The 72,089-nt window shown below is 33.5% G+C and overlaps 3 protein-coding genes, 2 long non-coding RNA genes and 1 pseudogene across 7 annotated transcripts; 3 read left to right on the top strand and 3 right to left on the bottom strand.

Moving 5' to 3' along the window:
• Window positions 1-119: 119 nt before the first annotated feature.
• On the bottom strand, window positions 120-959 carry LOC132049856 (uncharacterized). 2 transcript variants are annotated; one of them, XR_009413161.1, is made up of 2 exons: window positions 649-959; window positions 120-524 (listed from the first exon to the last, which is right to left on the bottom strand). It is a non-coding gene; the product is annotated as an uncharacterized LOC132049856 (long non-coding RNA). The 2 variants fall into 2 exon arrangements; XR_009413162.1 differs by having other exon boundaries at window positions 635-959.
• A 4,588-nt stretch (window positions 960-5,547) lies between these two features.
• LOC132049857 (basic 30 kDa endochitinase-like) lies at window positions 5,548-7,265 on the top strand. Its single transcript, XM_059440818.1, has 3 exons — window positions 5,548-6,026; window positions 6,135-6,288; window positions 6,723-7,265. Exons 1-3 carry the CDS (start codon window positions 5,585-5,587, stop codon window positions 7,114-7,116), a joined length of 990 nt encoding a protein of 329 aa, XP_059296801.1. The 5' UTR covers window positions 5,548-5,584; the 3' UTR covers window positions 7,117-7,265.
• An 11,365-nt stretch (window positions 7,266-18,630) lies between these two features.
• Window positions 18,631-20,640, top strand: LOC132049859 (endochitinase B-like; annotated as a pseudogene).
• A 1,227-nt stretch (window positions 20,641-21,867) lies between these two features.
• LOC132049858 (uncharacterized) lies at window positions 21,868-29,901 on the bottom strand. 2 transcript variants are annotated; one of them, XM_059440819.1, is made up of 14 exons: window positions 29,448-29,901; window positions 29,234-29,345; window positions 29,044-29,156; window positions 28,832-28,954; window positions 28,276-28,490; window positions 27,243-27,318; window positions 27,060-27,146; window positions 25,728-25,808; window positions 25,557-25,589; window positions 25,396-25,449; window positions 25,267-25,308; window positions 25,083-25,161; window positions 23,142-23,212; window positions 21,868-22,301 (listed from the first exon to the last, which is right to left on the bottom strand). In XM_059440819.1, exons 1-14 carry the CDS (start codon window positions 29,610-29,612, stop codon window positions 22,209-22,211), a joined length of 1,344 nt encoding a protein of 447 aa, XP_059296802.1. In that variant the 5' UTR covers window positions 29,613-29,901; the 3' UTR covers window positions 21,868-22,208. The 2 variants fall into 2 exon arrangements, with proteins under 2 accessions (XP_059296802.1, XP_059296803.1); XM_059440820.1 differs by lacking the exon at window positions 28,832-28,954.
• Window positions 29,902-36,769: 6,868 nt separating this feature from the next.
• Window positions 36,770-38,880, bottom strand: LOC132049860 (NAC domain-containing protein 6). Its single transcript, XM_059440821.1, has 3 exons — window positions 38,629-38,880; window positions 38,091-38,359; window positions 36,770-37,566 (listed from the first exon to the last, which is right to left on the bottom strand). The coding sequence occupies exons 1-3, from the start codon at window positions 38,774-38,776 to the stop codon at window positions 37,129-37,131; spliced, it is 855 nt and encodes a 284-aa protein (XP_059296804.1). The 5' UTR covers window positions 38,777-38,880; the 3' UTR covers window positions 36,770-37,128.
• LOC132049861 (uncharacterized) lies at window positions 37,527-37,945 on the top strand. The gene is made up of 2 exons (XR_009413163.1): window positions 37,527-37,646; window positions 37,685-37,945. It is a non-coding gene; the product is annotated as an uncharacterized LOC132049861 (long non-coding RNA).
• Window positions 38,881-72,089: the final 33,209 nt, after the last annotated feature.

The raw sequence follows: 72,089 nt of genomic DNA on the forward strand, positions 1-72,089 counted from the left end.
ATCGCCAAAATATTGACACTTCCTGACGATTCAGGCAAATTTTCTTTAAAGACTGTTCTCCCAGATAAACACTGAACATTATCTCTCTGAAAAATTGTATTCGCAGTGTTGCTACATACGCAGTTCAAGTATAAATTTTGTTCTAGAAAATTGCAAAAATCACGTAAAATATGAGACCAAAATTTGGTCAGTCTGACCACCATGAACTGAACCAGGTCAAGTTTGATGCTAAAGTAAATGATTGGCACGAATATATATAGTTATAAAGTGCTTTAAGGTCAAATTTACCAAGAAGGTTGTTGTCCTCGGTCATTATCCTTTCTCTTCATACACCTGAATGAGCACACCTGAAAATTTGCTCTTTTTTGGTCGGGATGGTAGTGTTTATTGGAGTCTAGATTGTCATCACACCATCAACAATCTCAATATCAAGACTCAGAGAAGTGATATCAAGAAGCAGCAAATCTTGAACCTTTTGGTCACCTTCTCCGCTAAAATTGCAGCTTGAACTGCAGCTCCATATGCTACAATAAGAGTGGATCTTGTTTTACTAAGAGATAAGCATTGTTGGGCTTATTAACTTCTATGCTAATTCTATTATCGAGACAAATTTCTATATAAGACTTTCCTACACCTGAATGAGCACACCTAGAAATTTGCTCTTTTTTGGTCGGGATAATTTGCTCTTTTTAGTGGGGATAGTAGTGTTTCTTGGAGTCTAGATTGTCATCACACCACCAACAGTCTCAATATCAAGATTCAGAGAAGTGATATGAAGAAGCAGCAAATCTTGAACCTTTTGGTCACCTTCTCCACTAAAATTGCAGCTTGAACTGCAGCTCCATATGCTACAATAAGAGTGGATCTTGTTTTAGTAAGAGATAGGCATTGCTGGGCTGATTAACTTCTATGCTAATTCTATTATCGAGACAAATTTCTATATAAGACTTTTCTACACCTGAATGGCACACCTGGAAATTTGCTCTTTTTTGGTCGGGATAATTTGCTCTTTTTGGTGGGGATAGTAGTGTTTCTTGGAGTCTAGATTGTCATCAACAGCAAATCTTGAACCTTTTGGTCACCTTCTCCACTAAAATTGCAGCTTGAACTGCAGCTCCATATGCTACAATAAGTGTGGATCTTGTTTTAGTAAGAGATAGGCATTGCTGGGCTTATTAACTTCTATGCTAATTCTATTATCGAGACAAATTTCTATATAAGAGAGATTATTAAAGTCTAAGTTTCTTTGAAAGAATGGTCTGAGGAATAAGGAGGTTAATCATGAAACGCTTCTAATTTAGAGAATGAGAATCATATGAACATCACATTTCATTGATCACTCTAACATTTTGTTTCAGAGCTTACTGGTAATTTAATAAAGAGGGAAAAGGGATTACCTGTGAAAATATAAATAGCAAAAGAAAAGAGGAAGTAAACTGAGGATTAGTGGATAATTAGCAAATTACTATCTCAGATACTTTATTTTTTCGATTTATTAGATAGAATATATATTACATCGATCCAAGTATGAAGTTGAAAATTCTTAAACAAAGATATAAGAAATCTAAAACAGAGAATCTAAAATTGTTTTCTCAAGCTCATCTCTATTAGAAATTTTAAATCGTCAAAAATCCAAGCCAAACAAACCATCAAATTTTCATAAATTAACTGGATGTGTCTATAACATCCCTTATATTAAAGAACTAATTCTTCTTAATAGTGTTCAGTTCTCAAGAAACATCCAATAAATAGGGGTAACTTAGTTAATTATACCTTCTATTTATTGTTTTTTTTTAATTGGCATGAAATGAGCTAAAGCGACACTTATTTGGGAAGGAGGAAGTACTATTCACCCCTCTAATGTCTTAAGTAATGTACCAAGCTAACATGAAGTATGTCTATGATTGCCAATATTAAACTCTTGTCAAGCTCAGTAACTGGTCCAGAAACGGACATGAACCATGCACGTTTTCCTAATCAGAGATAGAGATATATAAGTGCGGTGGGGGTACGAATACAGTTATCTCCACTTGTATAGTGAGCTTCATAAATTGTACACGCAATGAATCACTTATACCAATAATTATATAAACTCAGTACATTTTATCCAACTATTTTTATATCTCACGTGTACATATGTTATAATACTTAATATTTATTCCCTCTCTCCTCATATATAGACGTATGCACTTCAAATTTAATTTTCCGACACATTTATTTCCTCTTCCGTGCACTTTTATTTGTTCACTTTTGACTTTTTCGTATTCAAATTTGAATATTTATTCTCTTTCTCTCACGTATAGACATATGCTCAATTTTAATTCTCACTACATAAATTTATTTCGTCCGTGCACTTTAATATGTTCACTTTTGACTTTTCACATTCTTTAAAAATTAATAAATCTCACGTGGATATATGTCATAGTACTGAATATTTTTTCTCTTATCATGTATACTCGTGTGCACTTCTATTTTAATTTTCCAACACATATGTATTTCCTCCGTGCACTTTTACTTGTTCACTTTTGACTTTTCACGTTTTTGCTAAATATTTATTTTTTTCCCATGAGCTTCACAAATTGTACACGCAATGAATGCTTGTACGATGAGTTATATAACTTGTACACTTTATCCAACTATTTTTATATCCCACATAAACATATGTCATAGTACTTAATATTTATTCCCTTCTCATGTATAGACATATGCACTTCAAATTTAATTCTCCGATACATTTATTTCCTCCGTGCACTTTTACTTGTTCATTTTTGACTTTCGTGTTCTAGCTGAATATTTATTCTCTTCTCATGTATAGACATATGCAGTTCAGTTTTAATTCTCCTACACAAATTTATTTCGTCTGTGCACTTTAATATGTTCACTTTTTACTTTTCACATTCTTTGAGAATTAATAAATCGCACGTGGATATATGTCATAGTACTGTATATTTATTCTCTTCTCATCTCATGTATACATGTATACACTTCTATTTTAATTCTCTAACACATATTTATCTCCTTCATGCACTTTTACTTATTCACTTTTGACTTTTCACGTTTTTGCTGAATATTTATTTTCTTCCCATGTTTCTAATATATATAAGTGGCTTGGGGTACGAACACAAATTTTGTTTCCAAACTTGTACCAAAAGCTTCACAAATTGTACACGCAATAAATGCTTGTACCATAAGCTATATAACTTGTACACTTTACCCAACGATTTTTTAATCCCACGTGGACAGTTCTAATATGTCATAGTACTTAATATTTATTCCATAGACGTATGCACTTCAATTTTAATTCTTCAACATATTTATTTTCTCCGTATACTTTTACTTGTTCACTCTTGACTTTTCGCGTTCTTGAAAAATATAATATGTGTGTGTCAAAATTACTTGCTGATTTATAAAATCAAAATAAAATTAACCCTTTTCTAATAAATGTTCTTGAAAATAGTCTATTAGAGAGAGACTATGACAAATGTCTAAATAGGATAAAAAAGTAGTTGATTAAAGTGTGCAATTTATATAACTTTTGGTACAAATTTGCATTGCTATTGTTCGTCCTCTTTTCACGATTAAAGTATTAAGAAAGAAGAAAAACGGGGATAAAAGTCACTCCCTCTAATCACGTTCTTTAAGAATTAATAAATAAAGTATATACTTTATCATAATGTCCATATTTATTGGTATATAGTCTCAATAGCATTAGAAAATGATTTGAAAATAAGTAATTAATGTGAAGAGCAAAATAAGACGAAAAATTCCTTTCTCTTCATATCTTAACGTAGATAATTGCTTTTATCCCCGTTTTCCTTCTTTGTCAATAATTTACTTATCTTACTCTCCTTTGCATTCTCTGATTGTTGTTTCTTTACATTTATAAAATGTATTACTTTATATTTTCATTTTGGAATTAAAATTTGGTGATTTACGATATAACATATCATATTTCTAATATGTCATAGTACTTAATATTTATTCCATAGACGTATGCACTTCAATTTTAATTATCTGATACATTTATTTCCTCATATTTTTTAATTAATTTAATAAAAATATTTTATTAGTTTTACTTTTAAAAAATTCCATATATACAATAATGATTCTTATGTTTGGATCTGAACAGTTAATTGATTGAGATGAATATTAACTTATCAGTATATATATATAAGATATTAAACAATTTAAAAGAAAAAATCTAAAATCAAAATATTAATTTCCCCCACCTTCTTATTAATTTTCTTTTTTATATTAATAAAAAACTTTTATTGTCATGACTATAATAAATTTTTAAAAGTTACTTATAAAATATAGATCTTAAAAACTGACTAATTAAAGCCAACAAATATGTTCTCCACGGGCACATATGGCTAGTCATATCATAAGTCTTTGGCATATCATTTGTAAAATTTATGTGACAATGTAATAATGGTACTTAATACCTTCACATGGAAAAAGATAACCTGAGAAACACCTGGCGTGACTCGACATTACTTTGACAAAAAATCCAGCAAGCAAAGTCTCCAGTCTAAAATATTTAAATGAATGTCGAGAAAAGTCTGGAATAACGTTAAGAGCCGCCACTTTTTTAATTCCCCTCCGTTGCACTACGCAACCTACCCCCACTTTTTTAATTCCCTTCCGTCCATTTCAAAATAAGTGTCTTTTTAAATTTTTTATTTTATTTCAAAATAAGTGATACTCTAAAATTTTAAAAAAAAATTAATTCTATTCTTTCAAATTTACCCTTATTTATAATCAAGAATTATTAAATAACTTTTCTTTTTCTAAGCATTAATTAGGGTTAAGTTGATAAAAATACTCCTAATTTTTTAAGAGTAAACAATTTCTTAAAGGGTGTGCATGAGCTAAAAGAGACACTTATTTTGGAATGGAGGGAGTACTATTCTGCGTCCCAACTTAAATGACTTTTTTTTTTCAATTCAAAGAAGAAGTAAAATTGATGCTTTAATGAGGTGATTATAATTACATAAAAAAATTGTGATTTATTTTAGATCATAATTTTAAAAATTTAGTGATTATTTTTAACATTCGCGCCAATAAATATCTTCACATAAATTGAGACGTAACTAGTACTATTCTCTTTGTCCCAATTTATGTAGCACAATTCAAATATCAAGATTTAAATTTCTCAATGTGCACTCGGAAATAAAATTTTGGAGTTTCTAAAAATAACTTTTTTCATATTTAAAAATTACGTAAAAAATACTATAAATTACAGTAATTACTAAATTTAACCTATAAAAAGAGTGTGGTAAATAAAATTCGTTTGATGTTGGAAATTTGAAAGGTGGAAAGAGTAATTTAATTTTTAAAATTAATATAAAATGAGAGCTAAGAGCCGCCACTTGATAAACGTTACTTTGTCCGCGTATTGTGCTGAATAAAATTCTGGATAAGACAGAGGACTATAAGATTCGCACCTTCATTTATTTAACATTTTATTTTTGTCACAACCACTAATAGACAATTAATAAGCTATGTCCCCATTGCACTCCTTACCTATAAATACCTTCCACTTTGCCACTTGTTTCCCATCACATTTTGCCACAAAATCAAAATGAGGCTTTGTGAATTCACTACTCTCTCCTTACTATTTTCTCTTCTTTTGCTTTCTGCCTCGGCAGAACAATGTGGTTCCCAGGCCGGAGGTGCACGTTGTCCCTCGGGACTCTGTTGTAGCAAATTTGGTTGGTGTGGTGACACCGATGCCTATTGTAGTCCGGGGAATTGCCAGAGTCAGTGTCGTTCTGGCCCCTCCCCGAGACCACCTACCCCCGGCCCCAGTGGGGACCTCGGCAGGGTCATCTCAAATTCCATGTTTGATCAAATGCTTAAGCATCGCAATGAAAATGCGTGCCAAGGAAAGAATAATTTCTACAGTTACAATGCCTTCATTACTGCTGCCAGGTCTTTTCCTGGCTTTGGCACCACTGGTGATACCACTGCCCGTAAAAGGGAAATCGCTGCTTTCTTTGCCCAAACCTCTCATGAAACTACTGGTACGTTGATTTAAACTTGATGTATTCAACTTTTGAATTATAAATTTAAAAAATATATTTGTTGAAATCTTACTAATAATTATTGATTATGTACCCCTTGATATATAGGAGGATGGCCTTCGGCACCTGATGGACCATACGCGTGGGGTTACTGCTTCCTCAGAGAGCAAGGTAGTCCTGGTGACTACTGTACACCAAGTGCACAGTGGCCTTGTGCTCCTGGCAGGAAATATTACGGACGAGGTCCCATCCAAATTTCACAGTAAGCATATTCACAATCAATTCACCACATATATATAGTCATGACGCTAGACGAAAGATTTCTTTCTAGTGCAAATTCTATTCACCAAAAATAAAGGGAGAAAACCGCGGGTTCAAAGTATCAATTGAAACCACAAATCTTTTATGACAAAATATATATATATATATATATATATATATATATATATATACAATGTAACTTCTATACACTAATTGTGTCAGTTCACCTAAATTACATACCACTGAGAAGTTAAAATGCACTTGTAGCATAAAAATTATTTACCCTGTTAGCCTGGGGATAACTCTAACCATAATGTGGTATCCTAAGTTTTGACTGATTTTGAAAGAAAGAGAAACAAATCTATCATTGTCCTACTTTTAGCGTGACGAACTTTTAGTTGTCTAATCAAGTGTACACTTTCAATTTGAATGCAGCAACTACAACTATGGGCCATGTGGAAGAGCCATCGGAGTTGACCTCTTAAACAATCCCGATTTAGTAGCTACAAACCCAGTCATCTCATTCAAATCCGCCATCTGGTTCTGGATGACCCCTCAATCACCAAAGCCTTCATGTCACGATGTCATCACAGGAAGATGGAACCCGTCTGGCGCTGACCGAGCAGCCAATCGCCTCCCTGGATTCGGTGTCCTCACGAACATCATCAATGGTGGCATAGAATGTGGTCATGGCAGTGACAGTAGGGTCCAGGATCGCATTGGGTTTTACAGGAGGTATTGTGGAATTCTCGGAGTTAGCCCTGGTAACAATCTTGATTGTGGTAACCAGAGGTCTTTTGGCAACGGACTCTTAGTCGATACTATGTAATTTCATAATCTGTTTTGTTGCATTCTCTTGCAATGCAGGGCCCAGCTATAAATAAATTTACTTGTGTGTGCTAATTGTGATTGTAATCTGATGGAACCACGACTTGTAATCGTTTTTCATTTTAATAAACAGAGACTTTGTCAACGATAGTGGATGGTTCTTCTTCTATAGTTCTGAGGGGTGTTACTGAGCATTATGGTAGCTGGTTTAGTTCGGACAAAATAAATACGCAAAAGTACATAGACAGATACTCAAACTTTGCTTCAACTGTCGGTTTAACACTTAAACTTGCACAATGATGGGACTGGATCCCCTGCAGTGATGATCTGGTCAAGTTCCTCCAGTGGTGCCTCAAATTAATGACACGTGGCTCTTCAGCATTTTAACGGACTAGATCTGATTTATTAACCAAAACACTTAATCATGGTCAGAATCTTTTCTTCCCGTTTCTCTCCTCTTAGAACCTTGACTATCACAGACCAGTTCTTTCCTTTTTTCTTCCAATTATCTCAAGAGAGAAAGAAACAACAGTAGTTTTAACAATCAATGGCTTGTTAGGAATTAATGGGATAATTTCTTAGTCTTCTAAACTTGAAAGCAAATTCTAGTTATGGATGTACTACGATTTCCCCCTGTTTGCCAATGACAATGTAAAATAACTTGCCTTTCCTCGCCCCCGTCCGACCGGCTCCTTTCATCGAATCAAATACAACAGTTGAAATTTTATTGCAGACTTCTAGATCTTAATTTTGATCTGCACCAACGAAGTTGTTGTTTCTGGTTTTAGTTGGTGTTGGATTTTCTTATGTATACTGTATAGGGTAAAATCCGTCGACACCGAGTGGACGTATCAAAGGATGACACGTGGCGATGGTGACACGTCAGATTTGAGTCAGCAAACGAGGGGCTCCGGGAAAGCATAACGATGCTCCGGAGGAGTAACCTGGCAGCTGCTACCGGAGACAGAAACTACAAAGGGTCCGGAGAAGCATGCCAACTCACCGGTCAAACGTCATTCAATGTGCAACCGTTACAAGAAACCCCAAGTCTTCCTCCGATCTTAAATGTGCATTATTGCCCTTCATTGTCATAGCATTAAATCCCTTTATTACCTTTTATTACCTTTGGCATTAATATTGATAATGAAGAGGGCATGATTTGTGGATCATGCACCCCATAGCTCTTGTATAAATAGATGTGCTTATCTCATTGTAACGATCATCTGAAAATATATACAAGAATTACCTTGCCCTTATTTTACTCTTAGTTCCTAATTGCTCTTGTTCAACTCAGCTAAGATCTGATTGTTTGCTTGCCCGGAGGCCGGAGGCTCTTGCTCAAAAGCTTCTCCAAGGCTCAAGCTATTGCTTTGAATTCGTTTAGCTTTCTTTATAATTATCTTGCTTAAATTTACATATTATCTCATTATTCGGTCATACCGATCCACGTGTCCTTGATCACGTACACAAATTCAACTGTAGCGATTTTTCGTGTAAACATATACATTAATAATTCGATTTATATTATGAATCTGATTAATTCGGAAGAATAAACAAAGGCGAATTATCGGCGGAAATGACAAGCTTAGAACTCTCCGGTGATTTACTGTGCCAGACTTGATTGTACTAAATTATTTGTCACAGTGACAGTAAAATACTTTGACTATGGTTAAGTGTTTTGGTTAATAAATCAGATCTGGTCCGTTAAAATGTTGAAGAGTCACGTGTCATTAATTTGAGGCACTACTGGAGGAACTGGACCAGATCATCACTGGAGGGGATCCAGTCCCCAAAATGATCAAGTAGACACTTCAACTTAGCACATGAGGTCTGTCTCATGGACACTGAGAAAACATATGTGGTTGTCTATAAAAGATTATTTTCTATTTTTTCTTATAAAAGATTATTTACAGTTGCATTTTAAGTGACCTTATAGAGTAAATCTTTTTGACATCGTCAATCTACAGAATTTATGCTTATTTATTATGAAATTCCCTTTTTATAAAGCAATTTAATATTTTCTTTTTAAAATACCTATGTACATCTTTAATTTAAAATCAAATTCCTTTGGCAAAAACTTTTGACCGTTCTATTCCCTTTACTCAATTTACACACCAAGAGGCTAGGAGTGTTCTCACTGGTTAGAATTTAAAATACATGACATGTTTTGGAATATATATAAGGGAAAATAACACTGTATGTCAATTATGACAAAATATTTATCCGATTTAGCCCATCTTTTTTTTATTATCCGTTATAGCCACTTTTTCACCCTTCTGTTTTTTCCTTCTTCATCTCCAGCGAGCTACCAGCTCGTCCACCACGAGCCACCACCGTACAACATAAACACCCCTTACACATTATGTATAAACCCCTCTCATGTATAAACACCTCTTGTATAAGTTTGTATAATATTGTATACTAGTTTTATACATTACTATACATTTTTATACAAGGTTTATACATTGTATACAGTAGGTGTATAAAGTTGTATAGTATTGTATAATGTTGTATACCTTCAAAAAGTGTCAATACAGCTGTAATTTAAAAATATGGCTACACAAATGTAATTTTATATGTTGGATTGTACATTACTGAAATTTCCTCAATATATAATTATTACTTGATTATGTTAAATAATATATATATTCACTTCATCAAATTATCTAATTATGGTAGATTGTATTGATTTGGTGTAAACACCTAATACAGATGAGTCGTTACACCATTGTCAAGTGATGTACAGTCTGATCTCTCTATAACAGCATCCGCATATAACAAAACCTCTCTGTAATTGCAAAGTTTTTTCGGAAACGATTTTTTATGTTATATTTTACTTCTCTATAATAACATTTTACCTATAATAGTAACGGCCAACTTTGTAACAAAGAATCTTTGAAAAATTACCACCCACATAACAGTTATCTTCATTTTTTTGGTAACATAATTGTAGCGGGTCTATTTTTTCCGATTCGTATTTGCACTTGCCTCATTTAAAAAGGAAAATGTCCCGGAAAAGTACGGGTGTCAATCGTATCGGGAAAAAGAAAAAAAATATACTTTTACGTAATGGTACTCTAAATGGACTTGTTTTTAGAGTCGCCACCTAATTTTTAGAAAATTAGGAAAAACCGAGTCGAAAAGGGTTCATTTAAAATAATTATTTTATGATTATTTTAAAAGAAACCTAATCTACACGAGTCTAGGTAAGGGTTCACCCCGGTGATCCCCCAGGGAAGGTGATTAGGTTTTGTTTTACTTCCGCAAATAGATATTAGTCATTTATGAAAAAAAAAAAAATCCGCTCAAAAGTGGTAAAATTTGTCCAAAAAATCGGTTTACCTACGGTTCTAATAATATGTCCATATAGATATAAATTGGTTGTTTAAATATATATATATATGTTTTATATACTTCCACACCCACCTTTTCTTGCAAATAGATATTAGTCATTTATGCAAAAAAAAAAAATCGTGTTTCAAAATTTGAAAAATAAATCTAGTCCACATTTAGTTTTAAAATTTTGTCCAAAATTTTAAAAAATTGGTTTTTTCCACATTTTGGCAAGAAAAACACTTTTTTTTTATTTGGGTGTCGAAAATGAAATAGAACGCTTAAAGCATTTTAAGAAAATAATCATTTTCCATATTTTTAACAAATCCATTTTTCTTAAAAAAAAAAAAATCATTTTTCAGTTTTTTTTTTTCTTTTTCAAGTAGGACCCTAAAAAAAAACGTAAGTCCACCCAAAAACGGTTTTAAAAAATTGTTAAAGAATAGGAAATTAGGTTTTTTTTTTAAGTATATATATATATATATATATATATATATATATATATATATATATATATATATATGTTCCATTTTTTAACACGTATTTCTACCTTTTTTTTTTAAAAAAAGTTTTATCTTTTACTCCTAAGTCCACCAATTGTAATTATTCCGTTTTAAAAATTTGAATATTGTTTCAAACCAGGTGTGTCATATGTCATTAGCCCACATATATATATATATGTTCCATTTTTTATATTCAAGTTTTATCTTTTAGCCTAAGTCCACCAATTGTAATTAGTCCTACAAATTTTATTGTTTCAAACCAGTCCATCGAAATCGGCAGTTTTAGTCCTTCTAATAAAATCAGCCCAAATTTGCATTAACGTCTCAAAGTTTGTAGCAAATTCATTTTTTAGAGACTTATAAAATATGACAATCCATTAAGGGTTCCAATATGCATGGTAATTTGCACAAATAATAATTTGAAGCACATAATTTAAAAGAGATAGGGTATTTGGGCTGACCAAGCCCAAAAGAGAAAATGTTTATGCACTTGGGTTCATTAGATCTAACGTATGCTCCATTTTGCTCCTAATTGGGTTAACTCGATATAAAAGTGTTGGTGAATCCCGTTGGGGCCCACCAACGGGTTTGAATGGGCAAAGATACAAACGGGTATGCATAATATTAGTGTACATTCACGAATAAGACTAAGTACAAAAATTAAGACTACAATAATTATTACAAAAGCCAAAAAATGAATTTACAATTTATTGGGCCTAGCCCACTTAATATTTTGTAACGGTAGACTAGCAAAACAGCCCAGATAAGCCCATAACAATAATGATAATAAACCACACGTGAGTAAAAGGCCCAAGTGATCAGCCCAGGACAAAATTTACTAAATATTCAGAGGTAATATACATGATATACCACAGCTATACTACTCAGTTTTCCCCAAATTTTTCTAAGTGTCAAGAGGTGATATACATAATATACTACTGGTATACTACTCATTTTTTCAATTTACTAAGTGTCAAGACTCTAATATACAGGATATACTACCAGTGTATCACTTATATATGGAGAGCAAAACCCTTTAAAGAGCATACCCTCCATATACACTTGATATACACCACATATTCAGCTTAAACTTGACTCTAAACACCATATTCAAGTCATGCACAAACCACAAATTCCCCAGAAATCCACACAATTACAAACATCAAATTTTAGCTACTACCCAAAGCTTAAACAATCAAAAACATAAGCAAAATGCCACTGAGTGGTTCATCAGACAAAAAGGGAAGGAAATATCCAGCTTTAGGCAATGCAAAGGTAACTTAAGGCAAGACACAATAAGTATTTAAGGCTCAGAAGATAACCATGACATGACTAAGAAGAACATAAAGGTTTAACATGAATAAAAAGTCCAACATAGCTTAACTACAGCATAAAGAATGGCTAGGACAGGATCAACAAGTTTCTGGGAGGGTAAGATCATCATAAGTGCAAGCATAATCCAACTATAGACATGGAAAATCTCAAATGACAAAAGACTCATATGGAGGCAATTACAAATTCCAACTAGGTATAAACTATGACTAGGATAGGTTCATAGAACTGTCCTAAATTCAAACATCCCCTTAGTACCTGATTGATTCTATTCCCAAAAAGAAACACTCAAATGAACCAAAACAGAGATAGAAATCCAAATATGGTCCTACAGTTCACAACAAAGGCAAAGGGAGCATGATACTATCTTAAGCTTTTTGGCAATATATTAGTCATGGTCCAATTCCAGACAAGCACATAAGGAACAAAAATAGACATGAGGCCTTCTCAAGTTTTTACAAATGAACAACAAAAGAGTATATCATAAAGCAGGCATCTTATCAGTTTTCTTAAAATAGCTTTAATCCTAGTTCAGAATTCTTATTCTTAGTCTTTTAGGTGACAATTTTAGACAAGGAAAAGGCAAGTGCAAGCAACACAGACATCACATGTAAGCCATCTATTCAACCTCTTAAAGCAAAAAATAGCAAACCCAACAAGGTCTAAAGCTTAATCCACTTCTAAGCATGTTTTGAAAGAAATTTATTCGAGGTCAATCTTCCAAGAAGCCAAACACATAGAAAGAAAGAACAAGAGACTGTGCTAATACTAAGTTCTGCTTTTACTTCCTAGGTAACTGGCCAACAAGAGAGGAGGAGACTTATAATCACAAAAAAAAAAAAAAAGATTCATACACAATACTCAAGCAAAATCAGTCTCCTTCTTTCCTTATATAGCAGATTCTAGGTAAACATTAGCAATACACACAGGCTCAGAAATAGGCTTAAGACTGCAGAAGATTCAACTAACAATGAGCTTCAAAACCTTAAGTTACCTTTTTTAAAAGATGGTAAACTTATTAAAGGTAATTCAAAACCTCCAAATGATGAAACAGGGTCAAATCTTACCTTTTAAAACTCACAAAATTAATAGATTTCTTAGAGAAAAGATTCAACTTTTTTAACAAAATCAATCTGAAGTTTTATCTAGAATCACAGCCATATCATACAAATAAGCTAGTAAACTAAATTGTTTCATTATTATCAGACAAAAACCATCCTTACAACATCATGAACAGGAATCACAAAAACAAGACTAAACACTTAAACTTCCAATAAAACAGTACCATACAACAAAACTAAGGCCCTAAACAACCTAGCACCATAAAACTAAACCTCAAAAACACCATTCTCTGTATCACATTTTGCTTATAGATTCCAAGAAGAAAACAGCATAACAAACCCTCAATCATGATTCAAAGGCAGACTCCATCACATAATATCAAATTAAACATCAACAACTTACTATCAACTAAGCTAGGCAGAAATATATCCAAGTTAGTTAAATAAAGCTTCAAACACACATTTAAACAACAACGTGGTCATTTAAATTCATATAAAAATTGGAATTGAAAAAGATAGTAGTATAGGAGTATTACCCTTTTCAAAGGCAACCCAAAGATCAAATGGGGAGATTGAATCAAGCCTTCAACAACAAACACTCAAAAACCTTTTTGCAAGCCTTTTTTCTTGATTTTCAAGATGTAGTATACTATTTTCGAGTAATATCTTATGTATTATAGTAGTATATTGTACTATATATATATTGGTAATGTAGGTATATATGTAGTATAGCAGCCACTAAAAAAAATCCCCTTTTTCTACTCCTAGTTTCTATTTATAGCATGAAAATCATCTTAGGGTAAGAAAAATGGAAGATTCTAGGTTTTCAACCAGATTTCCCCTAAATCCCCAAATCGTCCACCAATTCAATTTCAAAAATGAATAATGACAAAATAAAATACAGCACATCGTACTAAGCAGTACTAAATCCCTAATTTTTCGCATATTGTACGGGGAATAACAAAAATGGGATCAGATTGTACAACCAGATGGAAAATAGTACACCAGCACACACAAAACATCAAAATCAGACCAACAACAAACAAAATAGGACCGTTAAAACCTTATCCAGGCGTACACGTAGCAAAATAATCATCCTACCGTCGAGCAAATCACCACACACCCCCCCCCCCTTCTTGGGTGGTGTGGTAGCACAAGTTGGTTAAAGCCTTTAAGGCTCACCCGTGGCATCCCACACCACAAAAGAGGGTGGGGAAATACTCGTGGTAGACAGACAATGGGTGCAAATGCAGTGGAGGGGCGGTGGCTAGCGGTGTAACCCTAGTGCCGCCACTGAACTCTCTCAAGAGAGAGATAAAATTATTTAGGGCAAAAGGAATAAAGACGGGTTCACCAGAAAATAAGTGAGCGTGGGGGGGGGGGGGAGGGGTAAGTATATTATTTACCTCCCCATTTTAAAATATAATATACATTTAAAAACATAGTATATAGTTTAAAAATTATTTAACACAAAATGCCCTCGTAAAAATAATATTTTGACAGGATAAAAATCATAACACGGCGTTTTAAAATACGAGCTTCGAAACGAGCCCAATATTGATATACTTTTGAGAAATATTTAAAAATGGAAACAAATGCAGTAAAAATGAGCGGTAGTTTATACGTCGTTTTTAATTAACGATTTTCCCGAGTCAGATGGAGCGGGATATGTATCTTCTTTTCAAATTATGTTTGTGACAGTAAATAACTCGTCATTTCTTGTAATTGTTAATTTTTTATTAAAAATAATAATTAAACGTCAATTTTTGCAATTTTCTCAGGATTTTTAAATTTTAAATTTTAAAGGTGCATCCTTGCTCCATCTTTGACTTGAGAATTTTGGAAATTAAAATACACGTCTCATGCGGTGGAAATTAGGTGTCAACAATAATAATTAACCATCTTTATAAAACTAGAATATCTATGATTACCAATAATAAGTGTAGACATTTTGACCAAATATTTGATCTTCTAGTACACTATTTATGACAAAGAATATTATATGAATATATAATTTTTATCATTTAAATATTTTCCTCGCTATACAAAGTGTGATTAAACTTAGAATTTGACAATTAAAAATGAAAAATTAGATTTTATGTATCTTTTTTGCCTATAACGGCGAAATATTATTTAAATATCAATGCTGTTATATGTGTATAACAGCCAAAAAAATTCGGATCCAACGATGCTGTTATAGAGAGGTTTCACTGTACTAGCAACTTAGACCAGCATTTATATTTATTTTTATTCGCTCTGTAAAGGTTTCAGCAACACAATTAACGAGGTTATACACTGTTTTTTCCTTTCTTCACTGATCGTTTGTATCTTCTTTTTGTAATTCATATTATCAAACTGTTAGCATACCCAAATCTCTATTTTTTTCCAACTTGAAACTTAAATTTGATAAAAGGTTTCTCACATCTTGAGGGGTTCTTGGAACCAAGCGTAAAACAACGCTGAACGCTCTCTCTGATTAAATTGATTTTCTGGGAATTTTGTTAAATTTTCTCACTAGAAACCAATGCCTTCATCATAAGAGCTTAATCGTGCATAGTCAAAATTCTAATTATATTATGTTCATGTAATTAATTAACTAAATACATAGAAAGTATTTTGATTTGCCTCTTATATAGCATCACTTTTTCTCTCTACAAAGAGGAAATGAAACAAAAAAAATATGCGTCTAAAGAGACTTTTTAGTATGAATTTGAAGCACCTATAAATATATAACGCAAGTTACCCATTATTTGTCCATTTATTAAAAAATATAATTAAGAATTAATAATTTATCAAATTTCTATCAAAGAAATTAACTAATGAGAGATACTTATAATTCTGTATTTGCATAATCTTATTACCAGATTAATATTATTTATGAACAACATTTAAATAAGAAATAAAATGAGGAAGCTTACGTATATAATTTTTCCCTTTAAACTAATGTTTAACTTCTCTCCCCAATTGAGACAATTGTTCTTCGAAAACTTTACAAAACTATACAAAGGTAGAGGCATGCAATGCTTTCACTATTTGGATTTGATTTTTATTTTATTTATTTCATATATGTATTTTTCCTTATACTTTTTACTTTTTATTTTTGCTTACGCAAGTCTTAGATAATTTCTTTGTTAAAATATTTTTAGCACTACAAAAGTTTTATCTCTTCGATACGCCAAACAAATTTTAAAAAATAAAAAACTAAAAGACAGTGCGACGCGCGGGTTAATTAACTACTTAGAACTATAAATCTAAGGAAAGAGTAAGGATCATTCCCCATATGTCCTTCAGTTCATTATTGAACGTGAAAATCAAATTAGACATGCATCTAAATGTCGTCTTCCATTCCCGTGGACTATATTCGTCATTAAATATTAGTAAAAACTGTTCAGAGTCCTCTATCTTTGTTTAAGCAGAGGTGTTGAGAAGGGACATTTAGTTTATGAAATTTATAAGGAATCAAAGCTGAAATCCAACTTAATTGTGCTACAGATTATTGAGTATTCATGACATATCTGATCTTTGGGTATTTCTTGCTATCCATGAATTCTGCACCAACACTGATAATCACGTGCTCTTCTGAACTGTGGTGATTAAAAATTAATGAACTGTAGATCTTTGTTCTCTTCTTAAATGCCATCACTACTTGTTTTGTTCTTTGGATGGATCACCTCTCATCAATGTATTTAGTATTACTAAGTAAAAATTTTGCAAGGGCTAATGTCCTTATTAAGTTCTGATGTCATTTTCTATATCTTGTATAGTCTGAGAGTCTTCTTAGTATCAGGTAATCTGAGAAATATTTGTCTTTAGATAATTTGGTGGGATTACTAAAACAATAAGCACGACTGGAACAACAATAATTAAATTCTTATGGTGTAGACATGCAGATATATATTCACATAATATTTCAGGCAAATACATCTGTAATTTCTTTAGCGAAATTGGTGCTGTTACATAGAATTGATTTCTTATTGCACAAACTGGCTACAATCATCGCCACTATTAATCAGATACCTTCACAAACTTGCTATGTATTCCACTTCTCCTAAAAGGTTATCTCTCCATCATCATCAGAATCTATTTTGAATGTTTCTCTAATCAACTACTACATGCAGTTTGTTTTTCAGAATTATTTGGGTTAATTTGGGTTAACTTCCAATTAATTCCTTATATCAGCACAGGCATATACGATTTACTCATTGTTAGTCCATAATTCAATAGCTGATAACTTACTCTTTCCTTCATATTGTGAAGGATTATGCCTTTAGAAAATAAGCATGCAATATTTTCATACTGTATCTGTGATTCATTATTGTCATCTCAGATGTTCGGTACTACGTAATAGTAGTATTTCGGAAAAGTGCATCCCTGTGGACAAGAGTAGGGGAAAATCATTATATATAAAAGAAATGAATAAAGGGAAATGCTGAACATTGTAGTGTTTGGACCAGTTAGCCACGCTGAACATTGTAGTGTTTGGCATGGCTTATAGTCAGTCCAACAAGTGTTGGATTCTGAAGAGGAACTTGTCGTTTCTCTATCGAAGAACACCTTTGATTTATTTGAAACAGAAAATTTGAAAAATCAAAGTCCAAATTTCGTCATCATCATCATATTCACATACCACAAACTTTTCAGGACAATAGGAAATGTGATAACTTTACGGAATAGTATATCGATAAGTCTTTAACATATATCCTATGTAAAAATGGAGTATCTAGCTAAACAATGCAGTGATGGTAGTTGATAACTTGATATATACCTTCACATGTGTGGTAACAGAAAGCGTAAGAAACACCTGAAGTGACTCGACATTACTTTGGCAAAAGATCCAGCCACTGGAGTCTCCAGTCTATAATACTACTAGTAAAATACAATAGTCTGGAATGATGTTAAGAGCTGCCTAATTCCTTATGCATTTCCCGTACCCTGCACTGTACCTCCCCTAATAAAAAAGATAGTAATGTACTACATATAATAAAAATAACATAAAAAAGCTAAGAGCCGCCAATTAATATAATGTTTCCTCGTAATGTACTGAATTATATTCTGGGATAAGACAACAGGACTATGAGATTCAACATTTGATTTTTGTCACAAGTCACTCCACCGCCAACTGACTAATAGACACTTAAGCAATGTCTCCATCGCACTCCTTACCTATAATACCTTTCACTTTGCTACTTGTTTCCCATCACCTTTTACTACATCATCAAAATGAAGCTTTGTGAATTCACAATTCTTTCTCCTTACCTATAAATATCTTTCACTTTGCTACTTGTTTCCCATCACCTTTTACTACATCATCAAAATGAAGCTTTGTAAATTCACAATTCTTTCTTCTCTACTATTTTCTGTCCTTTTCCTCACTGCTTCAGCAGAGCAATGTGGTTCACAGGCGGGAGGTGCATGCTGTGCCTCGGGACAATGTTGCAGCAAATTTGGCTGGTGTGGTAACAACAATGCCTATTGTGGTCCTGACAATTGTCAAAGCCAGTGTTCTGGTGGCCCCTCCCCCGGTCCTTCTAGTGGCCTCCGCAGCATCATCTCAGAATCCATGTTTGATCAGATGCTTAAGCATCGGAACGATAATGCGTGCCAAGGAAAGGGCTTCTACAGCTACCGTGCCTTCATCAATGCTGCTACCTGGTCTTTTCCTGGCTTCGGCACCACTGGTGATTTCACTGCCCGTAAAAGGGAAATTGCTGCTTTCTTTGCCCAAACCTCCCATGAAACTACTGGTATGTCAATTTAAATTCATTGAGCTCAACTTCTAGCTCTTTTTTGATAGAAGCATTACAATTTTGAAATAATGGATTCAGGCTCTAATACTTATCAAAGTTTTATTACATTTTTACGTGAATATATACAAAAGGACAGGGAAAGACCGTTCTATGATATTCTGAGTGTAGAAATGCTTCTTAAATTTCCATGTTTTTCGTAAATAATAGTTGAGCATGTACCCTGTAACAGGAGGATGGCCTACGGCACCTGATGGACCACACGCGGGGGTTACTGTTTCCTCAGAGAACAAGGTAGCCCAGGTGACTACCGCACATCAAGTGGCCAATGGCCTTGTGCTCCTAGCAGGAAATATTTCGGACGAGGCCCCATCCAAATCTCACAGTAAGTTACCGTAATTTTAGCATAGATTCATGTCATCATAGTGCAAATAACTAATGATAAAAATGAGATGTTTAAAGTTAAGAGTTTCAAAGAGTAAAAATGTGTCTTCGTTTAACAGACTTAAAAGAAAGAAATTTCGATAAATTGAAGCTGAGAGAGTATTAATTTTAGAAGTTTTATATATAAAGTTCGAACGAGAGTCTCAACCATAATGTGATAACCAAGTTTTGGCTAAGAAGTAAAAGAAAACACGAATGAAAATTATTTTTTATGTCTGTGTAAGGTCTAATTACGTGTATTCTGACATTTTATAAAACACAGCAACTACAACTATGGGCCATGTGGAAGAGCCATCGGAGTGGACCTCCTAGCCACTCCTGATTTCGTGGACACGGACCCAGTCATCTCATTCAAATCAGCTCTATGGTTCTGGATGACCCCTCAATCACCAAAGCCGTCTTGCCACGATGTCATCACCGGAAGATGGAACCCATCTGGAGCTGACCGAGCAGCCAATCGCCACCCTGGATTTGGTGTCATCACGAACATCATCAATGGTGGCCTAGAATGCGGTCATGGAAATGACAATAGGGTCCAAGATCGAATTGGCTTTTACAGGAGGTATTGCGCAATTCTTGGAGTTAGCTCAGGTGACAATCTTGATTGCGGCAACCAGAGGTCTTTTGGCAACGGACTCTTAGTCGATTCAATGTAATTTCATAATCATTTGTTTTGTTGTATTCTCTTGCAATGCAGGGCCTAGCTACAAATAAAGTTTTAATGTGTAATTCTGTATTTTGATTGTGATCTGATTTGGCCACGACTTATAATCGCTTTCAATTTTAATAAACAGAGACTTTTGTCCACGACAGGGGATGGTTCTTCTCTCTATATATGGTGGTGACAATTGTTAATGAGCATTATTGTAACTAGTTTGCTTCAGAACTAGATAAATAAGTACTTTTTCATTCTCCTTTACTTGTCTAGTATACTAAAATAAAAAAAAATTACTTGTTCATATTAGCAAATCAAGAGAGAATAATATGTTTTTATAATTTTACCTTTATCATTAAGTAACCATTTTCCAAATTTATTGGAGTACAGGTAGCCAAACTTTGAATTCCAAACCAATCAATATCATTGAATACAATTACCTGCAATTATCTATTAAGTGACCCGATTATATAAAAAAAAGTTTACACCGTCCGTACACACCTCCTCCTCTTCTTCGGCTTCTTCTACCTCTTCTTCCTCCTCATTCTTCCTCTTCTTCAGCTTCTCTTGCCTCTTCTTCCTCTTCATCTTCTTCCCCCTCCTCTTCCTCTTCCTCTTCCTCTTCCTCTTCTTCTCGTCCTTTTCACCTCCTCTTTCTTTTTTTGTTTTATAATGATGTTTGTGTAAAGAACTTTTGAATTAGGAGAGATGATGGAATATTAAGTGGATTTAGATGGGAGGAAAGAGGAGTATATCTGTGTATACCCCCTTGTACATATGTATATATCGCTGTATATCAATTAATATGAAAGTGATATACATGTGATATATAGTGTGCCATTAACATTTTTCAGCTCAATTTTAGCTCTGAATTTTGCCTCCAAATCAGTCCAGATGTTAACTCCCATCTCCCGTAAATTTTGTATATAACCTTATCCAGGTGTCTCCGATGAAATGCCACACTCAAAAAGAAAACTACTAAAAATTTCAACTTCGAATTGAAGCTTCAAGTGAGTCTTTAATAATGGTTCTTCAAGACTCTCTTTAACAGTTCACTAAATCAGAGGATATGAATGTTGGAGGTTCATGAATCAAAGAAACCTAAAAAAAGAAGAGAGCACTCACTTCATATTGATATCTCTCTCTAGGCCTATGCAGATGAAAAGGAAATAGAGAGAAGAAGATTGGAGCTATGTGTGAAATGTCTGAGAGAGTTAGAAGAACATAACGAGCAGGCCTAGGCCCCCTTATTTGTATTTTTTTCTTTGAGTTTCACTTTTATTAAATTAAAAAAAAAAAATGGGAGGAGGAAAAGAGCGAAGGAGAAGAAAGAAGAGTTTGTTAGAGAGATTCTGGCTAGCGGTTGCTATGTTTTTTGGCAACAGTGGCAAAAAGTATTCTTTGCTAAGCAATTGGGTGTAAATATTGTACGTCTGTGCTAGTTTTCCTTATCTTTTTTTCACATAGTATCAATTTTTAAAAGTTTAACATTTGTAAGCTCATTGTAACTCAGATTCACCTTCTTCCAAAATCATTTAGGAGTGATAAGTTTCAGTAACAAAGTGATGGGTTGTTCTTGATTTGCACGAGTAAAATAATTGCTAATAATTGATTTCCAAAACATGAAAAAATTATAGGAGCCATGATTATCCAGAGGGTTCGTTCACCTACCCACTCGGCTTTTAATTACAGATAATCCAGATTTGCTATCATTGATTGACGAAGTCATCACACACAAATCGGGCAATTTGATTTTGTGTGAATATCAGACAAACATGCCCGACTAATCAAAATTTGGATTGAAAGAAAATGGATTACGACACGTTTGGCCTCAACAAACCTCCTACAGGCTAGTGATGACCTTTCCTTTGAGATAAGCCTTTAATTGCACGTATTACACGTTAATCCCAGTCATTTGATGAGACAATTTCTCTTTCTCGTAAGATTTAAGTGACTGAAAACCTCCTAGCGGATAGATAAACATATTAATCGGTCAAAAAAATAACTTTGAGCCTCTAAATTTAAGCATCCAGGCTGCAGCTTCGGTCTCTGATTTTTAGTCTTGAATTATGGGGACCAAACTGTATCATCATACTAGGGATAAGCGCTATCAACTGCACAAGATATACATGCAAAATCATTATTAAGGCTGTCCAATTACTTCATCATATATGGAAATCATAAGAAAATGGACCTTGGAGATAATTCAACTCCAAAATCTAGCTCATGAAATACGGGATTGCTCAAATTATATAAGGACACTAAACACCTATCACCCCTCATCCTATCACCGTTCACCGACATGGGACCCAACACCCTCAACCACCTTCCCCCTCCCATACGCCCAGGCCTGCCAACTGGAACGTGAACAATATAATATAGGGGGTCCAACATCAGGTAAAATCGGAATTGAGATCGGTCAGGCTCTGATACCATGATAAGAAAATGGACATTGAACTTAACTCAAACTCAAAAACCAGCTCATGATGAGAATTACCCAAGACCATCTGAGGAGATTCCATTCCCCTGCCGATGTGGAGACTCAACTAGAAGAAAGAAAATAAAAGGGTATATGTATCCTTATATGGAAATGAGTCATAATTACTCCTAAACCTGGACAAAAGTGTCCTTTTGGTGCACGCTCTCAGGAGATGACGCGGGTAAAGACTTATCCGCACCCAGTGTTTACACCTAACTAATAATAGCATAACATTTGTCTTTTTGGTACTCTTTTATATATCAATCAACTTTAGTTAAGTAATGTGTATTTCACCTCATTTATTACTTACTATGTTGAAATTCAATGGTTACGTGTAAATACCTAATGCAGATAAGTTTACCCTAATAACGTGTGGCTTCAAAATTTGTATTTAGGGTCTTCTTGGCAATGATAAAAATAGGGTGAGTAACTCTTTATATGTCTACCAATCACAATTCTTTAGTATAGTGCTTACCCAAGCAAGGCCCACGCAGAACAAGTTGAATCCAGGATAATTGAATGGAGCCCTCTTAGATAAAAATAGATCTACAGGGAAAGAAAATACAGTTAAGTTGACATTCAGATAAACAGCTAGTCCTGCAAAGCCCGTGTGCTATTAGCCATGCATAGCCGATTGCAGCACACAACATTTAAAGGTGTCACAAGTAATTGGCGTTTGTTTGAAACTATTCGAAGACAGAGTTTGCAAAACTACTTTTGAGTTCCTGCAAATTCAGTTACTTTGAGTTGGTATTACCCAAATAAAAAAGTTAACTTTTGTTGAAGATTTCCAAACTTAAAATCTCAGATCTTTAAAAAAACTCAAATATTTTGGAGTTTCTGAAAATTTTGAAAAACTGAGTGTGTGTGTTGATGCGACCCACAAAAATTATTTTTTTTGAAAAAAATTTTGAAAAAACATTTTTTTTTTTTTTCACCCTAACCACCCTACCACTACCCAACCCAACCCCAACCACCCCAACCCCCCACGCACCCCACCACCCCCCCCCCCCCCCGCCCAAAAATTATTTTTTTTTTTGGAAAAAAAGTTTTGACATTATTTTTGTTTTTTGCATTATTTTTTTTGAAAAAAAAAGTTTTGATTTTTTTTTTGCACCCCACCCCGCACCATTTGTTATGGTTTTTTGCACCCCATCCCCCAGCCCTCCAAAAAAAAATTGAAAAAAAGTTTACAATTATAAAAATTGAATGTTTGCGTGGTTAAAAATTAAAACTTTTGGAGGGGGTGATGGGGTATTGGGGAGAGGGGGCGTGGGGTTGGGTGGTGAAAAGATTTTTTTTTTTTTGGGTAGGGGGTGTCTAGGGGTGTAGAAACCCACAAAAGACAATAAAAAACTTCAAAAAAAATGTTGGGGTTGGGGGGAGGGGGGTGTGTTAGTGTCAGGGGCGGACCCATGTACTATTTTTTGGTGCTCGAGCACCCATTAACCGTGGCAGATATCGACATATAGCAAATATTGAAATTTTGTTATAAAATAATAAATAGCACCCAGTATACAGTAAAAGATCTTGGTGCTCTGGTTAAAAGGTTGTAGGCTTTAGGTTAAGCCATGGAGGAGTCAAGTTCGAATTCCACTCAAAGCAATACATTTTTTTGTTGATTTTAAGGTGAGCACCCAGGACCATTAAATCCTAGATCCGCCGCTGGTTGGTGTGGTATGGGTTCCATGCAAGGGGGAGGGGGGGGGGTGATGGGGGATGTGGTAATGTAGAAAATTCGAGAAAAAAAAAATTAATAACTTCAAAAAAAATGTTGGGGGTGGGGGGTGGGGTGGGGTGGTGTGTGGGTTCCGGGAATGGTTGGGGGTGGGGGTGCAAAAAATAAAAAAAAATAAAAATGGAGGGGGGTGGGGGCGTAGGAGTGGGTGGGTGGGAGTGGGGTGTGGGTGGGGGATATGGGGTTGGGTTGGAGTTGGTGAGGGTTGGGGGTGGGGGTGCAAAAAACAAAACAAAAATTAAAAGAATTTTTTTTGAGGGGGGGGGGGGGGAGGGCGTAGGTAGGTGGGTGGGAGTGGGGTGTGGGTGGGGGGTATGGGGTTGCGTTGGAGTTGGTGAGGCTTGGATGAGTATTTTCCGGAAAACGGTTTCTATCAACCAAACGAACATGAGAAAATAAGTAAGAAATTCACTTATTTTCCATTACTCAAACGAACATCAGAAAAATTCACTTATTCACTTATTTTCTAGGAAAACATTTTCCTCCATACCGAACACATCCTGAGTTTGTTTAATATTATGTGCTTCATTAACAATTCGTTTGAAATAGCTTTTCAGAAGTGATGGTTAAGCTGACAATCAACAATGCACTATAACCTTATAAATCGGCATGAAACTGCAAATAGCGTCGATAAAAATATAAAAGTTTGACCATGATATTTTTGAAGCTTCTACTGACCTGTTAGAGGAGTATATATTAATGGAGAAAGAATATTGCCGAATGAGCTTATTCCTCCTATGCACCCTTGAGCAATTCCCTGTTACATTAACACGGAGATATAGCACTCATTGAGAAAATACTGATCCAACAAAGAACCATATAAAATTTTAGGTAGAAGATCAGCAACATCTAAATTGTTCACCTGTTCATTTGGCCCAACTTGCTTCGAAACAATGCTTTGTAACTGCATTTTTAGAAAAAAGTTTATCAGATCTAATGACAACACAACTAATAAAAGTTCATCTTTCTGGAAGTCACAAAGAGTACTCACAGCCGGTCTTGTTAGGAAGGCAATGATAGGCAACAAATTAGCTACATAAGGAACCTGAGACCACGAAATGTTGGGAAATTAAAACATTAATATCTTGAAATCTGAAATATACCAGAAAGAAATCAAATAATGTGTTCAGATGTTTGAAAGCTTAAGCTTACCCAGACTGCCCATGCAATGCTATCAATTAGCATCTGTAGAACAATTAAGAATTAAATAAGTTATTACAAGTGTTTGAGCGCACAGAAAGACAGCGAGGGGGAACAAGATAGAAACGTAGAAAAGTTTCAAGACAGAACAAGATAGAAACGTAGAGAAGTTCCAAGACATACATTTACAAATCCAGCAATGAGGGCTAAGGACAGAATTGCTTCCTCCCCTATAATGGGAGCCAACCTAGGCATCAAGAACAACTGCACCAAAATTTAACAAGGGGTAACACATGGAGTAGTATTCAGAAAATAAGGGATTAATTTCATGGAAGGTCAGTGAATTTTATTCACTTATAATAGCTAAGTTACAAACTATATTTTGTGATTTGTCACATTAAACAATTTAATGTTGAGAATCGTCGGGCGTAAATAGTCGGGCACAACTTGAATTTTATTATTGCAAAGTAAGGACCAGCTTCGGTCTTACAATTTCTTACACTAATTTTTTTTCTTGCACTCACTTTAGCAACTCTCTTTGTTTCTCTCTACTATTTCTTACTACCTCTCACACTTCTCACTTCTCACTTATCACTTGTAACTTTCTTGCTTGCTTGCTTACAACTCAAATGACCACCTCTATTTATAGGTGGTGGTGGAAAGATCTAGTGAAAGATATTTACAACTTTCTCTAGAATATTCCTAACAATCTTTTTTCTAGAACTACTTCTAGAATCCTCATTCTAGAGACACTCTAGAATTCTCATTCTAGAGTTATTATTTGAATTCTCTAGAATTTGCTTGAACATTCTAGAGAAGAGAACAATCAAGAATAAAGTTGGTGATGATTTATTTTAACATTTAACTTTATCTATCTTAACAGTAAAATCATTAAATTTTACCTATTATAACAATAAAATAAAAAACAATTTTTGTCACATAATAATTTATATATTGAATTTACTTCACTATAACAATAATGTTTTAAGTACTAAACTTGATCCACAAATCACAAAACCTACCCATTAAAATGACTTTGTTTGGGTACTAAAGTTCAATTGCTTTTAACATGAAAAGAGAAGTTTATTATCTCAATTATAGTGGAAAAAGTTCAATTACTTCGAAGTGACATATAATAATTTTATGACTTTATTGTCATACTAGGTAAATTCAGTGACCATACATAAAATTAACATGAAAAAGAAATTTGAGTCCACAACTCAAAGTGTTATTAGCTAAGTTGCTCAGATTCGGGTGTGGGTACCTAATACGGATGCGACAGAATGTACCACTTAATCTAAGCACATATCAATCAATCTATATTTCTCGGTCATAGATGTATTCAAAGTACACAATATAAATTGATCAAAACCAACGTGAATCCCACACCCACATTCAATCGTGTCGGATTGCCAAAGATATGGCAAGAATTTAAAGGATCCGAACAACATAGGTTTTATTCGAGACTACTTGCATTATGTACTCTATAAAGAGAACTTAAATTTGAAAACAAACCTGGCCAATTGCTGCCATACTGTAGCCAATAAGCATCAAAACAGCAAAGTTATCTTTGTTGTATTGAAGTCGAGCTTTTAAGAAGTACTACAATATATATAGTGAAACAAGAAAACTTCAGAATCTATGAGATCATAACTTTAGGTTCAACTGATACTTCAGGGAGTGCTATAGAATGTCTACCAAAAATGGAGTTTGTTGTCCACCTTCCCCTAGACCATTCAAGAAAGCAATGACTGTTGCTAGCGAAAGCGTCACGCTGCCACCAAAAAAAAAAAAAAAAAAAAAAAAAGGGATGATAATTGGAACTTTTGATTAATGTATTTGCTTTTACGGGGAATTACCAGACTATGATCAAAGCAAAACCCAGAAAATGCAAATAAAACTCAAGCTATCAGAATTCATCTTTCTCGTCTCATTCATTTTACGGTGTTATGTGCGAGGTATCTGCAAGGAAACTAATTTAGTAAATTATGGGTCAAGATTTTCAATTGTTGGTAAATTATTAGACACAAATTTTACTCCCTCTGTCCCAATTTATGTAGCACTTTTTGCTTCCCGAAATTCAAACTGAATGAACTTTGACCAATATTTTAAGATGTATTTTTTCACCAAAATTGATATAAGAAAAGTTGCAATTTATAGCACTTTTCATGTAGTTTTCAAATATATAAATTTTAATATTAAAATATTGAATTGATCTAATCCAATTTAGTTTCAAAATTTAATCAAATTGACTATCGAAAAGCGAGAAGTGTCACATAAATTGGGACGGTCGAAATAATATAATTAACATAGAATATATATACGACGTACATACACAAATAACCCGTTTGACGTTAAAGTTTTTTTACCTTTCAATCAAACGCTACTTTTATAACATTTTTGTACATGTAAATATCAAAACAAAATGGAAGAATCACAAGTTTGATTTTATTTGCCCCTAAACATTATTAACATCATCTATCACACTATCATCGTTTTAAACAATCATTTTTGTACATGTAAATATCAAAACAAAATGGAAGAATATGTAATTTTATTAATTATATACTATTGATAACGCAAACACATCTTTTTCATAGGGAGAGCCTACCTAAATACTGGTCCCATAAGAAAATGGCAGTGGCAGTCAATAGTTAGCAATAATTGTTGTCAATCAGCAATCAATATGACGTTGATACTTGATTTATTCTACCAAACACTTAAATCTTACCTACTCCTGAGCAAGCAGAAAATATCTTTGAGTGGTAGGACTTTCTTAAAGCTCCGTGATACTATCTTTTTTGAGTCACTTCCAGATTGAGAACATTCTGCACCACTATCGACCAATATGGGTTGGTCTAGAGGATCAGTGTTAACACAGCCACTCGTCTCCTTTAGAAACATTCTCATGTATATTGCTGCAACCGCTGAAGAAATGGCTGCTACCTTCATAACAGAAAAAGAAAAAAACACAGAACTAAGCAAAACAAACATAGTAACTTATACTGGTCAAAGACACATCTGAACTATTACATTTTTTAGAATTTCATATCCCAACTATCAATTATTTTCTTTTCGTACTCGAACTATCACCATCTATATATTAAAATATGTCTGTGTTTCCGATGATTAGGCCTTTTTTTATTGTGATAGTTTATGTAGGAAAAAGGAACATCTGATATTGGGTGGGAAACTTGTAAAAAGTGATAGCTCAAAGTGTGTTTTTACCATAAAAAAAGGCAAAGACCAACTGCTGAGGAAAAAAAAATTAAGATGGAAAAGGGGACCAGAAAGATGTGAGCAGTGGAGAGGAAACGAGCAGCCATGGTACCAAAGAGAGATGCAGCTGAGCCTATGCCGGCAACAGCTCCAATTGCAGAAACACGTTTTTCTTCTGATATGTTAGCTGCCTAGAAAACTATTCATCAGAAAAAGGAGCGTATTGTATTAAGTATAAATTAGAATTTGAATTAGGCTGAATAGTTAATAATCAAATTACCGCATAAGCAATGGAGAGGCACTCAATTCCATTGTCACTGACCATGCCAGTGAAGGTCTTTACCACATAGTACGCATAGAAATAGTTTCTTGACCTCCCAATTGCCAATATTACTGCAAAACTTTTGTTAATTATCGCTCTATAGCCATCTGGTTCTTCTTCAATTGAATGACCGGCAAACAATCGTTACCTGACGGGAAAATAGAGGCAGCCACCGGGACTGTGAGCAAAGCTTTCCTTCCATATACATCGGATAGATGTCCAAGCAAAGGCAACATCATCATTGACCCGAGCCCTAAGATCTGAAATCAGCAGACGCACACAACTAGTCAGATAATGCATATCTATTAGATAAGCGATTTTGTAAATGGGGTGAAGGAAGAAAGAAAAGTAGTGGTACACACGGCCTGCTGGAAACCGGAGAGATAAATGGCAAGAGAGCATTCGTCTTGAGCAGGGCATAGTGCCCCCACTGTGATGTCAGTTATGGCAGGAGGGATCACATTCAATGCAAAGTTTCCAAGAAATACTGTCACAAACAGGTGCTTCAAGTCGCTCAATTTATCCATCTCAATGTTCTTATTGGATTGAGTAGAGAGGGAGAGGGGAATAAAGGAAGAAAAGACAGCAGATGGAAGTTCTGCTTTCCTTTGAAAACCAAGAATCAATGGTTTCAAAATCAGTTGTATTTTAAATTAGGCTGGGTAGTGATTTCCAAAAGAAAGCAGACAATAGTCCTGTTTTCTTTTGAAAACCAAGAACCAATGTTTTCAAAATCAGTCGTATTTTAAATTTGGCTGGGCAGGGGAAAGGGAGAGAATCTCTTGCGAGTTTGGCCTAACCGGTAGCTTAGAGTCATGTTCCATATAGTCTTAATAATTCATTGAATATGTATAGATTATTATTATTTTAAAATTCAGTAACTTAAATAAATTAAAATTAAAAACTCAAAAGTTTCAAATTCTAGTTCCATCTTTGAGGTTGGGCCATGATTTCCATAATTAGTTTATAGAGCACGCACGTGATAAAAATGAGGAATGTCACTAGAGTCCTAGCATATGGATCCAAAACGTCTATATTATGTTATGTTATCTTGAGTCAAGTATCGGACTTGATTTTGAAACACAAAGCTAAGAGCAGCCACAAAGAGACATGAAAACCTGGTCCCAATGTTTTTGTAATTCTTTTTTCATTGGAAAGAAAAAAAAAATATGTTTTTGTAATAGTTCAGTTCTGTTAACTTGTATGTATGCAGTATATTCTCTGGTTTTCAGTTGATCTGGAAAAAAGATTCTTCTATATAAAACTTGAGATAGATAGTAGTCTACCAGTTTTCCTTTTGAGGGATACGGCCATTTTAGTGACTGATGGAAAAGCAAAAATGGGAAGGATATTTGGTATAATTAATTAAAATCCTGGACCTAAATGATGTACGAAGAAGTTACACGTGCAATTCCAATCCCAGTAATCTACTAGTAAATACTTACTCCCTCCATATCAATTTATTTGAATCCCAGTAATCGTAAATACTTACTCTCTCCATCTCAAATTATTTGTTGTGATTTTTAAAAAGAGTTATTTCAAATTATTTATCGTTTGCGAGTTCAAAGCACAATTAATTATTTTTTTTATTTTATCCTTAATAGAATTTTGTTATTAATGGAGATGGCACATAAATAGAGTAAACATTTAATGGAAAAAGATTATAACTTAAACATAAAGAGAAAGAGAGTATTTTTTTTCTTGTTGAGCTTCAAAACGAGCATACATATCTTGATAGGGATTCGACAAAAATTAATTCGCATTTTGTACATACACCAAACTATATTTCTAAAGAGGGATCCTGTGTACCTAGACTTTTAAGCAATCATGCTAGCACAAAAGATGTAACCCGCAGAACGGTGCTCAGTTTGTTCTAAATGATTCCTCTTCTAATAAAAAACTTAAGTTATACATACTTATAGTTTTAAAAAAATTATATTAACAATCTAACTTAACATGCTATAATTAGATTACTTACTAATCTTTTCAAGTTAACTTGCATTGTTGCACACTTACTAATAAACTTGGATTTTTTGGGTCAAGTGACCGGACACCATAAATGTATGGGTTAAGTTAAAACTCTAATAAATTTAGATTTTTTGGGTCAGGTCATATATGTCGCATCTGATTCTTGTTTCTTTAGTTTTTTATTGGCATAATTCACGGCAGAAATCAGTGGGAATAATGTCCAAAGTAGCATAATTACTACTAAAACAAAAAATAAGAAAAGGTCGTGAGAAGCATGATAAAAATAATTCTTGATTTCACAAAAGACAAAAGTTTAGGAAACTATTGCCTCGTGGCTGGTCCTTAGATTTTTATCCTATTACATTTGTTTGTTCTTTCTGTAGAATTATCACATTCGGTGGCTATTGGCTTGATTAATTTAAATTTGTGTTGTCTATCTATTAAAGGAAGAAGGGCGCTTCATATAAGAAAATTTTCTATTTTTTAGACTCAAACTCAAAATCTATGATTTAAAATAGAGAAATTACATGCATTCCATTATATCAGTTGGTATCAATTGTTTGGTCTAGCTATACATACTCATACTTCATACTTGTATAGTACACAATTTTGAGATTTTTTTATTGTATTTCTTGTGCTAGTGCAACATGCACTCGCGGGGGAGCCCACGTTATGCTAAGGAGAAATTTTAGTTCACCCATCCGCTTGGCTGTAGATATTTTTATTTACATGAATGGATTATAGAATTAAAGATTCGGTATATATTAAAGGAAAGAACCCATTTGCAAATTGCAATGAGGTTGGACCCAGTGAATTAGTAAAAGACGAACGCTTTTGGAGAAATTGTTTGTTTTTGTCCTTTTATTATTCGCACTATGTCATGCATGGATATTCTCATTGTGAAAAATTTAGGCTGTCCAATATTCCCCCTTCGTTGTAATTTTTCTGTCGTCTTAATAAAATATTTGCTTCGTTTCATTTTACTTGACCCTTGTTGACTTTACACTCAACTTAAGAATATACTCCTTTCGTTCATTTTTACTTGTCCACTTTGGACTTTTCACACTGTTTAAAAAATAATAAATTGAGTACATAATTTACCAATGTACCCATATTAATTGATGCATATTTTTATTGGATTTGAAAAATGATTTGAAGTGAGTAATTAATACTCTGGATAAAACAGGAAAAAATAAATTGTCTTTTCTTGATATGCTAAAAGTGACAAGTAAAAGTGAAAATCTATTTTTAGAATATTGGACAAGTAAAAGTGAACGGAGGAAGTATTTATTGAAAATTTATTTTACTAAATGATCCTTATTAATCATACTTTGAGAATCTAAATTTGTGACTGTTACTTTATTTAGTTATTTAACGATAAGTGTAATATTGAAAGAAAATAATAATTATCTTTTGATTTGCTAAAATAAACAAATAAAATCCATTTTTAGTTCAAGGACCAAGTAAAATAGAACGAAGGGAGTAACTCATCTAGTAATTCGAACGGTGAAACCTAGGAAATTTCAAGGGAAAAAAATGTCATTATATATTTATGTTGGTGAAAATATACCGAAAAGCAAGAAATATTTGACCAAATACATGACAAGTGTAAAGAGGACCACAATCGAGTGTTGAATTGGAAAAATGCCGATTAAGCCCCCTATTAGGCAGACCATCCGAGAGTTGTTATATGGATATGCCTCATTAGTGCTGAACCATAGAGATCTCGAATAATTTTTCTGAGAAGGTTCAGAGTGTCTAGACAGATATAACTTTGATAACGGCTGATGAGCCGCGGAATTACGGCACATTCGATACTTGTTCCTTAGGCTTTTGTGACTCTTCAAGCACTCTTGGTTTTACTTTTAGCATGTTTTTGTCACTTTGTAGGGAAAAATATTCGGAAAGCATAACGGAGCAAAATGAGGCAAAATAGGCCAAGGACACACTTTGCCCAACATGAGAACAGCATGTCATGCCTGCGGATCCACAATTGCACCGCATAGCATGACAGGCCACTGAAGAAGAGAGATGAAAGGTTGCGCAATTTGCGAGACCAACATGCGACTCGCATGTTAAACTTGCGATACTACAGTGTTAACTAAACCGTGTCCGAAATCTGAAGCTCAAGTCAAGAGCATAACATGCGAGTCTGAAGATGCTTCGCATCTCGCATGTTTGTCTTGCGACACAACATGCGAGACGCATGTTGCGTCTACAGGGTTATTTTTGTCTAAACTTTATGCACGTTTTTGGTGGATATAAATACCCTCCTAGGGTTCTGAAAAAGAGATTCTCTGCACTTATTATTGTCTTTTTGTGAAGGAAACATTTATTATTGGTTGTTGGAGCTTTAAAGAGGAATCTTGCACTTTATTTTGTGGCTTTCTTCCAAAAAGTTTTGTAAGCATTATGGCTACATTATTTATCTTTGTCTCTTACTTAATGCAAATGTTTAGCTAAACCCATTAGCTAAGTTGTGACACAAATGTGTTAGTTATGTGATTGAGTTTCATATTTATACCTCATTTATATGTTAATGATGCATTCTATCAACTCTTCATGTTTTAACGTCTCTTGATGGTTGCAAACATCATTTGTGCCTAAGTACTTTCGCTTTGCTTGAGAAAGAAGGTGGAAGTTAGGAAAAGGGTTAGATAGCAAGGATTTGGGTCATTAAACCCATCTAATAGCCTGAGCTAGAGATAGGATGGCTAACTTGTAGCATATTGGGTGTTTACTCTGTCCACATTCTAAGGCTTGAGAAAGCTTAGTAATGATATTTATCAATTTGGTCGAAAGAATTTCGATAAAATTAAGTAACCCATCGTTAATCGCATCTAGACATTTAAAGAGGTTGAATTGATACCACTCGCATTACTTTCCATTGGAACCGCAACCTTAGTCCCTTTCTCCAATAGTTTACATCTTATAACAACACCTTTTAGTTATTAGTAAACAAACATCAAATCAATTACTATTATATTTCCCTCGCCCTTGAAATATAGACTAATAGTCGAGCGTTACACTTGATAAGCATATTTCTTCACTATATTCTCTGTGGGATTCGACCCCAACCTTGTTGGGTTCTATATTTTACAACAACCGCTTACTCCTGATATTTAAGGCGTAATTTTGGCGTATCAACGGCTAAGCTCCGAGATTCCAAAAATTACATTTGATACCATTAACACCTGCGGTCTTAGATATGCAAGGGCCAAAATGGGCTGAGATCAAGAAAAGTAGTTATTGTTTGTTACCCTATAAAGTCCTTACTTCCCCCACGATTGTACTATCTGACTTTTCACTTGATGACTCATTATATTATGATTGTTCTCTATAAACACAATTGTTCATCATTGCTCTTCGATAACATTCATCTTTTGATCCATGAGAATCAATAGGACTCTCTCTCTCTCTCTCTCTCTCTCTGTGTTATATATCTAGTTATTGCTTTTTTCTCATTATCAAATATTAACACTATTAGAACTATACGTTAATGGTGACGTCATTCAACCGAATTCAATTGATTGACCTAATAATCAAATTTTAGGCTAAACACTATCCTTAATGATTTGGAGTAGTTTGATTGGAGAAACTTGAAGAATACTACTATGTGATTTTGTTAAGCTTGAATATTACTTTTTAAGAACACAAAACGGGTCTGTTGAACTTCGAAACTTTAGGTTAAATTTAACCATTGAAAATTAATTAAGTTGGTATTAGAAGGTTGTATATCAAAATTTGGAGTTGATTCGAGCCAATTTTGAAGCAAAAAAGTGTTGAAGAAACTTTTACACAACATGTTATAGCGACCCGTCAAGATTTGATGGCCAATTCTGGCAATTTATTAGAATTTATAGTCATAATTCTGGCGATCGGTCAAAGATTTGATCACAAATCCTAGTGATTTTTCTGGATCTATAACAAAACAAGTTTTGCCTTCAATTTGAAAGTCGCTACGATTTGTGGCCAAATGCTGGCGATTCATTAAAATTTGGCCAGAAATCCTAGCAATTATTGTGACAAGACAAGTTTTGACCGTCAATTTAAAATCTTGACGATTCTTTAGAATTTTTCTATGAAATACTGGCCATGAATTACTTTTTTTAATGAGGTCAAAATTTAAATGGTTGCACCGAAAAATTCCATTTCTGCAAATCCGCCCATGAGTTGATCCTCGCGTACTAGCAAACTAAGCCCATCACAAGTATACATCCCGGGAACCGGGAGACTATATGGTCCAGCTATGGAGTCTCTTGTCATTGCCTCATTCATAAATAAGTATACTTACTAGTAGGGGTGTTCACGGTTTGGTTAAAAATCGATCCAAACCGAAAATCAAAATCAAACCGATTAAATAAATCGATATTTACTTGGGTTAGGTTTGGCTTGGTTTTGATTTTTTAAAAACCGATAATATTTGGTTTGGTTTTGATTTTATTAAAAGCAAACCGAAGAAAAAATCAAACCGAACCGGCAAATTTTATACATAATTTTTATAATTATATATATACAATATATTAATTTTTATAAATACTTTTAAATAATTTATATACTTTTTAAGCAAAATTTTATTTATCTCTAATAGGCTAATGAACTTTATACCTTAAGCCGATTTAAAAAAAGAAATCCATAAATTCAAACTCATTTATTCAAAGAAACAACTGTATGAGATTTACCTAGATTTATTTTTTGTATTTCTTATAAACTTTATTCACTTAATTAAAATCATAAATCCTAAGACGTTTTCTCCATAGTGCAAGAAACTATAGCTACCACAATAAAAGGGTAATAACGGATTATAAGTTGGAAAATGATAGAAAATTCTCTCCTAATTGTAAGAAAAAAACATGAAAGAGAGAAATACCGTTAATTTTCTTAAAAACCGAAAAACCGGCCCAAACCGACTACAACCAAACCGATCGATATGTATTATGTTTGGTTTGGTTTGGTTTTAATAATTTTAAAAACCGACTAGATTGGTTTGGTTTTGGTTTTGGTTTTAACCCAAAACCCATCCAAACCGACCCATGAACACCCATACTTACTAATATTACTGTTTCTTCTTTATTAGATTTAAATATGAAAGTTAATAACGTATTTTTTCACATTCCTAAGGAGCCGTTTGAACATGGTTTGAAATCATGTTTGGACATGCAATTTGAATATCTTAAGTTGTATTTTCTTTTATAGACATAAAAACCCCACAAGTTGTGAAAACTATCAAAACATTCCTAATTCTTATACAATCTTACCAAATGAGCAAGTCATAGTACATTATAAAATTAATACGCTACTAGAAGGATTTTCTAAAAAATACAACATCAATTGATCAAACTTTAGTTCAATAAAAATGAAAATTTAACATGAATAGTAATGAGATTGATAGACATAAATAAAGGTTGGTGGAAGTTAATGAGGTTAGTAAATGGTTGGTGGGAGTAATTGTTAAAAATATCTAACAATTTATGAGTCTTTTTTACAAAATATAAACTTATAGGTCAAATTTATATTTAATATTTTTGAAACCATGGTTTGAAACCATGAAATGAAATACATGTCCAAACGCTCGTTTCATCTCATGGTTTCAAATCATGTTTTCAAACCGCATATCCAAACGCCAACGTTACAAATTTATGCCAATACAGCTTATCGGATGTCCTGGTAGGGACTGAATAATATAGGAGTAGTAGTGAATTGTAACAATCGCCAGTTTACAAATTAGAATTTACCATTTGAAAATTTACATTAACGCTCGAGTTTCTGTTACAAATGGACACTTTGTCCAATCCAAACACAACACATTTGTCGATACACAGAGTTATCAGCCAAGACATCAAACCACTTCTTGGGAAAAAAAGGTAAAGAGGAAAAAAAAAAAAAAAAGCAAGGCAGTTGCTATACTACTTATGGGACCATTAACGATTCTATGAACACCTCTTAGGTGGTCAGCTGGTTAGGTGGTGGCAGTGAGCATAGCACTATTATTCTTGAAAAAATCCCAGGGAAGTGGGAGATTGGTCTAAGAATATTCCTGAGACAAGATTAAGAACTAATTACTGACTGATTTGCCTAAAAGTTACGCACAAAGGCTGAAGGTGTCAGACTAAAATTGTCAAGCCAAGGACTACGCAGCTGCATCCAAACAGGGTCTTGACTAAAGTCCATGCTGAATTTGGGGACTTGCAAATCAGCCAGGTTATCTTTACCATTCAGTAATTTTGGCATTACTGAAACTTGGTACTGGTTGTTCTCAGTAATTGATAAGATATCGTCTTCTACTTCATCCTTAGCGATTGACATAAGGAATTTGGGGCTCTGATCAGTTATTGGCGCCGCCATTAGTTCATGATGTTCATTGCAAAATGACACGGCGTCCAGGGGATGGCTTATCGAACTAGGAGAGCCATGTACGTGTTTTGTGGTCTTCATTTCCTCTTCAATTGCAGCTCTCTGTTCTAACACCTTCAAAGAGGTTGCTTTTCTGTATATTTTGCACAACACTATGTCCTGCATTTACAATTGTGAATTCAGTATCTTCAATATGATAACTTAGACAATTTGTGAGTGAAAATAGTAGTTAACTCTATGTTCCATGTTATATACATGCATTTTTCATTTTAGTCAGTTCAAAACTGCATGATATCTTTTTATATTTATAAACACTTTACCTTTTAACTTTTAACTGTATTTATTAATAAAATGCTTTTATAAACTATAGTAATGTTCACGTTATGTTCAAAATTACAAGTTTTAAGAGAAATATTGGCAAAGACGGATTCAGAATTTGAATTTTTTTGGTTCAGACTCGAAATTCTATCATATCCCATCCAATTTACTGGGTTCGAAATCTGTCATTTGTACTAATTTAGTGATTTTTTTTTTAAAACATGCATGATCCAAGCCAAACCTACTGAGTTCAAATTGATATATGTCAAAGATCTTTTTTTCATTTTTCCTTTCTTGAACTCTGCTTATTCAAGAACTGTCATATAAAATGAAACAGAGAGAGATTATACTGAAGTATGGAGTACCTGAGGTGACGAGAGAGTATCAGGCAAGCGAAACTCATTCATGACCCAATCTGTCTTAGAGCCTCGAGGTGCTCTGCCAGTATAGAAAACTAGTGTCTTCTTGAGGCCAATTAAATTCTTTGGATGTGATGAACCAAAAATCTTTTTATCGGAACCAGTTGCCTTCCAAAATCCCTTTTGTGTAGTCCTGTTTGGCCTCCCTCCACTGCTATGTTTTCTATCTCTTGGCACAAAAAAGTACCATTCTCTCTCCCCAATAGTCGCCAGCCCTGCTCAATTCATTAACCACATAACAGAGTTACTATAAGTGTCACAAAATCATTTATGGACATTTGTTTTAGCACTCAAGTTAAATGTCGGAGTATGTTGGGAATTTTTTTGGGTCAGATTTCTTATATGGTCACTCAACTAATAGTTATTATCTCAGAAAGTTACTTTTTTTCTTGAGTGACTTTCTGAGATAGTAGCAATTAGCTAACAGACCAGGCCATATGAGAAATCAACTTTATTCCATAAAATATGAAGGTAATATATATACCTGGAAGGTCCCAAGGATCATGACTGTAAATGTTGAGAAGACCAATTACATCGCAGCGCAATTTTTTACCGAGGACCTTATTTCTGAGGTAAAATTCAAGAAGCTCTTCTTCAGTCGGGTGAAAGCGGAAGCCTGGCAGTTCTTCCATTTCCGATGATTGATCACCTTTCTTGATTTAATTTTGTTTATCAAGTTAATGATGACTGATGAGTACTGAAAAGTTTAGTAAGACGTATCACACGAAGGGATATATTTATAACAGAAAGAAGAATAGTAGTAGTTTTTGTTACAAGAAAGACTAGCGAGGAAAAGTTTCAAGTCTTCGAGTCTTTCCTCAAGACTTAGAATGACGCGTTTATGGGCACTGCTGTCATGCCTGTGGGGCATATTCTGGACACTGACATGCATCAATTTTCTCCATCAGGTTTTTGTTTAACTGCTTAATTTTGGGGGTGAGCATAAATTAGCGAAAATCGAATTACCGAATCGAATGGAGATTTACCTACCAAAGTTTCACCGTACGGACTGCACTTTGAAAATTTCATATTTGATATATACTTTCAGATCCCCAAATTATTGAAATCGAAATTTAAAAATAACTGAATCAAATAGCAAACGACCACGCAAGATGGTAGTGTTTCTGCCAATAGTATCTGAAAATACTTAGAATCTTTGAGCAGTTTCAACATTCATTAGCAACTGTCAAGGTCAAGATTTTCGATCAACTGTGACCAATACTTCCTTAGTTTGAATCGGTCATACTACTGACCTATTACTGTATCTATTATTTTTTTTAAAAATATTTTGTGTTTTGACACAAGTCGTGTGTGGTTTCTTTTTGTTTATGTGGACCGAAAGTTTGTATACTTTTCTTTTTTCAACAGAAAAACTTCATATATTAATTCATCAAGGATATGATATGTCCAAATGAGCGTACAACATCATTTACAATTCAACTTGGAAATATTACTTCCCAAGAAAAATCGTGTAACGAAGAAATTACAAATTTTGCTAGGTTATGAGCAATCACATTAAACCTCCTAGAAATATATAAAAAACACAACACAGTCTAGACATAAAGACATGTTCCAAACACAACATAAAGTTTGTATACTTAAGTTCACCAATTTGTGAAATAAGAAAAACAAAAACCCCAGGCACAAAATAAAGTTTTTCGATCACTTGAAAAATAGGGGAAAGAACGTGAATGCCCCTTGAAAACAAATTATTTACGCACTCGTGCCTCTGTTAATTTTGATGCCCCCAAAATATTTACTCGTATGCCCTTATTTTTCTTTCTCGTTTTCGCGCTGACATCATCATGATATGAGCGCTACATTTTGTTGTCTTTTTACGTGCAAGGCTTTACTTTTTCCTCTGACAATTCATACGGTGCTTTATTTTGTTGCTTTTTTTTTTTTTATTTCTTTATTCGATATTTTTTTTGTTACTTTAACATTTTATTAATTTCGTCCTTTTTCTTTTGTCTTTTTGTTTCACTTTCTAAAATAAAGATAAACATACTAAGTAACTATTTTTAGACTAATAAAAATATAGAAAAATTAATTGATTAGACTATAACAAGAAGTAATTAAGAAGGATACTAATCACTAATATATTTATTAAAATCTAAATTAATATAAAATATATTTTTATAATTCAATAATTTTTTTCTCCTTTTCTAATTTCATTCATTTATTTAAAATCATTTTTTTTATTCTCTGTTTTTTTTTATAATCTAATTCTACACACCTTTTTGCTTCTTTTTTATATAAAAATAAAATACTACTCAGTCATCTATGATACCGACAAGGTATATCATATACTGAGAGGATATTATAGGGGACTGTCAGTTCATTCCTTCAAAGAAAACATTCAGTCCTCTATGATACCCACGTGGTATATCATATACTTAGAGGTTATCATAGGGGACTGCCAGTTCATTCCTTCAAGAAAACATTCGGTCCTCTATAATACCCACATGGTATATCATATACGGACATGGTATCATAGAGGACAGGCAGTTCATTCCTTCAAGAAAGACACACAAACCTCTATGATACCAGCTATGTATATATCATATACTGATAGGGTATCATAGAGGACAGATTCATTCCAACATTACTCAGTTCTTTATGATGTCCACACAGTATATATCATATACATATAGGGTATCATAGAGGTTTGGTTCATTTCTTCAAGAAAAACACTCATCAGTCCTCTATGATACCCACATAGTATATCATATACTGAAATGGTATCATAGAGAACTGGCAGTTCATTCCTTCAAGAAAGACACTCAAACCTCTATGATACCAACTTGGTATATATCATATGCTAATAGGGTATCATAGATGACAGATTCATTCCAACATTATTCAGTCCTCTATGATGCCCACACAGTAGATATCATATACTGAGATGGTATCATGGAGAACGTCTTGAATCCTTCACCTGTATCAGCAGTCTTGCATAATACCATCATGGTATATACCATATATTGAGATGGTATCATGAAGAACTGCATATACCATGATGGTATCATGAAGAACTGCTTTAGTCATTCAAAGAGAGTTCTACATGATACCATCAGGGCATATACCATATACTCAGATGGTATCATAAAGGACTGCTGTAGTCCTTGAATGAAACGGTCTCCAGCCCTCCATGATACAATCATGGGTATAAAAATTATACTGAGATGGTATCATGGAGGACTCTTCTTTAGTCCTTCACACGTGTCAGCACTCTTGCATGATACCATCATGGTATATACCATATACTGAGATGGTATCATGCAAGATTGTTGCAGTCCTTCAAAGAGACACTCTTCAACAGTCCTACATTATACCATCATGGTAATAACATTTACTAAAATGGTATCATGAAGGACTGCTTCAGTCATTCAAAGAGAGTTCTTCATGATACCATCATGATATATGCATATACTGAGATGATATCATGAAGGACTGCTTTAGTCATTCAAAGAGAGTTCTTCGTGATACCATCATGATATATGCATATACTGAAATGATATCATGGAGGACTGCTTCATTCCTTCAAATGACATTCCTCAATCCTCCATGGTATACCACATGTTGAGAAAAAGGATAGAAAAAGAGTTTAAGCTTAATTTTAATTTTTTCATTTTAGATCATTTTCAACAATTATTTTTTAAAACAAATCACAAAAAAAAAAAAAAAAAATTAGATTTAAGTTTTGTTTCATTTGCAAGAGAGAAAAAATTATAAAAATATTTGTTTATAATTTAGATTTTAATAAATAAGCTAGTAACTTTAATTTTTTTCTTAATTGTTTTTTAGCGTAATCTAATTATTTAATTTTTCTATATTTTTATTAGTCTAATAATAGTTAGCAATTTTTTTTATCTTTATATTTTATTTTTATTCTTAACAAGTAACACAAAAAGAGAAAAAATAATATAAAAACAAAATACAAAAAATTAAAGAAAACAAAATAAAGAAATATAATTCTCAATTCAAACATAAAACACAAAGCTATAAAATGACCCAAAAAAAAAAAGGCCACTTATGCACATGTGCTGCGGCAGGCTTGCAGATATGCAAAAGAGGTGGTATCCGGGTAATTCTTTTGCGGCGCGGGGGTAGCTACGTAATTAGTGTGTGTAGGGGCAAATTCGGGTAATTATTTTACTTTTAGGGGGTGTTCGGTATGGAGGAAAATGTGTTATTGAAAAACAAGTGAATTTCTACTTATTTTCTTATGTTCGTTTGGGTAGCGAAAAAAAAGTAAATTTCTTACTTATTTTCTCATGTTCGTTTGGGTAGTGGAAAAAAAGTAAATTTCTTACTTATTTTCTCATGTTTGTATGGTTGGTAGAAAACATTTTCCGAAAAATACTCATTCAAGCCCCGTCAACTACACCCCAACCCCAACTCCCCATACCACACCAACATCCCCCCCCCCCACCCCACCCACCCCCCCCCCCCCCAAAAAAGACATTTGAAGTTTTTTTTTTTTTTTTTTCGGATTTTCTAAATCACCACATCTCCCCACCCCCACCCCCCGCGCGGACCCATACCACACCAACCCCCCCCACCCACCCTCCCCACTACCCAATTTTTTTTTTTTTTTGAAGTTTTTAATTTTCCTTTCGAGTTTTCTACACCACCACAACCCCCCCCCCCCCCTCCCGACACCCCATCACCCCCTCCAAAAATCTTAAAGTAATTTTTAACCACGCAAATTTTAATTTTTATAAATTTTTAATAAAGATAAAATTAAATAGGAAGTAAAAAATTCGGGAGGGAGTGGGGGGTGCGTGCGAGGGGTAAGTGTAGAGAATCAAAAAAGAAAATTTTTCAAAACATTAAAAAAATTAATTTTTTTGGAGGGGTGGTGGGGTGTCGGGGAAGGGGGGGGGCGGGGGGTGGGGGGGTGAAAAAATAAAAAAAGAAACTTTTAAAGAAAAAATTTGGGGCGATCGTGGGGGGGGGGGGGGAGGGTGGTGATGATGTGTTGGTGTAGAAAAATCTAGAAGAATTTAAAAAAAAAATTGGGGGGGGGGAGGGTTAATGTACGAGTCGCGGAGTGGTTAGTGGGTGGGTGCATGGGTTGCAGGAGTGGTTGGGATTTGGTAGTTGGGGGTGACTGGTGCAAAAAACCAAAAAAAAAAAAAAAATTCAAAACTTTTTTTTCAAAACAAAATTAATTTTTGGAGGGGTGGGGGGAGGGGTGTTGGGTCGTGGGGTGGGGTGGGGTGGGGTGTGTGGGGTTGGGGTGCAAAGTAGTTGGGGTAGGTTGGGTGATCGCATTTGACGCAGAGTGGTTGGGGTTTGGTGGTTGGGGGTGGGTGGTGCAAAAAAAAAAAAAAAAATCCAAACCTTTTTTCAAAACAAATTTTTTTTGGGGGGGGAGGGTGTTAGGTCATGGGGTGGGGGTGGGGGTGGGGTTGGGGTGTGGAAGTAGTTGTGCGTGGATTGGGTGATGCGTGGGTTGCAGGAGTGGTTGGGATTTGGTAGTTGGGGTGTGGGTGCAAAAAAAATCAAAAAATAATTCAAAATTCTTTTTCAAAACAATTTTTTTTGGTCGGGGTGTGGGGAGGGTGTTTGGTCGCCGGGTGGGGGTTGTGGGTGGTGGTGGGGCGGGGTTGGGGTGGTGGGAGTGGTTGAGGTTTTGGGGTGGGTTGGGTGGTGGTAGGGTGGTTGGTAGACCGCACTAGACTTGTTTTCCCTACTTTTATTGTGTAAGCTCATTTTCCCCATTTTTAACTTGTTTCCTAAAGAAAATATTTTTCAAATTTTTTAATTAAACAAACATGAGAAAATTGAAAAACATTTTGCAAAAAATATTTTCCTCCATGCCGAACACACCCTTAGTCGGCAATTTATGTACTTTTTCCTAAATAATATTACATTTAACTGTACATACAAACGTGACATTAGTAACTTGTAAAATAAAACAAAACTATAAACGTCTATATAGTATATGTTACCTAAAAATATGTTTTCAGTATTTATATATATAAGTTAAATCCATAAAAATATGTTAAATTCTTGTGATTTATGAGTCATAACCTAAATTATAAGTTTATTTTGGTTGAAATTGCTTGTCTTTTTGAGTAATTTTAGCAGTGTTTCAATAATCAACTAATTTTTTTGATTAGTTAGTACTCCATCTAATTGTGTTGCAATTATCAGTGAAAACAAAACAACAAAAAAAAAATGACTTGCTTCAGGATACCTACAAATGCGCGAATAAAATCAATTCCATAAAAGAAGTGAGATAGAAAGAAATGATATTCAATTTAAGCAATGAATTTACATCCAAATATTTTCCTAAGGAAATGGAGCAATGAATCTGAATGTTTTCCCGTTCCATGTTGATAAATTCAAAGTACAAATGCGCGTTGAAACTAAAGTTTGAAGATGGCAGAGGAATATTGAAATAGGTAGTAGAAAAAAACTGGGAAAACTTGACTTTGAAGTCCACCCTTATCGCTTTAATTAACAAAATTGAAGAGCCCACATGTCTCTTGATTGTCACTATGATGCGGACCCACTTTCCCCATTTGTATTATCCTCCCATTTCCATTCATTTTCTTGTACTGTACACTCAAGATTCTTTAGGTGATCAAAATTATGCCTAGTTTACGTTACCTCCCTGAATTATAACTTTCAGGTGTTAAACACTACTACTCAGGAGCGGATCTATTAAGGTCCGTGGGGATGTCACGCCACCCGCAAGCTTTGGTCGAAAGTTTATAAATGTATGTGTGTATATATAAGAAATAGTATAAATAGTATATTTGCCACCCAAAGTAACAAATGTCAGTGGCACCGAGTGGAAGGTGCCTCCCTGTCAACAAGTGTTCGAACCTGGCCAGCAGCATATTTTTAGTTTTTTATTTTGTCGATCACACAGATAACACATGTTAATATACAGTAGATTGTTTTTCCTTCTTTTTCCCTAATTTCTTTTGACCAGCTTTTAACTAATCCATTAATTATTGTTGCCTAGCTTCAATTATTTATTAATCTCATTTGCAAGTTTATTCTTTTGCGCCATTGTTGTCGCAATTATTATAATTTTTTATTTGATCAAGTTGTCTATATAAACAGTAAAAGACGAATAAACCGAACTAAAATCAAAAGTTGATCAAGTTGTCCAGTGTGGCACCCGCAACCTCCAAATTCTAAATCCGCCTCTGCTCCTAATCTATCACGTTTTTATTAGTGTCATACTTAGACTATGACTAGTTTAGATTACCTCCCTGAGCTATAACTTTCAGGTGCTAAACCCCCTTAAACTATCACATTTTTATTAGTTTCATACTTAAATTATGCCTAGTTGATATTACCGCCCCCCCAAACTACAACTTTCAGGTGCTAAACCCCCCATCTTAAACTATTACATTTTTATTAGTTTCATCCTTAAACTATGTCTAGTTTACGCTGTCCCCTGAACTGGAACTTTGAGGTGCTAAATCTTCCTAATCTATCACATTTTTATTAGTTTCATACTTAAACTTTATCTAGATTCTACCTTCAATTTGATGGGAAACATGCACAAAACCATCAAGATTCAGCCCAATCACTCAAGCAAATCAAAAACAATTTGTATAATATATCAAAAACTTTATTTAGAATACAAATGAGCAAAGTGTTGGCTTGGGTTAGGTTTTTACGTTTCTAATATCTTCTTTTCATTTTAAATGTTGTTTAAGATTCTGATACACCCGTTAGTAAAATTATTTAATAGAGTAGCACATATACAAGAGAAACTTGACTTAGAAACCCTTTACTTATATCTCAAATTATCTTATATCCTCATACTTTACTTAGATCCTTTATTGGAGCACGCGTAGACTTGAAAATAAAATACTTCTTGATTTTTTTAAAGCGATACTTATTTTGAACCAAATTTAAATGACTAAAATAATGTTTAAAACGAACAAAAGATAGTACCTTTTTGGCTTTCCTTTTTTTTTTTTTTTTTTTTTTGATAACTAACTTGTTTATTAAGCACCAAGTGAGAAATACATAACTTTAGCCAAGCTACATCACATCTTGCTGACAATTAGAAAATGAAAGGATAAATTCCTTGATCCTATTACAAAAGAAGGAAATTGAACTGCAGTCACCTCTTAGGGAGGGAAGCCACTTCGAAAGATAAATGTAGCGCTAAATTTCTAGTTTAGACAGAAGCTCTGGCATGGCATGCACAAGCTATCTTCTTAACCATGATGTTGATAGTCCTTTCCACTTTCTCAAAAACTCTGGCATTCCTCTTCGGTCATATTGCATGAATTGTGTCACGACCCAAATTGAAGGGTCACGACCGGCACCCAATGTCTTACTCAGCCGAGCGTCAACATGCTTTACTATCCATTATCGTTAGACTTATCATAAGCCGATAAGGTCACATTAATGAACATCCATAAAGGGAATATAAAACCTTAACTGATGAAAGACAATCCAAAAGGATATATACGTATATTCGGGCAGATGACGCCGTCGTGATAGACCAACTACTAAATAGGACCCACAAGTCTAACATAACCATAACTACGCACAGGACACAATCTGCAAAGCCTCTAAAGAAACATGGTCCTCATACATAAGTCGGGACAAGGCCCCTGACATACCCATAAGACAAAATAACATATACATAACCCTGACTCGGTAAAGCTCCGGTAGGAAATGAAGCTCACCAACAAAAGTGGATATCTGGAGACAGCCTACCGTGGAGGATCCTCTACCAGTCTGTCTGATCTGCGCGTGGCATGAATCCCCAGGAAAAGGGACGTCAGTAGGAATAATGTACCGAGTATGTAAAGAGGAAATGAAACATAATAGTAAGACATCATAAAGGAGAGAGATACGAGTCAACTTGAACCTCTGAAGTGCCACTGAGGGCCATGATATGCACAATGATCATACTTATCTATAATGTCACTCTATGAGACTATATCCATGTCGTAACTCTAACTACTCGACTGCCCAACTGATCAGTGGTAACTACCCGATCGGCAGTAGCTCGGTGGTAAATACATAACTGTCCGACCGGTCGTAGCTCGGTGGTAAATATATGACTGCTCGACCGAACATAGTTCGGTCGTAAATACATAACTGCCCGACCGTATCTCGGTCGTAAATACATAACTGCCAACTAGCCGTAGCTCAATGGTAAATAGGGATACATAACTGTCCAACCGGCCGTAGCTCGGTGGTAAGATAAGAGTACCATAACCATGTCTTTATAGATACTTTATATGCATATACAATGTCATTTAATCACCTATTCATACATATATAATGCATGAGGCTCATAAGAATACATTTCTGAACCTGTCGGAGTGACGTTAGGTCGTTACACCTCTGATTATCGTTATGTACTATCAAGCAATCATGTGTAACATTATCAGCGCAAGAAGGATCACAATAGACATGAAGGATAAATCTTTATGACATGAAAGTAATCCCAACCTGGGATAAACAAGAGTCAAGAACATCTTTAGCTTAACATGAATGGAGTCATATTGATAAAACATCTGCTTACATTTCGTTTACTTGGAACATGCCAAAAGAAGGAATAGTTTAGCCTTCTTCGTTCACTTAACAACTCAACGTATATCCTCCGAAGCCTTGTGATCTACAATAAGGTTAATAGAACCTTTGGTAAATATCATGAAATGACTTATTTTCATTTCTAAGCTAACAACTGGTCCATAGGGATTCAGACAACATTTCCCCTATAACTGTCACTTCTTTCGATCCCAAACCACCACAACAACGACCAGAACAACATCAATAACATCATTAACAATACCATTATTCAACACGACGAGCGGTAAGCTTGGATTGAAACCCATTTAAGCCCTTATACCCCTCTTTTATCTTGACTTCAACATGACAACATAATTAGCATGATAACCAACATATTCATGAAATTTTACAGCCTTATATCCATCAACAAGGAAATAGTCCAACAATTTCGTAACAACAACAAAAGCAACCTTCATGTAGTTTTATGGCTTCTTCTTCTTCAACTCACTTAAATATACTTAGATAAACTTAAGCACAACCAAGAACACGATTTACTTACCTTATACAGCAAGAACAACTTGATATCCAAGTCATCTGAAATCACCCTCAACACCATAATAACTTCATACAAGAGTCATCCTTACCTTCCGCTAACTTTTGGTGTTGAACTTGGGTATAAACACTTGGTTTCGCCTTTAGATATTTATGAACTGCTAAAAGGGTTTGTAAGGGGTGTGGGGACGAAGTTTGAGCATAAAATGATGAGAAATGAGCCCTCAGTTCATTTTATAAAAAGTTAAGTCGGCCACTAGCTATGTGGGTCTCAAAGGGAGCTGCTTGAGCAGTCTCACGAAAACGCGAATATCTCTCTACTCTGACGTTGTATCGACGAAGAATTTAATGCGTTGTAACTTAGACTCATAGACCTTCAATTTGGTGGGTGGATCACCCTGTAACTCCAAGTATATTGGGAGAAAAGTTCAAAGGACATTTGACCCAAATTTCAGCAAACTTATGAACGTAACTTGTGACGACTTTTGTCAACTTCCATTTGACAACTCGCCTGACTTCAAAAATTAACATAAGATTATTATACGATTCAAATACCTCATGAAACGACCTTATTAGCATGTTAAGCACTCCTAGTCTTACCCTAAAAGTACGGGTTATAACATTCCCAATCTTGCCGACTTTAGATGAAGCTTATTTTCTTCCATTCATTTAACTTCTAAACCTTCCAACCTTCTTGGTACTTGCTGATCCTGATCTTAAATCTTTTGTAACCTCCAAAGTATCATGATTAACTTACTTTATAAAATTTCAAAGATGATATCATTTCAAGCTCAAGTAAATTGACTTACGACGTACTTAACGTATGAAAATGCCCGATGTAACAGATTGCCTGCAAAATAATGATCCAAGCCTTTTTAAGTTGGGGGGAATGCACAAATAGCCATTTGAATGACCTCTATTGCAAATATTGTTGAGATTTATCAAGTATTTAAATTTTAATCATTTTATAATCAAAGTCCAAACCTGAGGTCTCAAGTTTGAATAGCAGTCCGAATTATAGATGCTCAAATCTCAGGTTAGGCTTGACCACTTCTCAAATTCAGACCTCCCAATTAAAGTTTGAAGACGTTCGTACAAACATTTAAAGTAAGCCTAACTTCAAACCTAAAATTCTAAAGTACAACCCATTAAAATAAGTCCTTACAATAAGATTTATGTTGATTCTCCATTTGCTTCCTTGAATTTAGTAACAAGGGGAAATTTTCTGTCACGATCCATTTCGACTAAGTCGTGCGGGCACTTACCTTTCCCACTTTGGTAAGCGAACCCTCAACCCAAAGATAAGTAAAGACATAAATAAATAAATAAATCAATCAAGCGGAAAAGAATAATTACGTAAGTCTCACAATAATATATAATAGAAATAGTGCGGAAATAAGGAAAATACCCCCAGGGTCTGGTCTAAGCCATACAAGAGCATCTAATGAAAATATACAAGTCTGGAATAATATAATAATACATCAATCTGTCTATGTCTCGGAATAGAAAAGTAAGACATGATAATAGGAGGAGTCTTTAAGGCAGCGAACAACTCGTGCTCACCCTGGACACTCGATGCTATGCTGATGGTGACTATCGCCCACGGAGATGGAAGAGTCACTCTAACCTCCGGAACTCGCATTCATAAAGGAATGCAGCAAGTGCAGGTCAGTACAAAACCATAGTAATGGTAGGTATCATCGACCGACTAAGTATAGGTAACATAATTCAGACAATAAAACAGGATAGATAGATAAATCAACAAGTATAAATCAAACACAATCAGAGTCAAGTATCCGTCACCACCTAGGTCGAAGCGTCTAAACCCAAGTATGGCAAGTCTCAATATATATTCAATCCGAAAATCAAACAACACAAGTGCAACACCGGACCATCACAATATAAGCCAAGATGCATTGCAATGCAATGATGTATGAATGCCAGTGCAATGCAATGCAGTGTACACATGTACTCCGGACAGAGGTATCGACGTCTCGGTAGCACAACCCAAGGTGACTCGCAAAGTCTAAGTGCCACTCGTCCCGGATCTTTGCCCAACAGACAAACGAGACCCAAATCTTTGCCCATGGGGGTTCTCACCGGCACCACCCTAGGGGACCCGAGAAGTCATGTACTCACTCAATCCATGATTCCGGGACTAACATTGGATATCGGACTCTCACATCACTCTCTTTTAAAAACCGAACCAAGCTCATCACAATGTTTCACCAAGTACCAACAAAGATATAATGAAGAATGAGAATGAGTGCAATGCATGTTTCAACATCAAGAATCAGCTCAATATCACAAGTACCAACATAGGTACGCTAATAATATATCAGTGCCACAAGTACCAACATAGGTACGCTAACAATATCATCAACAACTACACAGGTCTTACAGAACTCTATCCTCATATCAATGTCAAAGTAAGGTACCATCATATCACAATCAAAATGTAACAACAATTCCCATTATCTACTAATAACACATGGCATCAAGCCAACATAATAGAATAATCAAGTCACAACACAACGGGGTAGCTAGCCCCAATCACGCAACAGGGCCCAACCCAAGGCAATATCTAACCCAACTTCATACCCGAAGGTTTACATGCTTTCTCCGATAATATAATCTAAATATATGCTTCGCTACACGAAGTTTCACCAAGGGTAAGCCATAACCTACCTGGATGGCCGAACTGCAAACACCACAATCACTCGTTTGCCTTGCCCTTCTGCTAAGCCTCAAGATCAAAGAAGTCTAGGCATATTCGAAATCATGAGGATTGATACTAATATTGCTATCATTCAATTTAGGTCAAAACCAACCCTAGAATTTGGGAAAACGGGGCCCACAAGGTCAAAACAGGAAACTCAGGGGTAAAATATCAAATTAAACACTAGGTGATCAAAGCCCAACAACTAATTGCTAATTCAACTCAAGGATTCACCTTATTTCGATTTTCAAGCAAAACTCTCAATTTTGGGTATAAACCCTAACTCTTTGATTCAATGATTCAACACTAATAAGGGAAGATGTATGATTAACAAACCTAGTTACATCATAATCTAGGAAAATCCCAATCAATTTCATCATTAATAAGCCTAGATAGAATATTCATTAACTCCACTTTTATCTTCCATTACTAAGGAACTACTAAGAAAAGAGGAATCTATGATGATTAGGAACAAGGAATTAGTAAAGAGGTTAGCAAGACTTACCACTAAGAGTTTTCTCCAAGATTCTTCTAAAACAGTCCCCAAGAGCTCAATTTTTGTAATGGGAATAAATGATAGATTAAGGGCTTATTTAACACACACTTAATGAAATAACAGGCCCGACAGCGCCACAGCGGCATCGAGGTCGCAATAGCGCCACCCCCCAGCGCCATCACAGGCCTTCGGGACGGTCCGCCAGATACCAGAACCCAAATATTTTCCTAAGTCTCAACCGAGATCCTGAACCACTCTCGAGGCCATCTGCTCACAAACCACATACACAGACCTATATAAAACACGCTATGAACGCACTCGTAGTCTCAAAATTTCCAACGGTGGTCTCATTGACCGAATCAACCCCCGATACCTCATTACCAACGTCCCAACCCCCACGTCCTAAAATGCAGCCGACTGCATTAAGAGCCGAACCAGATATACATACAAGTTCTAAACGACCATCTGGACCTCTCGGAATCGACAGATTTTCGAAAAAGGTCCGTTTACCCAAAAGTCAACTTTGAGTCAACTCTTTTTTTGCTGATAGCCCAAATTTCACAAAAATTTGTCCGAATCAAATCTAGACACCTCAAAAAATGTGTCAATGGTCCCCTCGGGTCAAAGATAAGCTAACCAAGCTCGGAAGGGGAAGAAATGCCGAAAAAACTATAACAACCAAACGGGTCGTTACAATTTCCTTTATACTACATGACATAGTGATTTTCATAAATACAAAAAACACTCATAAATTTCCTACATTAAAGACGGAGAGTCTAGTATGATTGATGGTTAAAGCCTAGGATACTCAAGGCAGTTACAAGTTTTAACTGATGTATGATATTGAATTTTAATAAATTTTGAGATTAAATTTTAATAAACCTTTCGGCTCTTGATATTGTAACAACAATAAATGTGCAACAAGAGGAGATAAAAAGGAGGAGAAGAAGACGAAGAAGGAGAAGAAGGAGAGGAAGAAGAAGAGGAAGAAGAAGAAGGAGAGGAAGAAGAAGAAGAGAAGAAGAAGAAGAAGAAGAAGAAGAAGAAGAAGAAGAAGAAGAAGAAGAAGAAGAAGAAGAAGAAGAAGAAGAAGAAGAAGAAGAAGAAGGAGAGGAAGAAGAAGAAGGAGAGGAGGAAGGAGAGGAGGAAGAAGGAGACGAAGAAGAAGAAGAAGAAGAAGAAGAAGAAGAAGAAGAAGGAGGAGGAGAGAAGAAAGAGGAGAAGGAGAAGGAGCAGGAGAGGAGGAGGAGGAGGAGAAAGAGAAGGAGAAGGAGAAGGAGCAGGAGCAGGAGCAGGACAAGGAGCAGAAGAAGAAAAAGGAGGAGCAGAAGGAAGAGGAGGAGGAGAAGGAGGAGGATGAGGAGGAGGAGGAGAAGAAGAAGAAGAAGAAGAAGAAGCAACCCGGAAAAGAAGCGGGTCTGAAATCCCATCTGATTAAATTTTAAATACATTACAAATTTAGATACATTTTAAATAATAGCCCTAAAAATGACTATCGACGCGCTTAACCCAATTGGCATGTTTACACGAAAATCAAATTGATTAATGATTCCCTATTTATAAATTGTCATGTTAATAAACGATGATGTCTCATATTAAAAAATTCTCATATAAGAATGTTTTGGTGGAACTTAAGTTCGTGTGTTTTTAATTTATACTAAATATTATATTTATAGTTCACGTGATTAAAAACACCAACAAAAACAAAACAAGCTCAACAAGAAAAAAGAAACAAAAAAATGGGGGAAAAAATCAACTCTATGTTGTAAAATTAAGCTATAAGAGTAACAAATTAAAGGATGAAAACAATAGAAATGGGGAGACAAGAGAGAAGAGATTTCTTATTCATCCAAATTTGTTCCAACTGTTGTTCAAGTGCGTACAATATGGATTCCTATGCCTCTATTTATAGTGGTGCATAGAGGCATATAAAAGGGTAGCCATAAATATGACATTCAACATATGAGAATGTTGGGAAGATCATGGGGGAGGTGGGAGACATCACATAACCCTTTGAGATCATGGGGGAAGTCGGGATTTATTTCTAGGGTGGTGGACATCCACACTTATTATTTCATAACACTCCCCCTTAAATGTCCATGTCTTGATAAATAATATGCTTCATTAAAACCTTACTAGGAAAAATTCAGTGGGAAAAAATCCTAGTAAAGGAAAAAAAAGTACACAGATCTTGTAATACGCATTGGTAACTGCCTCATTAAAAATCTTGTCGGGAAAACCCAGTAGGACACAACCTCGACTAAGGGAAAAAGAGTACACCGCGTATTATACTCCCCCTGATGAAAACATCATTTAATTCTTGGAGACGATACATCCCAATCTTGTATACCAGCTTCTCAAATGTCGAGGTTGGTAATGCTTTAGTGAAGAGATCCGTCAAATTATCAATCAAGCGTATTTCATTTGACCAATCATTTAATCTGTCCACATTCTTTGACAGATTTGAATTCAAGATCCTCATCACCATTTATAACGTTGAGTGCTACATTATTTCAAAGATACCGTCGACGGTCATTTGATATCAGTTCCAATACGACATAATTTATCGAGATCTCTTCATTTTTCATTATTTTCAGGTACCTGAACCTTTCCCAAGATTTTATGAAGTATTATGTCATAGTGCTCTTTTATAACACTTGTCTCATTATTATGACCATTTTAATCATTTGCTTTTCTCCTTCTTCAAGGAGTTTTACTTTTGGAACTGATTGGTTTATCACAATAGACGGTGTCTTTCAAGGACTTTAACTCTAATTGGAGCATTTGCAGCTGGAATATAATATTCATTTTGGGTCAGTAAATGCGTCTGGCAGTTAACTTGAATTGTCTTTTCAACGAGGATCGTACCAGTGATAATTCACTACATATACCTTATTTTCCAGCCGCTTATCATCCCTCCCCCTAACCTTATTTGGGGACCCATCTTTGTGCATTGTGGTGACCAATTAAATCATATACTGCACATTCAAATTTTCAGATGGGAATTATTTGGTTCCAAACCCTGAAGCAATTATGATAGGGGAACTTTTTATAACTTGTTGGCTTGATGTATAAAAGTGCTGCTACATACTAAAAACACATCTCATACCAAAATTCTTTTTGGAAGATTTGTTTTCATAACCAATTGTTTAACTATAATTGGAGGTATACAATTTCTCCTAAACCAACTTGGATACAAACCAACATATTAGCTTTGGAACCGTGCTCTTAATTTAATAATTTGAGCAAATAATCTTACAATAACCAAATCGCAAATTGATACCAAATACACATGTGATCATAACATAGATGCATCTATTAAGACCATATGATAATAAATCGGTCCACATGGAAGGTGACCGAGCCTATATATATATATATATATATATATATATATATATATATATATATATATATATATATATATATACACGTTCCAAAAATCAGGTGATAATAATTAGTTTTTCATGAGAACAAGCATCACAAGAGAATTCATGAAGAATTTACTATTTCTTCAGTATAACCACATGAATTCTAAACTGTTTTGCATCACATTTGAACCGGGATGGCCAACCGGTCATGCCAACTGATATTTCCTTCAGTAAACCTCTAGCATGTGATTCCATCATATTGGTCTACTGCAAACATGAGGAAAAAATGGACAACATTTTACATACATTTTGTGTACCCGCTATAGTCGTAGTAATATGAAGATATTAAACCTTCTCATAATTTATAGTCTCAATATAATTCATATTTGACCAATGCCTTTGAAACTTAACAAATTTCTTTTGAGAATTACTACAACGCCAATATTATGAACAATTTCATTCCACCGGGTAGTAACAAATTAGCTTTTTCAGAGCTCCCAATGAATTATGTATAACCACATATTTCATAATACCATATGTGTGGAAAACATCTCCTTTTAGGGAGTAATTGTCATTACGGTCATGGCCAAAACTTTTTAAAGCAAGATTTAGTTCTTACTTTTACCTTTTGGTACTTCATAATAAGACATACCATAATATTTGTGACGTACTAAAATTACGTGACCAAATGAGTGCCAAAATTTCTCTCAAACCTACCGTACAGGTGAGCTGTGATATTTGTTCAACCATACATGAGCACATCCCTGGCCATAATTTTACACATTTCACTTCCAAAAATGGGCGAGCATTCACGATGCTTATCACAAGTCACATTCTCTTCAAGTAATTGACTATAATCATATGTATGTATGCTTCATAAATTGTCATTATAAGCCCATTGTCTTTATCATATTCATAGACCCACCTCGCCATCACTTTAAACTCGTATTCTTTTCTTTTGATGGAGGATTTATAAAATTTTATCAAATTCGGTCACATGACAACCGCGGGCCAATGACCTTTCATAACATATTGATGACAAAAATACCTTCACCTTTAGAATGATTAATATTGTTTTCATTTGCCACACCCATGTTTGACCACTTGTTTTCATTTTAACTTATTATACACTGCTACCACATTCCTCTCACAGAATGGAGCATATCAAGTCAGAGAGGCTTCACGTTTTTCATCAAATACACATTGTTTTACCTTAATCATCATTATATCATCAATGTAGTGCATCGGGACTCAAACCCAACGTCTTATCCATATAAGTCGTGTTAGGACATAATACGATCGGACTTGAACCCAACATCTTATCATCATAGTGCACCAGGACTCAAACCCGATGTCTTACTCTCTTGGTGCGATGGGACTTGAATCCACCGTCCTACCCTAAACTAATGGCATAATAGGCCAAAATAAGATGAGATCACTCTCAAACATTTTTAAAAATATTACAACTTTGCGATTATAAACATAAACAAAGTTAATAAATATATAACCATTTACATTTGTACCAACAAACAAAATATTTAACACATCTAATTGACTATTTGAAGAGTTACTAATAAGTTCTTCGGAAGGGAAGATTATCCATACACAAGGATCTATACAAATTGTCATGCTCATATGTCCACAAATTGTACTAAAATATGGAACTTCAAGATCAGTAAATTATTCATCAAAAAGTGTCAGTAACAATTTTTTTTTCTCGATGGGAAAACCAACACGTAAAAGGCATTTAATTGGAAATAGTGGATATTAACATACCTCTCAATCTGGCACTTACTCATCATCTTGATGTTATAGCATCCTTTGGATATCAATATTGTAACTTATGCAGTCTCAATTATTAGAAAACTTATTACTCATAGATTATATAAGCAGTCTCTATTATATCAACCAAACGGAGAGAAAATTTATTAACGAAATTTTTTAATCATAAGCAGAGTAATATTTACATTACCAGGTATACCAATTAAATATCAACTGTGTAATCGACAAGAAGTTAATAAACATAACTAATAAAGAATTCTTTCCATAGATTATATAATCTACTGCCACTTAACAATCCTAAATCATTCTAATGTGCCTATGTTGACAAAGGGCCAAGCAGACAGGGAAAATAAAAGCAACCAAACGTTTAATAAACAATCTACCTATTATATAGCCTGATAACTTGTCAAATTGTGGTTGATAATTGTCATAAAAGTAGAATCTTTTAGATGAGTACTTACTAGCATATGTATGGGACATCATAGTGTCATGGTTTCTGCTTAGTTTATATGCCAGAATCGCTTTAAAGAATAGAATACCATCATTATTAGAATATATGGAATTTCTACCGGACAATCATGTAAAAGAAATGATAACGCATCCATATATGTGTCACGTTTTTCTTTTAATTTTGAAACAAAACTTTTATTCGATCCTTAAAAACTTGTGGTTACAAACAGTGGTTATAAGAACTTTAAAATTAATAGCACAAAAGGTAGATTTAAACTAACAAATAGTTAGGCACAGAATAGCAAAAGAGTTTTGCATCAAATTAGAACTGGCATGACAAATTTAAAATTAGACTTACGCACCAGATGAAGGAGCGAAGCATAGCTTTGAGAAAAGAAGTTCGATGTAGAACAATTTCATAGACGTATGCAACGCAACGGGTTAGAGACTTAGTGGCCCATGCCGGTCTCAACAGGTTCATGCTGATAACGTGTTGTAAAATCAACCTAAAAAAGTTAGTATAATATATCAAAAGATGAAAGCGAGAACAACAAACAGACAGAGAGACAAGAGAAGAGAGCATTTCTTATTTCTTCCAAGTATCAAGTGTTTTTTGTTGAACATCTATGTCACTTTTCTGTCTGGAAAAGATTTTTGGCGAAATGTGTTTTATTTTGTTTCCTTTGATATATCCTTCTTTCAGTTGAGCTATGCAAGTTTCGTACAATATTGTTGAAAACTTCTTCAAATAAACACCGTACTATTGCAAAATGTGTTGAGTTATTGATCTGAGCCAGACACATTCCCAACTTGCTTTGTAAGTAGCTATCATCTTGGCTAGGAGTGTACAAAGTAAACCGACAAACCGCACTAAACTGATAAACCGAGTCAAACTAAGAAAAAAACCCGACTAGTGGTTTGGTTTGACTTGGTTTGGTGTTGAAAAAAAAAAAAACCCGACCATAATTAATTTGGTTTGGTTTTAGCTAAAAAATGTCAAACCGAACCAAACCAACCCGACATTACATGTATTCAATTTTTTAAAAATATTTTATACATAAAAATATTTATTTGTAATGTAATTTATAAATATTTCTTAAATTTTTTCGTAACTTTTTTATCTATTATCATATTATTCAAGCTTGAACTTAGAATTTTGAATGTCAATAAGTTTTATATCCTATGGATGTTAGTAACTCAAATAAAGTCCAAATCAAAACCAACTCAACACTAATGCTAACAAAAGAAATTCAATTTATCACTAAGAATGACAATGAGGTTGGATATCTATTATTTAGTTTTGCATAATTGGTTAGAGAGTGAAACTACATAACTTAAGTTTTTTTTCTTTGTCATGTAACTAATACTTGGTAGCCGCACTTATTTTAGCAAGACTTAATATTTTTAGATTATGGTCATTTTCTTTATGGCTTATTAATTATCAATATTTATTTTAACCGATTTTATTATCTTTTGTTGAATATTTTAATACAATGGCATCACTCTTCTCATATTTTATGTTATTTTCTTAAGAAACACCTTAATCATATAGTTGTATCTTACTAGAACTAAAAAAAAATTTGAAGTAAAAATGTATTTGTTTTGTATCAATACTATTCCGAAGAAAAAAACCCGAGAAAACCTGAGGTTGAAAAACCCGAATTTTATTGGGTTGGTTTGGTGTATAAATTTTAAAATCCGAAACAATTGGTTTGGTTTGGTGTTTAAAAAATCCGAACCAACCCGGTCCATGTACACTCCTAATCTTGGCAGGACTTGAATAAGTATTAATAATTGACTGCCATATAGAACGTCATAATATGGCAATATCCTTACATAAAAATTGGTAACTTGCTTGAAGAACAAACTTCATGTAATTTACATAACCAACAAAACCTCGATAATATTTGTGAGGATAAACAAATCTATATCAATAATTTCTTTTGTAGTATATAATCGATCATGATTCAATACCCATCATTTTCATGAGGTCTAAATTATTTTTATTATATCTAGCGACAGCACAACCATCGGGGTACTCAATGGAATCGCACCATATAAAGATTTGCTGAAGCTTTATTTCCGTAAACCTAATTATATGCTTCAGACCAATTTAAATCCCTATGGATTTTCTTTCGTTGTCTTTATAGCCATATTGATAACAATTAATTATACGCATTCAAAATTTTCATATATTGCCAGACTGCGGTTAGTGCTTACAGTTGATCTAATAATTCATAAACAACTTATAGGATTGTAAGAATAAAAAAAAAAAAAATGCTCATTCACTTTTCACAAAAAACAGATTGTGAATATGGTAAAACTTTAATGCAAGCAAGCAGATAAGAAATCAAACTTAGGAGGGACATTTTGTGATTAGCTTAGACATCATAGTAGCATCTTACTTACAAGCGCTGCTTACTATTCTTGGGAAATAAAACTCATTCAAATCTGCAATACATCTAAAATCATAACCCCTCAAATTTTATCAATTATTTAATTATTAATCATAGGCAGTTTCCTTTATAAGTTTTTTTATACACTAGTCTATTTGACATGCAAAACGTCTTTTCATATCTCATCTGATGGTTATAACATCACTGTCAATGAGCAAATTCCATAATAAAAAGTGTGGAAAGAAAATCTACAGTAAATAGTGCAGAAACCATAAATTGTGAGCATATTTAATTTGTGTCTGATTTGCAGTTGTGTAAATGAACGTGACCATGTATCCCATATGATTGCCGTTTTTTATTCATACTCATACAGTTGTGTAAATGAACGTGACCATGTATCCCATATGATTGCCATTATTTATTCATACTCATATCATATCAACATACTAATACTAAGTATGTAATATATTTTAATGGTCATTTGTGCTTACCATTAAAACCCACCTTCTGGTTTGCCATACGAAAAACAGAACTCACGATCCTTCTTGAACATTTCCCAATTGAGGAAGAAACGAAATATGGTCATTCTTGATTTAATCGGTTCATATTCCTGCAGAAATATAATTGTATTATTATGTAATATGAACTATACCAAGCTTTGAATCTCAACATAAGTTAAAATTAGAATGCATAGGAAAAATCACTCTCTGGACAATAGAAGTGGACTGGTTAACACATGGATGTATCTCGCAACAAGCTATAACTCCAATATTGAGATAGCCAATGCGACCATCTCTTCTTACTTCTTTAACAGAAACTTTTGAAGAGGAATATATACAAACTCAGTTGATTAGAAACTCGTGCTGATAACGTGTTGTAAAATTAAGCTAAAAGAGTAACAAATTAAAGGATCTAAACAACATAAATGGAGAGACAAGAGAGAAGAGATTTCTTATTCATCCAAATGTGTTTCAAGTATTGTTCAAGTGTGTACAATATGAATTCATATGCCTCTATTTATAGTGGTGCATAGAGGCTTATAAAAGGATAGCCATAAATATGACATTCAACATATGAGAATGTACAGCACATTTAACCCTTTGAGATCATGGAGAAGGTGGGGATTTATCTCTAGAGTGGTGGACATCCACATTTATCAAATATGATTTTTCATATAATGTTATATTATATGTCTCTCTATTTTTTTTCTCGTTTTCCTTTACCCCTTTAAATGTATGTTTGAGTATTTAATTTATTTATTACCAGAAAAAAAAAAAAAAAAAAAAAAAACGAATAGATAATGCCATAACAAATAGCTTCAGATCTAACCTGTACAACGTCTTCCCCAATTAGTATCTGCTTGAGAGGATCCCTCATGCATGTTTGCCCATGTTGGAAAGCACAAGTTCATGAAGTAATTATATGCATAAAAAAGATATTAAGAACAATGAAGAAGATTCTCACTTACTCGGGTGCAAAAAAAAGATCAAGAAAAATGAACAGATCCATACGTATTTTATTTCTTAAAAAACTGCCTGGGGATGGTAACATACGTGGCAAGGGCTTTGGGTTAGTTAATTTTTCTTTGGTCTTTTTTAATCCTTTTCTTTTTCATTTTTCCTTTTAGAAATGAAAATTATGTGGCTTTTTATTATGGTGAATGGTGATTACGCTTTGGCAGTTATCAAATTTGCAGTTTTTACTTTTTATTTTTTTTAGTTACGTTTTTAATGCTGATTACACAGACAGTTTTTTAATTGGCAGTTTTTAATTTTTTTAATTTCGGTTTTTGTTGTAATCACACACTGGCAATTTTTAATTGGGAGTTTTAATTTTGTTTTAATTTTTTTTTAAAAATAATTGTTAACACTTGGCATCATAATGTGATTACACTTGGCATTCTCAGAGCATTTTGCCTCTCCTATTTTATATAGAAGATTACCAATGGGGCATATTGCTATTTGACCATTATTATTAGTAGTAATCTATACTGTATTAAAAGCACGAAGGGCCTTAGAAATGTTGATTGAACTTTTTGCCCTTCATTAAAAGAATCTAGAATAGACAAAATCGTCATTTACTAGATTCGTCAATAATTAATTATTATTTGAGAAATACACTTTATTGAAAGTGTGTGAGTATTAGACCAAATCAAGAGTTCGTTTGTTGTGAGTTGGGATTTTTGAGAAAAATTTCAGCAAAAGAGTTTTAAACTAATTTGTTCGCGAGTTCCGTTGATCAAGGAGTTGATAGCAAAGATCGGTCTTGGTGTGGAACAATAGAAGCAATTTGCGTTCTTAAATATACGTTGGTCTTTTATTTCATTCCTTATTTTTCAGGTAATATCATAAGATATATGTGTTGAATTAGATCATCGCTGCCTCTCTTATGCTGGTTTGTTGTCCAAACATGAAGCTTTTAATCAGTTTGTGTTCATGAAAATAAAATATCATATTATTTTTTGCCTTTGCTTTATCTTTTTTGTTAGCAGAATTTGTCTTGTCATGGCAAATACTAGTGAGATGAGGGTTAGTAAGATCTTTGAAACTAATTTTGTTTCATCCATTCACGGAAATTTTCTTCATTAACTTATGTTTCTATCTAACCCCTTTATGTGTGTATGCAGTTATTATGATACATAAATGATCAAATCTATCTTTTAAGCTTTTGTGGAATTGATAGGTCAAAAACTATTATGAATAGCAAGAAGAAGTACAGTGCAGTAAGTCTCTTTAATCGATCTGATTTCTTCTATGTATTTTATTTTTAGTCTATGCCGCCATGCTACACTATGTTATTTCATCTACTAATTGGTGATTATATAACCATAAATTTTTAGTTGGCACAATACTTTATTTTGGCTAAATTACTAGAAAAAATTGTACGTGGAATATAATAATTAATGACTAAGAAGTTAATTTGTAGTTTCTTTCTTTATTGAATTAACTTTTTATGATCAATAATTATCATTTTCAATAATCTAAACTTTTATTTTATGATTCAAACTAAATTTTTAACATGATAATATATATTTTTTCTTTAAAAAATATAAGTAGATATATTTTTACAGGCATTTTTTCTTTCAAAAAGGTTCTTTTAAACAAAGTTTAAATATATATGAAAAAGTTTAACAAATTAAATTGGGGTCCTTTTTTATTTTTCCCACTTTCAAAATAATTATTAGATTTAGGACTCCTTTTTCTTTCTATGATATTTTAGCATATTTGCATTTTGAGCACTATCAAGTTTATTAGGACAAGGAAACTCCACTACAAATTAAATTTGTTCATTTTGGAAAAACAAAATTGTGAAAATAATGCAAAAAGATCGGATTCTTTCATATCACTTTAACTTTGGATTTCTTTTACCAAATGGCGGTATCATACAAAGGGAAAAAACCCGGCAACTATTGTCATTTAGGTTTAGGATTTTTTGTTTTACCAGAATTACTTTTGGATACAGAGGAAAAAATAAAACCCAGCTATTAATGTCACTTTATGAGCCTTTAAGTAACCGAAAGTTAATACTTTTTATTTTTTAGAATTAATTTTGATAATACCTTTTTTAGAACAATTTTTTTTTTCAAATTAAAAATAATTATTGTTGTTCTAGAACAAAATTAAACTTTTAATTTAACTAAAAAAAGTTAAGACATCTTATTCTTGTATATTAAAAGGCACAAAGCCCCTTAACGAAATGTTGTTCGCTTTTTTATCCTTTGAAAATAGATTTCATCTTGGACAAAATTGTCATTTAATTATTTTACTAATATATATTAAGTTGTTTCACTACTAAACAAAAATGAATTATCGATGGAAAGTTAGATAGTAAAATTGATCGTTAATCCTATTTAGCGACAGAGTAGTAACGAATTATAATTTTTTTTTTTTTAGCTACGAGCAATTTAGCGACGGTCAACAACAAAGTCCATACTAAGTCCAATTTTTTTTACGTAGTGTTAATTGTCAAATAAGGTACAAGCTTTGATCATGCGCAAAGCGCGTACACCGAAACTACTACTATTATATATGTATGTGTATTTGTTTGTGTATTTAGTTGTAGTGTTGGTAAGTGTAGACTCTCTGTTCCATTTTTATATGATCATACTATTACTACTATTTTTAGGAGTTAAATAACTTTTTCGTCGAACAAGACTCTTAAAAATATGTTCAAATTGCAAATATAGTATTTTATCTACGTTCTAATTTTAAACCTTTATACTTAAAAGATTGAAACAATAATGCTCGATTGAAATTAAATGAGAAATTTGGTCCTCGTACCCCAAAGCAGAGCAGGCTTTTAGGCCACCGTAAAGAGACATTATAAGTCTTGTCAAAGTCTGATGGCCCAATTTGTTTATGATTTACTTTCTCTATTATTTTTACAAGAGAAATGAAGTTTTTGCTCGGATTATCCTTCAAACACATGGGTTTTTAATTTTTGTTCCTCATATCAGTGGTCTTTAATTTTTGTCCCTACTGCTTATCTAATAAAAATATTCAATATTTTTCGCTCAACATAAGTTCTGTAACATTTAGATTTGGAAACTGAAATTTTGCCTCACTGGGCACTAGTTCTGTAGGAATTAAATTATGCGGCATAAGTTGTCTAGTATTTTTCAGATTGTATTGAGTGTTGAACGTTTTACCGTCTCCAGCATAGCTTGTGAGGTGTTATGATTCATATGCCAAGCAAAATGTAAACTTTGCCTAGCAAAATCTAAGGGTATGCCGCGCCAAAAATGCTGAAGGGAAAAAAAATTGAAGATCACAAATTTGAGGGGCCAAAAATTAGTGACCCCCCCGAAATGGGCCATTTGTGCGATTGACCCAAGAAAATTTGGCATAAAGGTACCACCCGGCCCAATTAATTTTACAATAAACAGAACAGACGTTCAATTATAAAGAAGCCCAAGTTTGTCCAAGTCTGATGGCCCAAGTTATTCATGATTTACATTTTTATTATTATTATTATTATTATTATTATTATTATTATTATTATTATTATTATTATTATTATTATTATTATTATTTTTACAATAAATGGTGGAATTATAAATACGATCAAAAAAAGAAGTGGTTTGGTCATAACAAAAAAAATCACCAAAATAATTGGTTTGGTTTAGTTTTAACTAAGAAAAAATTATTGACAATAACTACCTTTTAATTTATTTATATTTAGTAGCTATAATGATTTTTAAAATATTTTATACATAAAAATACATATTTGGTTTAACCCGTAATTTATAAATATTTCTTATATATTTTTTAACGTAATTTTTTATCTATTATCATTTATTCAAGTCATATGTAATCTTAGTTTTGAATGTCAATAAGTTTTATATCCTATAGATGCTAGTAACTCAAATAAAGTCCGAACCAAAACTAACTCAACATTATTTTTCTTACAAAAGAATTCAATTTACCACTAGAATTAACAATAATGTTGGATATCTATTCTTTAGTTTTGCATAATTGATTTAGAGAGTAAAAATACATAACTTAAGTTTTTTTCTTTGAATGTATATAATTAATACTTATTTTAGCATGACTTAGTATTTTTAGATTATGGTCATTTTCTTTTACATGGCTTTGTAATTTGGCAAATATTTATATTAACCAATTATATTAGCTTTTGTTGAATATTTTAATAAAATGTCATCACTCTTCTCACATTTTGTGTTATTTTTTTTAAGAAACACCTTAATTATATAATTGTATCTTACTAGGACTATAAAATATTTAAAGTCGGTTATATGTTTTGTATCAAGACTATTCGAAAAAAAACCGAAAAATCCGAATAAAACCGAAATTAGTAAAAACCCGAGGTTAAAAACATTTTATTGGTTTGGTTTGGTGTAAACGTAAATTTTAAAGACCAAGGCAAAATTGGTTTGGTTTGGTGTTTAAAAAAGCTCCGGAGAGCATGAATATGGGGTGTATCTCAATATTTTCAATTAATGGTGGAATTATAAATACGATCAAAATAAACAAAGAAAGTTTTTCTTCAAATCTTTAACCAAAATGTGTTTAATCACATGGCTTCTAAGAGATATAAGTTTAATTTATCCTTTTAATTTATTTATATTTAGTAGCTAAGAACATGATTTTTTAAATTAAAATTGAGGTGCCGTATCTCAAACTTTTAAGTTGGAGTGGTTTAACCCGATCAACCTCTAATCATCCTTGTCCTTATACCCTTCCTAACTTCTTCTCCTTATATTTTGAGTGTATTTCGTATATGTATCATCTTTGGAGTTGAAGTGGTTATTGGTCCTAAATAGATCAAAGCTTTGAACTCGAAAAATAGATATGCATCATTCAAAAAATGAATGGTAGTTACTCTTTGTTCTCCTGTAAATTTGATGTCCATCTTTTCGTCATATCTTATTTAACTCGGATCTTATTTGGTTGTATTTGCGCTTTGTCTCAAAAAATGGTATTACCGAATACATATATGAGATGAGAAAATGTATTTACCGATTCCCAAATACATATGAACCAAATAAATATGAGATGAGTATATATTTGGCCAAGTCAAATACATTAGTTATAAATTGTAATTTGGCAAATGGTAGCTACGTATAGTAAGAGCCTCATATAAGGTAGTTATATCTATAAGTTTGCCAAAACCAAATGGGGCACCCCATAAGATCTTTACCAAATCTCTCCTAAATTCGCAAAAGCCCACGACGGGCCCAAACCCACTAGGAGCACATAAGCCTATAAATAAAAAAAGACTTTTAACATACTTGGCCGCACGGCTAAAAATAATTATAATCGCCAACTCAATATATAAAAATTTAAACTAATTATGTATATTACATATTAGATATAAGAAATATATATTTTGCGGCTACTATTTTTGTGAACGACTATACAGTGTACAAATCCCATAATGAAAACCCAACCCACTGAACACCATTGCTCCAACCAACTAAACTACCTAAGCCAATGGTTGCAATTTTTGCGCGGATTGTACTTCATACAGACTGGTCTTTAATGTTTACCCCTAAAATCGTTGGGCTTTAATCTTTGTCCCTACTTCTTATTTAATGAAAATTTGTGGACCAAAGTGCTCTTATTTAATAAAACCAGAGATTCTGGGTTCGATCCCCAACAGAATAAAAAAAAAAAAAAAAACAAAGAAAGTATTTCGCAAGTCGGGCAAAGTTACATAGAAACATAGTTCCATAGAAATGAAGTAATCTGGCATAAGTTGTGTAGTAACTAATTTGCTCGGCATAAGTTTATAAAAACTTTGCTTTTGTCCGGCATACATTCACCCTTGTCCGACATATGTTCCGTAAAATGAAGTTATGTCGGATAACAAAACTATGCTGGACAAGACATAATTTCTATGTAACTTATGAAACTTTGCCTTGCGAAATTAGGTCATAGATCCGATTTTATTTTTTCATTTTTGCATTGTCAGGGTATTTTCAGCCAGTTTTTTGTTACTTAAAATGTCGAAAGACAAAAATTAAACACCAGCGATTTGAGCGACAAAAATCAAAAATCACCCCAAGATAGGGCATTCGTGCGTATTGTCCCAACGGTTACCCAAATCCCATTGATTCCCCAAATTTATTCACCAACCCACACAAACCCATATTGTCCAAAGGGGAGGAAGGAAGAAGTACTAAGTTGGTGGCAATCTTGCGGATGGTCTCAAATTAGCTTCGCCTAACACTTCATTTTTCTACTGCTAAAAACAAAAGTAATAGTATGAGCATAGAAGGCAAACTTGAAACTATCATTCTTTTTTTCTTCTAGTTTTACTTTTAATACTTTTGGAGACTTTTGGTGGGTGGGTAGTTACCTGTTACCATGGATGAAATGGATGAATTAGGTGTGTCTGGGAATCATCATCACTACTCTTAACACAAAGGAAAAAGAGGTACTACAGCTTTAGAAAGATCTTTAGAAAGATCTTTAGAAAGTTGGTGAAGAATTTCCCTCTTTTACATCATGACATTGCTTCTAGCATGAAACAAAAGGGCTGAATACATATACGACACCTGAAACCTGCCCAATATTTTTATTTAGATACTTGAATTAAAAGGTTTATCTATTGGATACATGAACTTAAATTTTATTATGTTTAGTTCAGGTGTTCAATGTGTTAAATTCTTGTTTTGTATATAATAATTGAACTTTTTTCTCTGATCAAGCTCAGCTGATAAGAAAATAGAGTTGGATTCGGCAAAAAATAACTTTGTAAACTTCTGCATTATAGAAAATAGTTATAGCGATAGTACAAATAATCTCTTTTAAGAACATGACGACGCTTACATGATAAGAAAGTATGTTTTATCTCATATGTACTAAAATATTCATAATTTTATTACAATTATTTTTGTCCAACTTTACCTTTTGTAATTATTCAAACTTGGCCACTATGAGACTATTTAATGTTTGTTATCGCCAGAAAAAAAGTAGCTCCATTATGGATCTATTTCCGAGCATAATATATTGATCAAGATACTCAGGTGTGGTTAAAGATCGGAAGATTCAAAATTATAATTTGATTTTATAGTACTCTTTTGAAAATTGTAAGCACTGTATGATCTATAAACCACCATTGTATAACAAATATATCACATATCAATTGTGCAAAAGATTTTATAACGATCTCATGTATTGCTTCGTTCATCCCCTTGATCATGTTTTGAATTAAACACTCAATTCTTCCATAGTGACTCCTTTTCCTCTTGGTCATAATTAGACAAGGGACAAACGTACGTGTAAAGTACCTGGCGTGGGTGTATCCACTATTAAATGGAACTTTCTATATTTTGTTGAGAATTTTTTATTGAAAATTCACATATATTTACGTTATATGCGCACTATTGTTACAAAAGTGTAATGGATGTAATGAATGGTTCTTGACTTCGCGGTTGAACTGTACCATAACATTGTATCAGAAGTGGATAGTCGGAAAGTAGCATTTTCATTAGTAAGGACCTTATTTGCACTTAATAAGAGTCTTAATCTAAATTATTCAAATCTCAATCATTTTTTTTGTTTAAAGATTTGAATCTTAAACATTCAAATTATAATCATCAAGTCGTTTTTTTTATGTTACGACCATTTAATATCTTAATAGATTTGATGGCCAGCGATGGAGGTTGTGGATGCCGATTGGGAATCGTATTAGGTGATGGTGGTGGTCTTGGATAAGTATTAGATTAATTACAATTTTATTAAATTTTAAACAAAGACAAGTTGTAAATACATTTAGATGTGTGTATGCAAATTCAGACGTCTTAATCATACACATTAATATTCTCATTCAAATATTTTAATCTTAATAAAAACAAATGAGACCTAAATTCATTTTCTACCAGCCTAAATATCGTACCTAGGCTGAATATGAATTTAGCCTCACCATTCCAACCATAATTCATGTGTCGTAGCCTTCCGTTTTTCTCGTGGAAATGATCTGTTATACTTTTGTCTATTGAAAAAAAAAAACAAACCTACAACAATATTATATGATCTGTTCCCCAATCTCCTACTAAAAAGATCACATATTGCATGTGAAGTCATAAAGATTGGTTCAAGCACAATGTGTGTGTATCTCGACTAGAACGTATAACTTGACCTAAGTATGATTTGAAAAGAAAAAAAAAAAACTGTTTCACGTTTGTTATTGTGGCAACTTCTATAATTATGGACAGCGACCTCCGATCCAGTTTTGACTAGTATATACTCCCCGTATACTAGTAATTTTTTTTTATGCCAGCATCGACTGGCATCAGAAACTTTTAATTCAACTGTTGTGAGAAAATTGTTGAATGGGAACGCTGATTGTATTCAAGATATGCCTAAGATCCAATCTAATCATTTAATGGTTTAAACACACCCAAATCAACAGTTTTTATTTATTTATTAACACATGGCAGTAATTTTTTAATAATATCATATTTATTTTATATATTAATATAGAGGAAATGAGCGGACATGGCCCTTTATATAATTTGAATACAAGATAATAATTCATGCAAAGATCTCTTATATGTTAAAATAAGGATATCTTTTATATAATAAGTTTGATTAAATTTTCAAAACTTCACGCGGCAGAGAAATTAATGCTCAATAATGATGAGAATCAAGTCTTTGATACCTTAATTGTTATTGTAACAGGATGATTAAGAATAGAACATTAATGACTTGAATGGATCGATATGTATGGAGTGCTTTCTATTTATGTAAACTTACAGGAATAACTACCCTTTAGTAGGTTCTTACCTCCAATAACTACCTTTTCAATATTACCAACTATAGCTACTATTTAATGAACATATGTATTTTAACAGGTATATTTATTTGTTTTTAAATACATAGTTTTTTTTTTTTTTTTTTGCTTTGATATATTACTAAATTATGCATTTGAATTTTTTTTTTGATTAAAATGATGTATTTCAATGGCTTTTTTTTATGTATTTCTTTGATATTATTTCAAATACATTAATTGAGTTGACACAATTTAAATGTATTTGAATGGATTTCAACAATACATTAATTGGACAAAAAATTCAAATACATGACAAATACATTCAAAAACGGTGTGTTTGCCTTTTAACAAAATACACTCAAAGGATACATTCAAAAATAGCGTATTTTGCTGTAGATTTTTTGATGTATTTGTATTTGGCTTTAATAAATACACACAAAAATAAAAAATACACACGTGGATCAGACACCACCACCATAAAAACCTAAATGGAACCACCAAAACCCTAATCTCTCCACCTCCACGTCATTCTCCGTCGCCATCGGTCAACCGCCATCCAAAGGGCACGGATTGTGATTGAACACGGTTGTGAAGGTTAAGACGCGGGGCCCACTGTGTCGATGGTATCGGGAGACAGATTTATTTATTGACATATTGGCATTAAGTTTTTTAATAATATCATATTTATTTTGGATGAGAGTGGAGGGGATGTTGTTAATATATGAGAAATGGCGGACATGGAGGAGTATATAATTTGAATACAAGCTAATAATTCATGGAAATGATCTCTTAAACCCTATGTTAAAGATAAGGATATCTTTATATAACAAGTTTGATTGAGAGAGATTTTCAAAACTAAAAATCAGAGAATGGATTAATGCTGGAAAATGATGAGATATATATTTGGGTATGCATTTTTGATATAGCTACCAATTGTAATTTAGAAAAATTAATTAGTAACAAAATATAATTAAATAAAGGATAGTTAATATTGACTTGAATGGATCTTCATATGTAAAAATTCCTCTATTGTATACAAATTAGTAGATCTCATAAGAGTGTGTGACTAGTTTTTTACCTACTTAACATTAACCCTGAGGGGTCACACTTACTATTTTTCCAATCAATGTCAAGGAAATATTTAATAGTATTTGATAACTATATCGGAAACATAATAATACTATCAAATCAGGAACTTTTTAATCCATATGTAATAGTTTTGTGTTCTTTAATTTGATGGCATATGGATTAGAGAATGTAACAAACACGGAAATAATTCCGAGAAATACCCATCTGGACTTTCCTCCAGGAATTGCCATTTGTTTTTTTTTTTTTTTTTTTTTTTGGAATTGCTAACAATCAAAAGATCAATAAATTTGCATCCAAAGTATTTTAAATTTGAACTTCGTCTAACCTGTATATTCTTAAACGCAAACACTTCGCCTTTAATAAATTACTTCTATATCTTAACACCAATGTTTTAAAAGACGGGAGCATGAGGCGAGGCGTAAGCCCTATGAATCTTTTAATTTTAAATTTATTATGTAGTGAAGTAGTATAATAACACAAAAACTATAATAAATTACATTATTAGTTTTAAAAAATTAAAAACATGGCTAAAGAAACTCACAGAAACATAACTTCTAACATGATTTTACAAGTATAAATAATGCGATGATATAAAAGCTATGATGAAATCAAATCAACTATAACATCTTAACTTTCTAAAAATAAAAAACTCACAATTTCTTAAATACTATTATACGGTACAATTTACCTCCTAAAAGAAAATAGTTAATAAGCTTTTTTAAGTGTTATAATCAAAACATTATTCCTTCATGAAAATAAAATTATTTTCAAATTGTGAAATAATAAAATATGATAATTTTGAGGCATATGACAAAAGTATGATGACCAGTGACAAGTAAATATGTAAAATTCAGCTATGTATTTTTAAAGAAATATTAGGTGATATCCACCTCACAGTGTTCTCAAATACTATATATGCAATATTATGAGTTATGACTTGTTATTTTAGTTGCTCTCAATCTTCTTATTTTCATAGATTAAAAAAAAAAAAACTAGTATTAAACATCATTCATTTATTGAAGTATTATAAGGGTCAATAGTGTTTACTAAGAAATTTGACACATAATTGTGTAAGAACTGCCAGGTGAGCCCCGAGCGTCGGGCATTAGGCATGTTTAGGGCGTACAGTCGGACGCTTAGGGTGTAAGGGGAATTTGCAGGATTTCCCTTCGCTGGGGGTTGTCTTTAATTTTTGCCCCTTAAATCGATATCTTTAATTTTTGCGCTTACTTCGCTAAAAGCCTGCGGGTTAGGAGTTCGAATCGCCGCTCGGTCAAAAATTTTAAAAAAATGCATAAGTTGGACCCTACATAAGTTGGGTTTCAAAATCGAAAAAAT

This window comes from Lycium ferocissimum, chromosome 3, assembly GCF_029784015.1.
Source record: "Lycium ferocissimum isolate CSIRO_LF1 chromosome 3, AGI_CSIRO_Lferr_CH_V1, whole genome shotgun sequence".
NCBI classification, from domain to species: domain Eukaryota; kingdom Viridiplantae; phylum Streptophyta; class Magnoliopsida; order Solanales; family Solanaceae; genus Lycium; species Lycium ferocissimum.

Excerpts from the sequence above, each read along its gene's own strand:
- LOC132049858 (XM_059440819.1), bottom strand. The coding sequence starts at position 29,612 with ATGGATAAATTGAGCGACTTGAAGCACCTGTTTGTGACAGTATTTCTT. Across the intron at positions 27,147-27,242 it reads GACAACAAACTCCATTTTTG|TACTTCTTAAAAGCTCGACT; the intron begins GTAGACATTCTA and ends TATATATTGTAG. Across the intron at positions 22,302-23,141 it reads TCTGCGTGGGCCTTGCTTGG|TTGATAGCGCTTATCCCTAG; the intron begins GTAAGCACTATA and ends TATCTTGTGCAG.
- LOC132049857 (XM_059440818.1), top strand. The coding sequence starts at position 5,585 with ATGAGGCTTTGTGAATTCACTACTCTCTCCTTACTATTTTCTCTTCTT. Across the intron at positions 6,027-6,134 it reads AACCTCTCATGAAACTACTG|GAGGATGGCCTTCGGCACCT; the intron begins GTACGTTGATTT and ends CTTGATATATAG. Across the intron at positions 6,289-6,722 it reads GGTCCCATCCAAATTTCACA|CAACTACAACTATGGGCCAT; the intron begins GTAAGCATATTC and ends ATTTGAATGCAG.
- LOC132049860 (XM_059440821.1), bottom strand. The coding sequence starts at position 38,776 with ATGGAAGAACTGCCAGGCTTCCGCTTTCACCCGACTGAAGAAGAGCTT. Across the intron at positions 38,360-38,628 it reads TGATCCTTGGGACCTTCCAG|GGCTGGCGACTATTGGGGAG; the intron begins GTATATATATTA and ends TGAATTGAGCAG. Across the intron at positions 37,567-38,090 it reads ATACTCTCTCGTCACCTCAG|GACATAGTGTTGTGCAAAAT; the intron begins GTACTCCATACT and ends TTGTAAATGCAG.